This window comes from Ceratotherium simum, chromosome 4, assembly GCF_057802395.1.
Source record: "Ceratotherium simum simum isolate JZ-2026a chromosome 4, ASM5780239v1, whole genome shotgun sequence".
In the NCBI taxonomy this organism is placed as follows: domain Eukaryota; kingdom Metazoa; phylum Chordata; class Mammalia; order Perissodactyla; family Rhinocerotidae; genus Ceratotherium; species Ceratotherium simum.
Window position 1 is genome coordinate 70,718,398 of NC_141903.1, and position 72,089 is coordinate 70,790,486.

At 41.3% G+C, this 72,089-nt stretch overlaps 3 protein-coding genes, 1 long non-coding RNA gene and 1 pseudogene across 4 annotated transcripts in view; 3 read left to right on the plus strand and 2 right to left on the minus strand.

Moving 5' to 3' along the window:
- Nucleotides 1-2,587, minus strand: part of LOC147917327 (olfactory receptor 5M5-like) — a 5,046-nt gene extending 2,459 nt beyond the window's left edge. Inside the window, 1 exon segment of the mRNA XM_087430002.1 lies at nucleotides 1-2,587. This exon segment is cut by the window's left edge and continues 2,459 nt beyond it. Coding sequence (XP_087286128.1) covers nucleotides 298-1,281 — 984 coding nt within the window. The 5' untranslated portion in view covers nucleotides 1,282-2,587 and the 3' untranslated portion in view covers nucleotides 1-297.
- Nucleotides 2,588-12,778: 10,191 nt separating this feature from the next.
- On the plus strand, nucleotides 12,779-14,290 carry LOC147917328 (olfactory receptor 5M5-like). The gene has a single exon (XM_087430003.1). The coding sequence runs from the start codon at nucleotides 12,960-12,962 to the stop codon at nucleotides 13,896-13,898; it is 939 nt and encodes a 312-aa protein (XP_087286129.1). The 5' UTR covers nucleotides 12,779-12,959; the 3' UTR covers nucleotides 13,899-14,290.
- Nucleotides 14,291-17,938: 3,648 nt separating this feature from the next.
- On the plus strand, nucleotides 17,939-29,467 carry LOC147917329 (ral guanine nucleotide dissociation stimulator-like). Its single transcript, XM_087430334.1, has 10 exons — nucleotides 17,939-22,853; nucleotides 24,018-24,273; nucleotides 24,532-24,725; nucleotides 25,321-25,431; nucleotides 26,089-26,279; nucleotides 26,423-26,799; nucleotides 27,573-27,788; nucleotides 28,156-28,259; nucleotides 28,745-29,129; nucleotides 29,216-29,467. The coding sequence occupies exons 2-10, from the start codon at nucleotides 24,181-24,183 to the stop codon at nucleotides 29,465-29,467; spliced, it is 1,923 nt and encodes a 640-aa protein (XP_087286460.1). The 5' UTR covers nucleotides 17,939-22,853; nucleotides 24,018-24,180.
- Nucleotides 29,468-32,012: 2,545 nt separating this feature from the next.
- LOC147917330 (uncharacterized) lies at nucleotides 32,013-33,453 on the plus strand. The gene is made up of 3 exons (XR_015552005.1): nucleotides 32,013-32,092; nucleotides 32,295-32,395; nucleotides 32,702-33,453. It is a non-coding gene; the product is annotated as an uncharacterized LOC147917330 (long non-coding RNA).
- Nucleotides 33,454-42,794: 9,341 nt separating this feature from the next.
- LOC147917331 (small ribosomal subunit protein eS6 pseudogene) lies at nucleotides 42,795-46,375 on the minus strand (annotated as a pseudogene).
- Between the last annotated feature and the right edge of the window lie 25,714 nt (nucleotides 46,376-72,089).

A 72,089-nucleotide genomic window follows, 5' to 3' on the forward strand; every position in this document is an offset into this window, starting at 1 on the left:
ACTGATGACCTAGGAAGTGAAAGGAAGAATTTATCTGCTAAATAACCAAGTGGAAATGAGTTCTTGAATGAGACTGAAAACATGACCCTGCATTATTACAAACAACTGACTTCCACTCTTGTGTTTCCTATCAATCATCATTTCCAATTTCTTTTCCATTCATTTTTTCCATTAGACTCTCAATTGATGCCAAGCTATGCGTACATAAAGAACATCATTCTTATTCCAGAGAATTGCATTCAGGCACCACCAACAAGGGATAGTTTTTGATTGTTTTTGAGATTCTTTTTTTAGTATTCATTGGGAGAGTGTCAAAATGGAACTTTTCTCCATTATACCACGGTTTCTCATAAATACTCTTCTCAAAGCCTGTTTCACATCCTTGTTCCTCAGGGTGTAGATAAATGGATTCAGCATGGGACTCACAAAAACGCAAAGCATGGCCACAATTTTCCCTTGTTCAACAGACTGCTGATTTGCTGGTCTCAGATACATGTAGAATAGGGACCCATAGAACACAGTGACAGCCGTCAGGTGGGAGCCACAGGTGGAGAAGGCTTTGCGCTGCCCTTCACTGGAATGGATCCTCATAATGGTGATGAAAATGAAAACATAAGAGACGACGATGATGAGCAGGGAACCTGTGAGGTTAATCCCTGCAGACACAAATAGGGACGTTTGCTTTATGTAAGTATCAGAACATGTCAACATTAAGAGGGGAGGGTCGGCACAGTAGAAATGGTGGATAGTGTTGGGTCCACACAAGGACAAGCGAGAGGTCAATATCACCGGCATTGTGCCCACCACAGAACCCCAGAGGTAGGGGAAAGTGACCAGGCAGATGCAAAGTGGCCTGGACCTTCTGCTGCTGTAATACAGGGGACCGCAGATCGCCATGTACCTGTCATAGGCCATGGCACCAAGCATGTAATATTCAGTAAGGAGCAGAGTCACAAAAACAAAACATTGGATCAGACACCCCACGTAGGAAATAGTTTTCTTCTCAGATAGGAAATGAGCAAGCATCTGAGGAGAGACATTAGTGGAATAAAAAATATCCACTCATGCTAAGTGGGTGAGGAAAAAGTACATGGGGGTTTGCAGCCCGGGAGTAATTCTGATTAATAAAATCAATCCAAAGTTCCCTGTCACGGTGACGAGATAAATCAGGAGAAACACCACAAAAAGGATGGGCTGCAGCTCTCGTCGGCTTGTCAGTCCCAGAAGAATGAACTCAGTTGCCTCAGTGCCATTGCATTGGGGAACTTTTTCTATCTTCATATTCTCTAATAAAAGAAGAATAATTGTTCAGGTATAAAGAGAGAAATAAATTGCATGCAATCCAAGAATAGACAAAATAAATGTACCCTAAAACACACTGGTTTTGAAAAGAGAGGTTTAAGTAGGTTACTATTTCCCTCAGAGATGGAAGACTGTCAAGAGATGCCTTCAGGTGGCTGGTGGTGCTGATTCAAGTGGACACTGTAGCGGAAAACATATTTTGCAATTCATGCACCATGCTTTGCTGGCTGCTTTGCAACCTCCACCTTAACTTGGCTAGCACACACGGAATTTGTCTTAGCTCACTGGTGTCCCTAAATAGGCTATGGAGTCAGAACCCCTGATCCTCAAACATGGCTACCACTGCCGTGGATCACGGCATAAACTGTCGATCAGGGAATAGGGAGAATGGATGACTCTCTGTAGACTGGTTCCATCACTGTCAGCAGAGGCAAACCTTCTGTAACTGGAGCAGCATATAATTCTTGAGAGCCTATTGTGTGTTTATTCAGGTTCAGTTTCTACCTCATTTCTTACTTTCTGACAGCAGTGAACCTCTCCTGGTCCCTTGGAGTTCTGTCCGTCCCGTCTCCTTTGTTCTAAATCAACACCCGGTATCTGGATTGTTTCTTCACTTAATATGCCCTTTCCTCTTGGTAATCTCTGTTTATTGTACAGTGTCCCAATTTATTTTATATCTCATACATATTTAATATTACTATTTCAATTTATCTCATACCTTTGACTTCACATCCTTAATCTAAACTACCAGGAGGTCTTGTTTTCTCCACCTTCCAAATATTTCACGTTGCATCTTAAAAGAGCTTGTCAGCATTTCCTCTGCTACCAGTCGGATCTAAGACAAAATTATCTCTTGCCAAAGCTACTACAGTGATCTTCCTTCTTCCACAGGTGAAATCCTCTATCTCCCAATGCAAGCCAGTGGTCTTTATAAACATAAATGACATCGTGTTACTGACTTGGTGAAATGGTCCAAGATTTTCCATCACACTTGGGCCGAAATCTAAACTTTCTAAGAAACATGGCAGAGCCTAAAGGACTTAGTGATTCCGTCCCATCTACCTCTCCAAACTCTTTGACCACTTTCTCTTCAGTCCTTCTTCTCCTGCCACATTAACCTTATAACTGTTTCTTGAACATGCTGAGCACATTCCCACCTGAGGGCCTTTGCACATACTGTTCCCTCTGCTTAGAATGTTCTTCCCTCAGACCTTTGAGTGACTCATTTCATTACTTCATTTAGATCTCTCTTCTAATGACACCTCCTCTGAAAAGCATTGCCCAGCCATTTGTCTAAGTTAGCTTCATTCCAAATAGCTTGTTAATCATGCACCATGATCTGTTTTTCTCGTATCATTTATCAATTCTAAAATTATTATTTACACAAATAATTTATATTTTCATATTTTTTGTCTGTTGCCTCCATCAGAATTTATACACATGAGAGCAGGAAATTTATTTGTGCCATATCCCCAGACCTTTGGAACTTGGGCAGGTGCCTGAATCACAGGCGACACGCAGTATCCATTAGTTGAATAAATAAATCAATGAGGTAGATTTGCCAACTCACATCAGTTGATTTTTCATGGTATGTAGATTTCTTACCTCCCTAATGTTACTAGTGGAGATTGAGTTAGTACAAGACACTCCAGCTGCCATGTAAACAATGTACAGGAGGGAGCACCGTTGGGGGTTCATTTAATAACACGAGCTAGTGAAAATGGTGCCTGACCAAAACCTTGATAACTGACATTTATAACTTGCAGGTTAGACTGTTGGAAACAGGTGGAAATTTACTGGAGACTGAAAAAAGTGAGCTACCTTTAATTACTACAGCAAATTTTGCAAGGCCAGGAGGACATAGAAAGTTCACACCTTTCAAAAATAACTGTGTTGCTTTACTAAATCATACATTCACAAATCTAACACTTAGATCCGTGGTTTTCAACTCTGGCTTCCCATTAAGTTCAGGTGAGGGAGTTTTAAAAACACTGACATTTGGGTCCCAGGTGGGGCACACACGTTGGTACATTTTAACAAGCTTCTTACATCATTTTAATGCACAGCCAGGATGAAGCACTGAGTGAGATCATCGGAACAACGTGTTTAAACCAAAGAAAAGAGTTATTATCACATGGTTTTACCCTCTGATCATTTACACCTTCCCCTTACGGTGGATTCTGAGGTATTGCCACAAAGTACCCTTCAGTATAGAACTTCCCGTCATTAATGTACACAAAATTTTTCTCCATTAGTTTGAAGAAGGAAATACCCTAGCCCCTAACTTTAGCTCTTATAGTACTCTGTTGTTTTAGGAAGCTTGAAAAGAGAGAATCTTTCTGAGAATCTCCATGATCTTATCTCAAAGTCTTCTTGCACTCAAGAAATGGAAGGAAAAGGAAGTAAACTTTCTCATTAAGGATCATGTCATTCTATTATTTATTACACATAGTCCAGGGTTTAATTTCTGGGATTCACATGGAGAAACACCAGTTGTGAAAGTAGATTTAGTATAGTTATATTTCAAGTTATAAGCTGAAGTGAGGGAGTGGAGAACAACTTGTGTCTCATCGTTCTCACTAAAATATTCAGAGTTTTAAAAACACTGGTGCAGATCATTTGTGTTGAATGGTGTCTGAGAATGTTTCAGTCCCATCTCACATAGCATAGCCCACAATGCCATGGACTTCCACTAGATGGATACCTTCCAAATTGTTAACATACCTTCTTCATTCAGTGCTTCTCTCTCATTCCAAGTGGAAAGTGAGTGAGAAAATGAAAGGAATAAGGATATTCCAAAAGAAGGTGTTCATTAAATGTATAAGTCAAATAACAGAATTATTGAAAAGAGCTACAATTATGCTTACCGTAGGAAAGAACTAAAGATCTATCTTCAATGCAGGGGAAAGAAACCTAAAAATCTTTAAGCGCTATGCAATCTTTCCTGAGAACTTAGGCCAAATGGGATGGTTAAGTTGAAAGGTCAATAAAATCCATAAAAATGTTGGGAAAAGACACAAACATATTAGAGAAAACTGTATTCCCTTTGAACTAAGCATCGTAAACTTGTTTTGGTCATCCTGGATATAGCAACGCCATCACATTTCAGCACAAAAGTGAACTGGAAAAACCTAAGAGAAGTCCTTCGGTTGAAGAAGGAAAAGTATTCACATTTACTTTTTTTTTTCTTTTCACCTTTAACCTTACACTCATTTAGCAAAATCTCTTTAAACTTTTAATAATAAGTGTGGGAAATTATTAAAAGCATATGGAGTGGGAGTATATTTTCTTGTGCCAATCTCTAAGGCTCTAGAATTGGAGGAGAAATACGAGTAAAAAGGGAAGTATGATGTATGGACTTTCTGAATTCCAACAATTGGCTAAAGCTCACCGTGGAAGCCTACTCTAAATCTTTGCTGTATTGTGAAACGGATCTGTAACTAAGGCCAGGGATGCTATGGCGCAAGGCCTGCCTGACCTCCTAATATATCACAAGTCACCTGCTATCTTTGCCAGAAAGAGTCTGCAATCTGTCTGCCTATGATTTTGTCTTAATGTGGCAGTTTTTAGGGTCACTACTTATTCCATTTTTTGTTCAAAAGAGGAAATAATAAGAAATCAAACAATATTTCTTAGAATTATTGACTTTCAGAACTATCAGACTTACCTGTGGAGGGATAGTGATTTCTTAGCCTCCTCAAAGTTCCCCAAAGTAGAAGGATTTATAGCTGAATGGCTAACTTTGTGAGACTCATCCCTGAAGCATTCATCAAGAAGTCACCTTTGGGACATCATTGCAACTGATCCTGGAGGTGTTTTAATAGTCACATCTTAATGGATGGGATCCTAATTTATGGGTGAATCATTAGATGCACACAGTGTCTCTTGGTAAATGCAAAGACACATAGTACTGGTTTTGATATAGGGATCAAGTCTAGGGCAGATATAAAGTATTCCATTCTTTATAGTGAAAAGATCTTTGCCATGACTCTGCTCATCATATCCTCAGCTGGAATAGTCTTTCCCTCTTCTGAATGCCCGTGGGGGTTTTCTTTGCCTGTCTTGTGGTACTTGACTCCTTTTATAAATCTATTTCTTTTACAGGATGGTAAGTGCTCTTAGGGCAGAATAAGTGTCATTTCATTTGATACCCCCTGTAGACATCGGTATAAAATTTTGGCTGCCCAGTTAATATTTAGTGAATAAAGAATTCAATGTTATTGAATGAATAACTAAACAGTGATGCTAGGCAGAGGGTTGTGAATTAGCGGTCTTTCATGTAAACAGTAATTTGTCTCATTTTCACTAGTAATCTAAGATCACTTCTCATGAATTAAATTCCAAGTTGCAGGGAATCAGTTTTGAGACTCTCATATCTAATTGAAATGTTAGTTTAAATGAAATTATTTTAAATAGATTTATTAGCATGGACCGCTTATACAAAGCTATGTTTAGTTTATGGTTCTTGACGTACATTATCTACCTTAATATTTTCTCTTTGTGTCTTATCTACATTAGTATTTGAAGTCAGAGTAAAATCCTAGTACTTTTGGGCCAGGTTCATAGTAACACTATTATTATAAATCACCACAAAGATCATATAGTACTGTTACACCTTTCTTATGATTAAGCCAATCTTCCTCTTCTGAACTCCATCCACCATTAATGCGTGACACACACAAAAAATGTAGATTATGACAGAGAGAGAAAGAGCCCAAAGCCTCACCTTTTGGCATACTAGTGAGTAGATAGAAAAAAGTAAAAGAAAATTTAAGGCCTTAGGAGATCTCTCTGAGATAGGCTGCTCCAATCTCCTTGCTGTAGGCTTTAGCTCTGAATCAATTTGTTGGGTAGCCACAGTAAAGTAAACGTAAGCATTTAAGCATTTAATAAAGTTCATCTTACTTAAGCATTCCCACTTGGACTTGAGTTAATACCCCCACAGTTTCTTTAGTGTCCTTGTGGCGTGGATCGTACCCAAATTTCCAAATTTCCAGCATATCCCTAACGTGGAATTATGAAAATAGCTAAAATTTGATGACTGGGACGTGTTGCACCAGTGAAGCTGAGTACTGCACAGCAGACTTCCCAGGCCAACTGTGGGTGAATGTGAGGGGCAGACGTCAGGGGGTCTGTGGTTCCCACAAGAACCACAGTGCAGCTGGGTCAGCAGGGAAGACGAGCAGGCTGTGTCCAGCCAAGAGCAAGTGATGACCCCAAGCTGCACTCGTCATGGTGGCGACAGCAGCGCAAACACCACCATGCAGCTCAGAGAGAAGCACAAAGATTACGCACGCAGATCAAAGCCCCCCTTCCCCAGGGATGGGAGGCCTCATTAAGTTATAAAAGGAGAAAAAGGATTACACCGTGAAGGACTGGGCGTTTGCCTAAAGAGAAAGATCAATCAAGAGAGTTATTTAAATTATTGACTGTTCTAAGTCCAAAGCCACTCTTTAAAAGAAAGCCACACGTCACAAATCCATGTGATATGTAATTATATCTTGACATAAGGACCCAGGCAATATGCTAATTAAAGATATTTTGTCATTACATTGTTTCTGAAAAGACAAAAGAGAAACAAGCACAATATTTATTACCAGTTGCCATGAACATGCAAAGAATAAATAAAAGCATTTGTCAGATGGGCAAAAATCTTGCTAGTTAAAAAAAAAATAAAACAAACTTATATGCACTCTTTATTTTTCATTCTGAAAAAATGTCTTTCTGCCTAGTTGGTTAATTGAGATGGGTGAATGTTCTACTATGATAATTTATCTCATATTTCATAACACTTAGTCCTAAAGTCATGCTACTGTCAAATCCTTCGTTGAGTATGTTGGTTAGAAGAAATACATTAAAAAATTGTGTTTTCTCACCTAAAGTGATACATTATGTTCATTATAAAAATTTGAATTTGCTCAACAAATCTATGATAATCGGTCCATTGTTGATGACCCTGCAAATATTTTTATAGTCAACTTCAACATTATAAACTCTGTATACATGCCTTTAGTAGCTGAAATTATTTCTGGATTTTCCTCAATTCAGATTGGACGAATAGAATTAGTTGTTTGTATGGACGATTCACTGTAGAAAACATTCTTTGCAATCTTGTTTCCCCGCATCTCTGCTCAGCGGGATGGGGCTCCTGTGGAAGAGCAGAGCACGTACAGAGAATGGAAAAAGCCGCATTTCCACATGTTCTTCACATCAACTGCTTGTAGAGCGAACACATTTGCCACTCTCTCAGTATAACTGCTGTCACTTCTTGAGCATTTACTAGATACCAGCCACCACCGTGCTAAGCATTTTAAATGCATATCTGTATTCACTACCAAGGAAAAACAAAGTTTATGTAACTCATTATATCCTGGTGATAGAGATATTATAATTTATTTCTTACTGATAAAAATCCTCTAGCTTGGAGACATTAAAAATTTTTTTCAAGGACACAGACAGAGAGAGGTTTCAAATCAAATATTATTCTCTTAGATATTTCTGGGCTGGCTCTGAAAACACGCCAAACCATATGGGTTCATTAAGATGTTTAGCGAGTAATTATATTTATGGGTAGCCATGTTTCAGACAGTTTTGAAAATGTATGAATATATAGATTTCTTATGGAGAAGACAGGGGTGGCCACTAAAAGCTATTACAGTTTCATAGTTTCCAGGCAAAAAAGATTGCGTCTGGTACCAGGGTGATAGTGATGGAGGAGACAAAAAGTGGTGAGAGCCTATGAGTTTTTTCCTCACATCATGCACTTCCCATTTACAGCATTTCCCCAAAGTTGAAATGTTTATTAAAGAAAGTAATCAATAAAATTTTGTAAGATTTTAAGACAAATGACCTATCAATACTTTTGTGTGTGTCTGTGTGTGTGTGTGTGTGAGGAAGATTGTCCCTGGGCTACAATCCTCCTCTTTTTGCTGAGGAAGATTGGTCCTGGCCTAACATCCATGCCCATCTCCCTCTACTTTACATGGGATGCCGCCACAGCATGGCTTGATGAGCAATGCACCCGTCTGCGCCCAGGATCCAAACCTGCAAACTCAAGGCCGCCGAAGCAGAGCGCGGAAACTTAACCACTATGACACCGGGCCGGCCCCTATCAATACTTGCAAAGCATCATTGCAAGCTTTTCTCAAGTTCCTCTCTATTGCTGTAATTCCTTTCTCCTTCTCCTCCTCCTTCTTCATGTGGGAAAATTTGACTTGAGTTATTTAAAAAGTCATGGAGATGATATAGTCTATGGGAGGGAGTGGGAATGAGAGCAGGAAATCTAGGAAGACTCAGGGATTTCTGGAATGCATAAACAGATAAAAGAGGGTGCCAAATGTGATACAAAGGATGGAGGCGGAGGCTTCTAAATGACCTTGGAGGGGAAGGTCTTAGAGGAAACTTTGCATTCTTCTCGCTACGCTCCCCACTTATCTACCTCAGTAGGGTGAATGGAGATGGGTGAGATTATGAAAAGGATCATTGCAGCTGCCTGGTTTTTCAATACAAAGCATCTGCTTCTTCTTTATGGGATTGATACACAGGTGTCAATCAGACACGCTGACTGGTCATGGCTCTGGAAAGGGAAAGAGGGAACAAAAGTTTTCCCACTGCTCTGCTTGTGTAGGTGACTTCAGTTCAGAGGAAAGAAACAGAAAAGTATGTCTAAGCCAGATTTTCAAATCCAAGTTTACCTTTGATAATGCTAGGAATTTAAATATCTGACTCCTGTGTGTAGTCGTCAGTTGATTCAGGATCCAGATGATTCAATAGTCCCTTTAAGCTCCAACAATGGTGAACCCAGAAATATCCCAAAATTTTATCAAAATAAATAATCATTATTACAATAATTATGATTATAGCTATTACTTCCACTGCAACATTTATTTAAAAACTACTATGTGCTGCTCTGGCCTGAGTCAGGAACTTGGAATAAAACAAAATTCTATGCAAACAGTTTAACTGAAGAGAATTTGATGAAATGACAGAGAATACAAGCGAAGTTAAAGAAATCAGTCAACGCAGTTGAAGCACCTGGAGGCTAATTGCAGAAAGCAATTCCCACCCCTAGTCCTGAAATGGCTGGGCAGTGGCATATGTCGCCAGAGCCCAATGAGAGCTAGAACCAGGAAGAAAGTCCCTAGCCACCCCAACACACACCTCTGCAGGAGTTCTCCCTGGAAGGTTGCAGCCACTCTAGCACCGTCATTGTGAAGCTGAGAGAGAATGAGAAGGAAACTGAGCTACTTTGTTCTTTTCCTCCCACTTGTGACATCCTGGTGGTTTCTCCCATTGGTCAAACTCAGCTGAAAACTATACACCAAAGGAGCTCTATTGATGTGACCCCTAAGGGTAAAACTCCAGGTGGACAGAGCAAGGTAGAGAAAAAAGACAATAGGTCTGGCTGGGGTAGGGTGACCAAGGAAGAATCATTAGCACATCCATGTTATCCACATATGTACAATATTCCTGTAGTTATGTATTATTATTCCTATTGAAAAATAGGAATTGAAAATATTTATTGAAAAATAAAGCACGAGACTCGGAATCTGTAAATAACTACTCCAAATTCAACAAAAGTTTATTTATCTTCCAATGGTCCTCTGGACTCCAAAACTTACTCCCTATACCATGCATTATTCTCTTATATGTTGTAAACATGAGAACTTAATGATTCCCCCAAGTCAAAAAATGTTAAGACATTCAGGCGTAAATTGAAATAAATAATGAATCCCATTGCTGCATCATTCTTCAGAGATTTGATTCCCTGATGATACCGGGGAGTGGGCAAAAATCATGTTCTCAATGAGTTTAGAATTTTCAATAGAATGAAAAGAGAGTGGTTGTTCATAGTCTGACTTTCGCTAGAAATAATTAAACCACAGGGATGTGGTCCCTCTATGACAATGACATTACAAGTCTTCAGGTTCTTCATACCCTGTTCTCACTGGGAAATCACTCTTCTTTCACAGGTAGGATTAGGTATTTTTAAAATATATTTTGGAATCTGAAATAAATATTTTAATCAATAAAAATAAAATTATGAGCTGGAACATATTCTGATGAATTAGCAAATATCTTGAATTAAATTCTACTATTCTCTCAGAGTACAAGTATTTACAAATGCACAGTGGAGCAGTACTTATCATGAAAGGGAACTAGACCAAAGAGAACATCATTCCATCAATAATTAGTGATTGCCTCCATTTGGGAAAGCACTGTTCTAGCTGTCACTGAAGCTGTAGCTATAGATTAGATAAACTCCTTGTCCCCAAGGAGCTCACACTTTGATGTTGAGTCTTGTTTTAGACTAGACCTGCATTTTTCACCAAATTGTAATAGTAGCTACAACCTATTAAGTGCTCAATACATGTCAGACATATTTTAAAAGTTTTACTGGGATTAACTGCCACACGTGAAGGAAGTTGCTATTAATAACCAAATTTTACGCGTGAGGAAACTCAGGCACAGAGAGATGAATGGCTTGCCCAAGCCCCACAGCTAGGAATTAGAGGATGTGAGATTTCCAGCCAGGAAGTCTGGCTGCAGACCCCACTAACTGTTACACTCTGCTGACTCTCAGGAACTAACCATGCTTACTCTCTCTCGCTTCATGAAGAAAAATAAGGGAGTGGTATTAAGTAATCTTTCTGGCTCTTTCCCAGTTAACAATGCTACTCTTTATAATTATACGCATCATATCATTTAGTGATCTGTACCCCCTTCATGGAGAACTGGTCACTTCTAGGTTTATAATCTTTATTAATTATTTAAAATTAATTCAAAATGCATTTCGTGAAGATGCCTTCTGGAAATTTCTTTTTCCACTGCCAATTGAACCACAACGATACGCCAAGGAGACGTGACACATGTTAAAGCTAAAGATCAATCTTCTAGACTCTTTGGGTGAATGGGTAGTGGCAGCAAACATCTACATGAGAGATTCTCAAGGTGAGGTTGAATGTCATGACTGTAAAGCCTCGGGTTTCCCAGAGCCACTTCTGTCCACATGCAAATACTTCTCGCTGAGGTCTCCTTGCTCAAATCATGTAGGGTGTTGTGTTCTTTTTCTTTAAAGGAAAATTATTACCGTATAATTCTCAGTTAAATTATATGGGATGTTCATTGCTCACATTGCCTCATTTCTCCACAGTAAAAAAATAAGTGCTGATATTAATTATTTCTTGATGACTGTTTCAATAAATAGATACTTATTAAAAATACCATCCCAGCACCAAAGAGAATATGTCTGTTATGACAATGATCTTACAAACATAAAAAAAAGAACACAAAATGATTTTATTGATTTAGGTGACTTGTCTTACATTTTTTTACCCTAGTCGATAAGTCCAAATCTCATGCACGGAATAGGAAAATGCAATAACCAAGGAAGCTGGAGTGATGGATTTACAAAGTGCCTTACAAAGTAACCTGTTTCCATCCTTGGCATTGTAGCTATTAACGACAGTCAGTACAACGTTGTCCTACCTGGGTATGTGTTACTGAAGGAAAATATAGAATTTTCCATAAGGGTCTTTGAGGTCACTTTTATTCTGCCGAAACATTGGGGGATGCACTTCATGACGTCTTATGTACTGTCTCAGTTGTATGGGTACTATGATTATTATTTCAGTATGACCTTTTACATGTTTTAAAGAACTTGAATTCATTTTATAGAGTTTTTCTCAATTTTTGCAAGAATTAAAAAGAGGTAGAGTTACAACAAAATCATTATGATCTAGGGATATTTGTTAACCTTGTTTTCGTTATCATCTCCCGCCACACCAGGGAGCCCTTTAATACATTATTTTTCCCCTAATCGCCCCCAGTCCCAAACAATAACATTGAATACCATTGATATATGTATGTACATACAGCGGTCTATGTTTGTCGATCTATCTCTCTCTCTTTCTATATATGGATAGATATAGGGATATATAATTTATGTATTGTAAAAATTCTGTTTTCATACAAAAACACTAAGATTTTCTTTTGTGCCCCGTGAACCAATTTTTTCTCTTCGGGTAATAATATACAAAACAAAGGAGATCCTGAGCTGAGTCCTAAGAGTTAAGGTAAAATTTGTTGCTATCATGGCCACCTGAGGTAGATTAGAGTGGGGAAAATGGACATACGTTTCAGGGAGAGGGAAGAGCTTGAAAATGATCTTGAGTTTACAGGGGCGGGTAGACAGATCCTGGTTTTACAAGAATATACGCCATCCATCAGTCCCACTGCCCTAAGTCCATTCAGCTCAGATTGGTCTCCATGACAGATGCTTTAGACACCACAGCAAAAGGTAGACTGAAAACCAAAAGATTACAATCTCAGAGGAAAACAACGTTTAAGGAAAGTGTTTGAGGAAATTATAATTGAATAAATATGATAAAGATGTGCAGAAAACATAAAGGCTTTTCAAATATGAAAACATTTGCAGAAAAGCATTTAAAAATATGACTGTTTACATAAAGGAACTCTATGTTAATTTAGATATTTAAAACATCAATCACATGCTTACTTATGTAACATGTATTTGCAAGTTTGAGAGAAGGGGAAGAAGTATTAGCTGACATGTTGAGGGTGATGGAGAAAGGACAAAAGACAAATGCATTTTTATTTCCATTACTTTAGACCTCACTTGAAGCCAAGCAAACACAATGTTAAAGAAAAACTGCACAATAGTGACTGAGTTTATTCTCCTGGGACTGACAGATCGAGTTGAGTTGCAGCCTGGCCTCTTTGTGGTTTTCCTAGTCATCTATCTCATCACAGTGATTGGCAATGTGAGCATGATTTTGTTAATCAGAAGTGACCCAAAACTTCACACTCCAATGTACTTCTTCCTCAGTCACCTCTCCTTCGTAGATCTCTGTTATGCCACCAGTGTCACTCCTCAGATGCTGGTTAATTTTTTATCCAAAAGAAAAACCATTTCCTTCATTGGTTGCTTTATACAATTCCACTTTTTCATTGCCCTGGGGATCACAGATTGTTATATGCTCACAGTGATGGCTTATGATCGCTACATGGCCATCTGTAAACCCTTGCTGTATGGTAGCAAAATGTCCAGATGCGTTTGCCTCTCTCTTGTTGCTACTCCTTACACTTATGGCTTTGCAAATGGTCTGGCACAGACCATCCTGATGCTTCTTCTCTCCTTCTGTGGACCCAATGAAATCAACCACTTTTACTGTGCGGACCCTCCTCTCCTAGTCCTTGCCTGCTCAGATACTCATGTCAAAGAAACTGCCATGTTTGTAGTGGCTGGCTCCAACCTTACCTGTTCTCTCACCATCATCCTCATGTCCTACATGTTCATTTTCACAGCTATTCTGCATATGCGCTCTGCTGAGGGGAGACGCAAGGCCTGCTCCACCTATGGGTCCCATCTGACGGCTGTCATCATCTTTTACGGGACATTGTTCTGCATGTATCTGAGGCCCCCTTCTGAGGCATCTGTGGAACACGGGAAAATTGTAGCTGTTTTTTATATCTTCGTGAGTCCTATGTTAAACCCTTTTATCTATAGCTTGTGGAACAAAGATGTTAAAACAGCAATCATGAAAGTGATCCAAAAGACATTGTTTGCTAAATAAAGTAGGCGTTTTGTTCACAGATATGTAATAAATCTATATTATTTGACCAATTAATGAGCATTTTAAATTAACAAATCACTTTATTTTATGGAGTATTTTTGTCTTTTATAATTTGCATATGAGTCTTGGAAGAATGTGTCAAATTATTTACTAGTGTTTACAGCACCATCTCTTAGAATTAAAACAAAAATGCTGCATAGAAAGTGAAAGACCAGAAAGCATCATTATTGCCCTAAAGTCAATAAAGACCAGATGATCCATCCATAATACCCATACTGGTTAAAATGTGTAAAAGTCAGAATCACCAAATGATGCTATGACCAATATCATCCATTATATTTTTATAGTACTTAATGACTTCCAAATGATTTTCAATAAACTTGTCAACCATGTCAGGTGAATTCTTTTCCTTTTATGCAAACTGTATAGCAATGAAAAATCTATTGGTATCTCAGATTACTACTCTAAGAAATGTCTTTAGAATTCATAGGCTTTTCATGGAATGGCAAATTTCCTTTAGAAGATCTTATTTTAACGATATGCATCCCCATCATAAAACTGGTTTTGTGGTTTCACCTGTTAATCTTTTATTATGGAGTGTTTCCAACATACAGCTAAAAATACAAACTTAAAGATCACTTATGTAAGCATAACTAATCATTATTAAGTTTTCACACAACACCAAGTCTGTTTCTGACATTTCAGATACGCAGATATTCTCAAATTGAGTCCTCCCTGCCTGATTCTGTTCATTTCTCCATTTCCTGCATTGAAGTCTCACATGAATTTTATGTTATTTATCCCTATGCAGAGTTTTACTGGTGTTTATGTATCCACAGAATTATATAACATTATTTTGCTAGATTTAAATCTTGATATAAATGAAATCACTCTACGTGTCCTTCTGCAATTTATTGTATTTTTCACTAAATATTGTTTGATTTATCCATGCTGATTCGTGTAGCAGCATTTTTCACTGATGTCTTCTATGCTGATATATAAATGTGCCACAATAGATCTTATCCACTCTGCTATTGATGGATGAATACATTTTTCCTTTTTCTTGATAATATGAAAATCCAGCAATACACTCTCTTGCAAACTTTTGAATATGTACCAGTTCAAGATTTCTTCTCGAATATATACCTAGGATGGTAAATTCTGGGTCATAAGCTATGAACATCTCATCTTTAAATTTAGTTGATATTGCTAAATCCCTCTACCAATTTGTTCTCCCGCCAACGGAGTGTGCGAGTGCCCTTGACTCTACAATCTTGTCAGCGTAGTATATTGTCAGACATTTAAAATGTTTTCCAATCTGTTGGGTGCAAAATGGATTCTTATTTCTTGTTGAAGTTTTTGGATCATCATTACAAATGAAGTGAAGTATTTTTAAATGCTTTGATGCTATTTGAAGATTCCTCTTTTTTTGTTCGGTTGTATGTCCATATTCATTGTCCACTTTTCAACTGAGTTATTTTATCTTTATTTCCTACATTTGTAATAGATCCTTATATATTCTGTACTAGGTACTAATATTTTAATGATATATGAAATGCATATGTCTTCAATCTGTTTGTAGCTTGTATTTCATTTTTGTGCATGATGTATTTATTTGGTGGTTGGTGCAGAAGTTTTTCATTTTAATGTAGTTCAAATTTATTAATCTTCTCTTTATCATTCTGCATTGTATGCCTCCTCTAAACAATTCTTTCCTATTATAAAGATATTGTCTTATATTTTCTTTCAGTACTTTGTTTTGCTTTTGCATATTTTCTTTATTTTTCTTGGTATTATAAATGTTGCAAAACAGACTAATCCTACTTTTTAATGAAAATAATCAATTTTTCATGGTTTGAATTCTCTCTACCTTTCTCATTAAATTTTTAGTATAAATTCTGTCATCTACCAAGTTTTCATCTGGAGTGAAAGAGAGTCAACAATTAGAGGTGTATTCTTATTTGGTTGGGATTGTCACCAATGTCACATTTTAATGACAGGATTTTAAGGTGCATGTAAGATTAAGACTGGTGGCTAGTACTTGTGAAGTCTCAATTTTATGATGCAATCTTTGCCATCATTATTTCCTTGACCTTTTCCCTCCCCTCACCTTTACCTCGACACAAACACATACACACACACACAACCACCACCACTAACATCAACAACAAGGGTGCATGGATGACATAGGATGGATAAAGCGATGCTGCGGCTTAGCAGACTAAAAGAAGATGGAGATTATAACAGTGATCTGAAGACAACTGTCTTTTAGGTTCAGCAGTTTATCTGCAGGCTTGAACTACACGTTAGATCATTTTCTCCTTGGAGAGGGAATAAGCTGTTTAAGCCCTTACCCCAGAAAAGCAGCACTCCTCTTGTAGCCAGAGATTTGAGTGCTGTTTCCTGACAAAAGTCAGAGACACACCTGATCCCTTATTTCTCCCACCTGTTTCATTAGAATCTTCAGCGATTATGGTCTAGTCATGTAAAACAATACACAATTTTCCTTATTACCAAAATTGCATGATCATTTTAGTAGAAAATCAGGTAAACAAAGAGAGACAAAAATGAAAACTGAGTCAACTGTAAGTTCATCTTTCAAAGATATTCCCTATTCATATTTTGGTGCTTTGTCTTCCAGCCAATTTTCCTCTTATGTAGATAAACATAAAAATTTCATTTCACAACGTTGGTATCCTATAATAGCTAAACTTAGTTTTTGCTCCAAAATAGACTCCGATTTGATTTTTAATGACTAGATTACTTAATTGAAATTTATTATAATATCTTTAACCAGCATCCTATCAATAGACACTTAAGAGTTTGGAAATTTTTCAATATTATAAATAAGGTTACACGGAAGGTCTTCTTTGGTTCATCATGAATTGGACAAGGTCCCATTGTTCTCAGACATCAGTGGGGAAGGACAAGTCGGACCTGATTCCAATCACCTTGTGACGGCCTTTTCCCCAGTTAAGGACTCTTGAATCACAAATATCTCTGTGATTTCCAGCATAATAGTTAGGGCTCTGCATACCATTATCTCTGTCTCCTCAAACAGCCCAACAGCTTCACCAGCCCCTGTGGCCCCAGAAAAACCACAGTGACACCAGGGACCTCTGCTACAGCAACCAGTTTGTCTAGAAATCACTCCAACCTGGAAGGAAGAGAATAAAGCCCCTTTTGTCTGCCTCTGTTTTGTGTTTCCTGTGTGACATGAGCTCTGCCATTTATACTTGTATGACTTTCCAGGGCTGCTGTAACAAAATACCACAAAGTGGGTGACTTAAAACAAAGGAAATTTATTCTCTCCCAGTTCTGAGGCCTAGAAATCTGATATCAAAGTATCAGCAGGCCCTTCCTTGACTCCCCCAGCTTGCGGTGGTGGCCGCTAATCATTGGTGTTCATTGGCTGCAGCTGCATCAGTCCACTCTCTGCCTCTGTCATCAAATGCTGTTTCCTCTCCAACCAGTCATATTGGATTAGAGTCCACACTAAGGACCTCATCTTAACTTGATCACATCTGCAAAGACCCTATTTCCAAATAAGGTCACATTCATAGGTTCCGGGGATTAGAACATCAACATATCTTTTGGGAGACACAATTCAACCCATAGCAATAGCCTTGCTCCAAGTCAGGAGAGGAGGGTTTGAGTGTGGGAGGCCATAAATTTATGAGGTGGTTGCAAAACCTAGAACCCCCTGCCTCAGCCAGAGTCTCGTGTGTGTGTGTGGTGGTGCATCTTGCAATTCCCAAGTCAGTAGCCATGTAAGCCTTTCATTTTTTTATCTTAATATATTTGATTTAACCCAACATCTCCAAAGAATTATTATCTCAACATGTAGTCAATATGTAATTATCATTGAGGTATTATACATTCATATTTTTATATAAAATCCTTGAAACCCATAGTGTATTTTACATTTACAGTGCATCTCAATTTAGACTAGCCACATTTCAAATTCTCAATGGTGACATGTAGCTAGAGGCTACCAGATAGGAAAATATGATTTAAAAAAATAGATTTTATTTCAAATAACGGTTTACACTTATAGGTTTACAGAAAAATTAAGTGGAAATTATAGAGTTCCTATATATCCCCTCATCCCTCCCAGCATAGTTTTCCTATTATTAACATCTCATTAGTAATCTATATAACTTATATAACATTATTACTATAACACTATTAACTACAAATTACTAACTTTAGTGTGGTACATTTGTTATAATTCCTGAACCAGTCCAGATACATTATAATTAATGAAAGTCCATAGTTGGAATTAGGGTCACTCTTTGTGTTGTACATTCTATGGGTTTTGACAAATGCGTAGTAATATGTATCCGCCATTACAGAATCATATAGAACTATGGTTTCACTGCCCTAAAATCCTCTTTGCTCCAGGGCCATAGAGGTGTGTGTGACCTTTGTCATAGTCATAGATGTTTGGCATGATGGCGAATACAGGGGTTCCTTCCAGCTAGTATCCTCTGCTTTAGGGTGAGGAAAGGGAGGAAATTCTCACAACAGCATTAATAATGGAGGAAACCAATGTTGAGGGTGCAGAAGTGGATCATCACAACATATTGATCCCGGAATGAGCATGGTTAAAAGAACTGAGGAAAAGGAAAGGAGGTCAATTTTTAGAAAATCAAAAATGCAACTTTATTTCTGCATTGATCTTGAGTTACTGATTTGGAATCTTATAAATTCAGCATGACTTTTGCTTCCCCAGGCAGGGCCTCATGGGCTTGTGGTGTTTCTGCACTCATGATTGGTGTGCAGCCCTGCATGGGTCACACATAGAATGTCCTGTGGCTGCCCTGGGCCCTGGGTGTGTGAGGCTGTCCCTCCCTATCTTGCACTTTGGAGGCTGTGATGCTGGAATGTTCTTGTCTGAGCCCTGAGTGACATGGGCACTTTCTGACACTTGCACCTTACACCTGACATTGCCTCCTCTGATGCAGTTCATTTGCATCACTGCAAATGTTGTTCATGCAAATGACTTGTTGACTCAGGATTGGGACCCAATCTGGCCAAGAGCAGATGGTCCCTGGAACCTTGTTATCAATGGACATGGATGAAATCATAGTGCTTAGGGCTGCCAAATAAAGGAAATGTGCATACCTCACTAAGACTCTATACACTCGTCCTTGGAGATTACATCCAGTGAGAGATGCATAAACACAGTCTCCTCCTTTCTTCCTTTTCAGGCACCTGAGAATGGCATTAAAGTAGACATGATTTCATGTTTCCCATACCACACAGCCTTACCTGTGGAAATTTGTACAGTTCCAGCAGTGTTCCAATCTGGGCAGAAATTGCACATGTTGTTTCAGTAAGGACTGCTAGAAACTTGCTCTCTCTCCTACAGGTGTAATTTGGGTTGTCTTTGCCCAGCCCTGAGACCCAAATGAGGGAACCCTCCAGTGCCTTCTGTTCATTGTGCAGGACATTATAGAGATCAACTCCCAGAGATACGTTGGGTAAAAGATTGGGGTTTCTGTTTTCCTCAATGGCAAAAATCAAGGCCAGAACATACTGATAGTTCTTGTACTGAAACCTGCTGAGAGGGATGGGGCTACTTAGGGAAAAGACTCAAACCACAATTATCTTCAAATCCAATGCAACCACTTAATGAAGGAAGAATGCCCAGCCAACTCACTCCATCTGTGGCAACAGCTCTCCTGAAGCCCTAGAATTTATAGCTAAATCAAGTAACATCACCTGGGCTCTGGAACATCCTTACTGAATTCCACACACATGGAGAAAAGTGATTAAGTTTATGAGAAAAGTTTAATGAATGGAAAAGCAGATCACATTCAGAGTGCGTTTTGTAAATGCTTCTTTGGTTCAGGATCCAAAATGCTTGTTCATTTGAACACATCATCAAATGCTTCAGAGAACAGCAATAATATCAAGATGCGATTGGAGATAGCCCTGGGGAGGAAGAGTAATTACAGCTAACGGCTATGGGACAAGCAGAGAAGCACGGTGTCTGTGGGTTGAGAATGGTGCAGCAGAAGGCTGGCAATCAAACTGCCTAAACTTCGGCCCCATGAAACTCGTGTATCTGCCACTGTCAACAACCAGGCAGCTAGGAAGAGCTTCAGAGCTCCCATGAAGAAGGAATCACCATAAGTCAGAAATATCGGGGAGAAGTTTGAATGAGTTAAAACGGAAAACACTTAGGAGTCTAAGAGACACAGCCTTGTACAGTTTAAAAATTGAAAATGTGATTACCAAAACTGACTCAAATAGAAAATAAAGAGAGAATATTATACAAATGTTGCCATGTGGTGTCAAGAGAACATCTGAGAAAAAAAATTTCCAAATATCCACCAGGCCTGGAAGAATTTACATGGGGCGTTGCCTGCACGCCAACTTGGCCAGGAACAAGGTCTCCTGAGCTGGTGTGAATGGAGAGCAGAGGGCGAAAAGAAAAGCATTCAGCCTCTCGTCCTGCAATGAGAACAAGCTCTCCCTCCAGCATCCAGGTGCCTGAAGCTGCGGGGACACATGAGTTGAGCTTGACTTCTGCCCCCAGGAGACTCACCCCAGACCTTCCCTGACAACACACGTGTCATTATAAATAACATGTCAATACATTTGAACATTTAGATGAAATTCACAAATTGCCAGGAAAATGAAAGTTACCAAAACTGTCTCAAGAAGAAATGAGAAATCTGAATAGTCCCATATCTAAAGAAGAAACTGAATCCATAGTTTAAAACATTCCCACATTTCATCGTGGCCAACACCTCTGCTGGCAAATTCCACCAAACATTCAGGAGAGAAATAATACACATTGAGTCTAGCTCTTCCAGAGAACAGGAAAAATGGGAAAAACTTTTTGATTCATTTTGTGAGAATAGCTTAACTTTGCTACAAAAATCTTACAAGGTCATTACAGGAAAGGAAATTTACAAGCCTCTTTTTTTCTGGAACTAAAATCATGTATTCCTAAAAAAAATTAACCTTCCAAATCCGGCTATATTTTTGAAGGAGGCCACATCATGACCAAATTTGCTTTATCTATTGCCATTCAGTGTGCTACTTCCTGAAAAAGGAGAAATCATAATCTGGGTAACTGTGGTTATTATCTATTATATACATCATGTATAATCTACTATAAATAGAACTGGTCATGTTCTGTTTGTTGGCCTGGGTGTTGTTAATACATGTGTACACTTTTTGATAACTTATCAATATTTACACTTGGATTTGTGCTCTATTCTGATTGTATGTCATATTTCAACAAATATGTTTATTAAAAAGAGAAAATGAAAGCACAACAACGAATGAAAAACATAACAGTTATCCAATTGAGAAGTGCCCAGAGGACTAACCAGAAAGTTTGGGGAAAACAAACCGAAACAGACCTAACAAGTTAAAAAGCAGAGATATTTAGAGTCAATACAAACCGGAAATTTACCTTATTGAAGGTGAAATTGTAGAGATATACACATGTGCATGTGAGTATTCTATCATGTATACATACATGTATATGATATACATAGGTACATGCATTATATATATGTATGAGTGTTTGTGGACACACATGCACATATGCGTCTCTCTCTATATATATAACTTATAGGGGGTATATATGTGTGTGTGTGTGTATTTATACATATACATACGGCTGCTCTGGAGAGGGAGGGAGGGACAGATGTTTACTGACCACCTACAAGGTTTCTCAAACTTAATTTTTCCAACATTTGAAATGTCATTTTTTTAAACTTAATGTATGTTTCAATAATACATTTGTATTTTAATGTGTTATACCAGTATAATCTCAGCATTTTTAATTTGTTCATTAATGGCAGAATTCTCCAGCCTGTATGCATTCTCTTGATGCTGTGATGTAATAGGCTGGGCACTGACAGCCTCCCTTTTGTATTCCAGAGGTTGTGTGAAACCTCAAGTTTGTGGTCTCTCTCTGGCCTGTGGATTTGGACCAAGTTTCTTCACGTGCTCACTAGCTGTCCTCCAAAATTCACTCTAACCACCACTGTTGGGAGCATACACAGGGAAGAAGCCCTAGGGTGGAGGTGTGTGTATGTGAGGCACGCAGAGCACTGGGGGTGCCTAAGGGCCAGCTGGGGAGATCCATGGGTGAGGCATACCCCACAAGTCATGGGAGACTTCTTGATGGAGTGCTCAGTGCAGTTACAGGATCCACATCCTTTAAAGCCCTCTAAGAGTACCTACCTGCCAATGCCCCCAAACTCTTCAACCCATCCAGACTCATATTTTTGTGCTCAACAGAGGGCTGGAACTTCTCTTCTTGAAACCTGGACTTCCACAAAGGCCCTCTCCTCTGTGTGTCATGATCTAAGACAGTGTTTTCAGGGGTTTCCATGCAGCAGCTGAAAGGAGCTTGAGCTGGTTCACGGGCCACTGCAGGGTCCAGAGCTGGGACCGAGGTCTGTCTGCCTATTACCAGATGCATGGCTGGGTGAGACTCCCTCTGTGTCCCTTGCCATATGGTGCTGGATCCCACTTCTCCCACAAAGGCACTTTTGTCTATGGATGGATGCCAAAGCATTGTTAGTGCAGGAGTAGAAAAACAGGAGGTGTCTTATTCCACGATGATGCTGATGTCACTCTCCTTCTTCGAATTACAGAGATTCAACTTTGACTCAGTTTTTCAGGAGCCTGCTATTTGCCTACAATTCTCTACAACCTCAGACCCTCCCAGACCCACTCTATGAAGGACATAGAAAGAATGTTCTCAGATCTACTTACAAGGGCCAGGCAAATAAAAGCCAACAAATTGGTTTTGGTCACTCTGCTGGGAACAGAGGGCAGTGGACGTCTCATACATTCTGGTTTGGAAGCAAGACTACTTGTTCTCTGTGGATGAATAAACAACAAGAAAAGAGAGCCTGTGGTAGATAAATACATGCTTGATTCATCTGAAAAGCTCATCTCCTCCCCTTCAACTTGAAGGTTAGTGTAGGGCGAGAGCACGGGTAGTTTCCACTGTTCACCTTCTCCCTTAATATTCAGAACAAAGAATCAGTTTTATTTTGGGTGGCAATTCAACAAACTAAAAGATAAAATTCCTAACCGCTCTTGCAGATAAGAATGACCAGACCAAATTCAGGCCAATGATGTGTGACAAGAAGTATGGAGTGGGGGTTTGTGGAGGCTGCACAGATGGAACTGACATAGATGGGAGGTTCAGCATTAGACACATGTGACACCAATCCACAGGTGTTGTAGGTATTATCTCATATACACCTGACGATGTTCCTAGAAAGCTGTTTTTAGCACCATCCCCATTGTGCAGGTTGGGAGACTGGGGAGATCTTGAGAGGCACAGTGGCTTTTCCAGGACACAGAACTGGTAGGATAAAAGAGGTGTGACTTCAGCTCTGTCTCCTCAAAGCTGGCCACTGGTTCCACTCCCAAGGAGCTGTGGGGAGGGTGGTGATGGATATTTGTGTACAGTGATGGAGATGACATGGGCAAGGAGGGAGAGCAGCCAACAGCCTAGCGGGGGCTTTGGGTGGGTCTGATTGAAGGAAGGGGCCAAGTAATAGAACCTTGAAGAAGTGACCTCACTTCCTTGGTGACAGCCCCCAACAGAACTTAGAACTCTGGTTACCAGGCACCCACATTGTAACCACAACCTCCTGTCCAGTTCATTTGAGTGGAGACACTCGACACAGCAGGATGTTCTCATGTTGTCCTGTGACTTTCCGAGGCTCTGGCCCCCGGAAAGCCAAGAATGAGAGCATGTTAAGTCGCTTTAGACATTGGCTCAGCCCTCACCTCGAATGTCTGTGGCCTTTTGGCAGGAGGAACCATCAGGTAACAGCGTAGCCCAGGGCAGGCCACTCTAGGTCAGGCCACAACTGTGATCCCAAATGGACAGCCCCACACCACTTGACCCTCATTGTGTGTGTGTGTGTGTGTGTGTTTATGTATGTGTATGTATGTGGGAGGTGGAGTTAGAGAAGGTAGTATGAGGAGGAACCACCCTGAGCAGGAGTAGGTAGCTAAATGGTGGAGATCTGGTTGTGTGTCATGTTCATACTGAAGATTTGGCTGCAGGAGAGGATGGTGAGTGCTGGGGACCAAGCTCTTCTACCCACATGTGAATCCCAGGCCGTCGAGGTGTCATCACATTCCTTCCCTGATGGAGACTATGCAGATGCCCCTCTGTGCCTGAACTGTGGTGGGGTTTCCCTCTGTGGCAAAGTCCAGGCAGGCCCCTGATGCCTCCTGGCCTGACTTCTGGGCACTGTCACTGCAGAGCTGCACCCAAGTGATGGTTGAGGAGCTGGTAGATGGTTTCCAGTTCGCCATCTCCCTGGAGAGGACACAGGTGCACCAGTCCATCAATGAAGAGGGCTGGTCTGAGGTGAGTGTGGGTGCAGAGGGGTCTTCATACCCAGGACTCTGAGATGACCAAGGCACTACTAGAATGCAGACTCAAATCTGAGTCTCCCCTGGAACCCCCCAGGGCTTTCTCATTAGAGTGCTCCACAGCCCCACTCCCAAAGGAATCTGGACCTCCACTCCTTCCCACCAGCTACACAGGAGGGTAGAAAGTCACCTCAATCCTCCCGCTGGTTCACCATGATGTCATTGAGTGTATGTACCTCCTCCTCTCCCTCAGTGTGAGGATGAGTCCACCGTGAATTTCAATGAGGCCTGCAGGATGCGGGCCCTCCAGACAGGCATGATGGAGAAGCTGACAGAGTCCATCGCACCAGCTTTCCTGAGGAGGAACATCTCTAGCTTCACCACCTTCATGGTCAACTACTCGGCCTTAGACACATCCCACCACGTCCTGGACCAGCTGTTTACTAGGTGAGTGGACACTCCCTCCTCAGCACAGTGGTGACTCTGCCCCCTGCCAGCTGTGTGTCCTGGGAGTGTCACCAAATCTCTCTGAGCCTCAGTTTGGTCCTCTGAAAAGTAGGGTGGGAGAGGACAAATTTCATGGGGATCTTGTAGGAACTAATGGGATCAGCCATGGCGGCTGCTTACCTGGTGCCTGGCTCTGCAGAGAGGGCTGTGGACGTGCTGTGGTTGTTCATGGTGTTTATTTCTCTCTTCCCCGTGAAAAGTAGTCTGCCTCACCCATCTCTGAGATGCGGCCTTTCTGAATTTGGAAAAGCACATGGAAACCACCCTGTCAAGGAGTTGGAGATTCCATCCAGCTGGTCCTGGTCCTTTTCCTTGGGGTAGCCAGTCAAGGATCTCTGGGGCAGCAGAGAGGCCCTAGGCCCACTCAGGTGTCTGGGATGGTTCTGGGTGGACTACATTCATTGAACCATGTAGATTAAGCACCTACTGCATGCAGGACATTTGGAGACAGTAAACTCAGTGAATGAAGGAGACACAATGCGTGGCCTCAATTTCCGTCTGAGAGTCAGACATTGACATTCGACATCATTCGCAGGTCTTGTCATCCACCGTCCATCCCAACGGATGCCCTCATAGCCTCCTTTACCTCTGGAGGCATCTCCCCTTATTCCAGCCAGGAGGGCAGAGCGCAGGACCACCTAAAAAAGTGAGTGGTCTTTGGGTCCAGAAGGACGGCCTCCTGTCTCTAAAGAACAAGCTGTGGGGGGAGAGATGGAGGCTGTGGCTGAGGGGAGCCTGTCAGAAGCCGCATCTCACGCATCTTTTGATTCCCATGGGGAGGCAGAGGTCCGGTGGCTTCCACTCCAGGAGGACAGGAGTCAAAGAGCTATGGATGGGTGCCAGGACCCCTGGGAACCAGAGGGGTGGCTGGGCTGAGTTCTGCCCTAGAAACCCATTCCCACCACAGACCCATTTTAATCTGCCTCCCCTTCTCCACATCTACCTCTTCTGACCACCGCCTCCAGGCCCAGAACAGGAGGTGTGTGAGCAACCTGGTCACAAATCTGTCTCAGTGCTCAATCCAGTTGCACAAGTGCATGGAGGGCTGGGGTGGGCTGTGTCCCAGACCTTCAGGAGAAGAGTGTCAGTGGGAAGAGAGTCACAACAGACTCTGTGTCAACCTGCTGGATAAGCAGGCCTGCCACTGCCAGGACAGCCTCACAGGGGTCAGGGCTGCCATGTGGCTCTCACCTGGATGGAGAGGGGCAGGCATAGGGCCCAGTCACAAGCCAGGGTGCCTTGGGTGAGAAGCGTGGAGGGAAAGGCCAGGCCTCTGACTCTGTTGCCCAATTGCCTCCCCCAGTGCCATCTCTTCTCTGGTGGGAACCTGCCTGGACCCAGGGCAGGATTTCTGGGAGCTCCTGCACTATCCCTGCTTCAGCATGAAGCTGGCCTCTCTGCATCTCAGCTTGCCTGGCTCGGGGCTGCAGGGCCACGCCTACCTTCTCCAGGTCCAGCTGGAGCATCCACGGCCCATTGAGGCAGAGCTGGAAGGTGAGGCGACTGCAGTCTGGGATGACAATTTGCAGAGTGTTCAGAGGCTTGGTTCACTTCAAGGCAGTGGGGTCTTTCCTGGCTTTGACAGGCACAGGGGAAGTCAGCTACTTGAGTGACACTGTTTCTTTCTCCTGCTGCAGTACCATCTCCAGAGCTCCCTCCAGCTCCAGAGCCAGAGCAAGGGCCAGCTCCATGGCTAGATCCAGCTCCAGCTCTAGTTCCACCACCTGTGCTAGAGCTGGAGCCAGTGTCACCTCCATCAGTCCCTCCAGGGCCAGAGCCACCACCAACCTCAGCTCCAGCCCCAGTGCCAGCTCCTGAGCTGGAGCCAGCTGGACCATTGGCTCCAGGGAGAATCCTCCCTCCACCTGGAGAGATAACAGCAGAGCCAGATCCAGCCCCAGAGCCCGCCTGCCCCTGGGACGTGACCACCAAGAACCTGCTGAGGGAGGAGAAGCCTGACTTCTTGGAGTTCCCTCCCCGGCTGGTGGCAGAGCAGTTGACACTGATGGATGTGGTGAGCAGCGGGGCTCTCAGGGCAGGTGGGGCCGGCCTTCCCTGTGCCATCAGCTGCCCCAGACCTGCCATTTCCTGATCCAGAATCCCATGATCTCGGTCCAACCTCTTGCTTCCCCACTTACCCTCATGTGACCTGAGCAGCCTTCTTAACTCCCAAGCCTTTGCTGTCCTCATGTGGACAGTAGGGGTGGACTTTGAGAGCAGCTGCCATGCAGAGTGGCTGTGCAGGTGGATGAGGTGGAGCAGAGAGGAAGTTGGGCAGAGTCTGCGCTTTGGTGGGGGAGGGGAGCACACTGAAGTGCTGTCTCGTCCTTGGGTAGTTCACTCATTTGCCCAGGAGGCCTCAACAGCCTCAGCACTAATTAGGCACCTCATGTGTACATGACTACAAGGCAGACAAACAAAGCCCCTGGTTGTTGCTGCCTTGGGGGAATGTGCATCTGAAAGAGGAGTCAGACCCCAGGATGGTCAGAATGGGTGGAAGATGCCCCTAGAGATGGTCAAGCAGGAGCCAAGTTCTGGTGCTTGGAGGAAGTGAGACTGGGCGGCGAGCAAATGCCACTTCCCTGCGCCACAGTATGGGTTCCTGGGTCATCCTGTGCTGGGTGCCCTCAGGGGACACAGGCAACACCCAGGGACTCCCACAAGCCTCAGGCCGCATTCTCAGCTTCCTGAGCTCCAGCTCTCACCACTGACCCAGCCTGGGACTGGGGGCTGCAGAAGCTGAGCTAGGCTGTGGCAGGGCTGGGTGACACTCCCTGTCCTCCCCAGGAGCTCTTCAAGACAGTGAAGCCCCATGAATTCCTGGACTCCATCAGGTCCCAGGGTGACAACAGGGGCATTGAGCACCTGGCACCGACCATCCATGCCACCATGACCCACTTTAACAGAGTGGTCGAATGTATCATCACCACCTGCATTGGGGACCCGAGCATGACGGCCCAGGACAGGGCCAGGGTGGTGGAGCTCTGGATCCAGGTGGCCAAGGTAAGATGTGGGAGGCCCTGGGAGCCCCTCTCTGGAGTCAGGGGAACTGCCCCTTCTCCTTTCTCAGCTCTCACGTTTGAAGTCCGTGGTCTGAGCCTTTGCACAAACCTTAGGCCCCTCCTGCCAGGCCTCGATGACCTGACTCCTGGTCCCAGTGGTAGGAAGCTCACCCCTTCCTGGGCTCCTTTCTTGGCTTGAGCTAAAATCCTCCTCCCTGGAAGTATTCCTCATCAGGTTCCAGCTGTGCCTTTTCCGGGTTCCCTGAGCCGCTGTCTCATCCAGGACAGGAGACGTCAATGAGGGGACAGAAGCCAGAGGAAGCAGGGCTCCAGCTCCCCCTCACAGCTCATTCTCTTCCCTTCCCCAGGAATGCCAAGGCCTGAGGAACCTTTCCTCTCTCCATACGATCTTCTGGGCTCTGGAGGGCCCCTCCATTCAACGCCTAAAAGAGACGTGGAGACAGGTGTCCAGGTGGGTAGGCCTCTCTCCATGCGAGCACCTCCTGGGTGGACCAGACACCCCCCACAGGGCTGGCCTTGCCCTTCAGTCAGTTGGGACCTCCTGGGAGACAGCAAACCCTGGGGATAGGGTCTGACCTGGTTGGCTGGCTTCAAGTCTTTCTGAAAACTTAGGCCAGTGGTTCTGCCTCAGGAATCAGCTTCCCTAAGTGACAGATCATGGCTTGAACCAAATTGAAGATTTTCAAGTGTTTGCAGCAACAGAACTCTCTGTCCACGTGAAATTAAGACTGTTTAAAACACATCTGCTGAGAAAATAAGAGAATGGAGGCCCCAGGTGACAATAGGAGAGCGCCCTCCCCAGTCCCAGACACCTCAGGGCTCAGAGGACACAGTGAAAATGCTCATCCAGGCTGTCTGGATCTTCTGGGTTTTCAAACAAAAGGGATTTACCCTCAAACCACTCCACAGTGTTTCTTTCCTTTTTTCCCTCCTCAGGAAGAACTGTCAAACAGTTAAAAAGATCTTCCATACATGCCACCGGGAGAGCAGGAAGCTTCTCAAGGAGGTGAGTGGAGGCTGGAGATCTGGAAGGACGGGAGGTGAGGTGGGGAGGGACCAGGCAGGATGTGCTTTGGTAAGTTTTTCACTTAAGGTTCCCCGAGAAATAACAGTCTGTCTTGTCCAGCTGGACAGGAAGCGGGGGTGTGAGCTGAAGGGGCAGGTGGGGACTGTTTGGGGCAGGAGGCCTTGGTCACGGGATACAGTGGTGTCACCTGGACTGTTCCAAGAGGTGAAGAGCTGGCAGAATGAGCAGGTGTCTGGCTTCCATGCGGACCCATCAGCTGGCCCTCATCATCCTCCAGGCTGGCGGGTGGATGGAGTGGGTGGGGGTTCCTTTCTTCCTAAAGCAGCCCAGTCTTTCCTCAGGAAGCCAGGCCCCTGCTGCTCCTTCTGTCTTCACTGCAGCTCGCAGGGGAGGGCACTCTGCCTGCCCCAGGGATGAGCACTGTGAGGTCACACAGTCCTTGTGGACACAGGGGCTGCACAGCCTTGGGCCAAATGGTGGATCTGGGACAGAACTGTGTGCTCTCTGGGACTGTGCAGTCTAGCCCGATAGTGGTCACTGCTGACAAACCAGTGAGTCTCCCCTGGTGCCTTGTCGACAAGGATACGCCCCAGATGGCAATGAGAATTATCGGAGAACCTACAGATTCTTAATGGACCTTCCTGACAGATTCTTAATGGCCTCCATCGAGGCCCTGGCAGGAGGGGCCTAAGGATTGTGCAAAGGCTCAGACCACAGACTTCAAACATGAGACCTGAGAAAGGAGAAGGGACATTAGAAGTTTCCAAGTGAAAAAGGATGCAAATGTCACCATTACACAGTGCCGTGGTCAGCCCCTACACTGTCACTCAGATGTGGCACACGGGGGTCCCCTTCCTGAGTGAGTGAATGAGGAGTTCTATGCAGGGACAATCCTGAGGGGATCCTAGGGAGCTGAGGCCTTTGGCATGGCCTCAGGTCCAGCCTGGTGTCAGGGAATCCCAGGGGGCTGGAAAACACAGAAGCCACTTGCATGGGACCCCGAGACACCTTGTGCCTCTCCATCCATGGCTCATGTTGACTGAGGGCCTGAACACACCCCGAGAGTCCAGAGGACAGGACATTGGTCCGAGGTGTCTCTGGAGGAGGAGTGAAGGCTGGGGGCCAGGGCCTCTGTCTGGGAGGGGGAGTGGTCTCCTCTGCGGGCCCTTGAGCAAGTCACTGCCCCTCTGTGGGCCTCGGTCTCCTCATCTGGGAAATGGAGGGAGATGATCTGTGGTGCAGGCCTCACAGGGGTGATGAGGTACAAGGGGGAGAGGAATGTGCAGGAGCTTTGTGCTCCTCCTCCTCAATGTGGGAGGGGACAGCACTGGTGACAGTCAGATGACACTGAGTCCTCAGGGGACCCTGGGAGGCATGGGGAGTCCTCCTCACACTTTCCTGATGAGGAGAGAGGCTTAGGGGCCTGGGCAGGCCTGAGGGCACAGAGAAGGGAGTGTTGGAGCTGGGAGTGATCTAGAATCAGGGCACCCTGGAATGGGAGCAGCCATAGACACCAGATGTCCAGGGTCCAAGATGAGGGGCCTGGGAGACATGGAGAAGGGAACATGGCCTTCCTGAGCCTGTCCTTGACCCTGCAGGAGGTGAACTCTGTGAGGGCCACCCTGGAGATGGACCCCCAGGGAGCCCAGGAGAGGCAGCAGCAGCAGGTGAGGTGGCCAGAAGGGGAGGGTCCAGGTGTCAGAGGAGGGGTCACTCTCCTCACGGCTGGAGGCCTCCCTAAGAGAGGGGTCCCTCCTCCTCCAGCCCAGCTCCTGGAGCCCAAGAGCCTGAAATGCCTGCACTGGAAGTGACCAGGAGGAGGCCTGGAAGGGCTGGGCCCAGGATGGGTTAGGGAGGGGAGGGGCTGGGACCACATACCCTAGGATTTGCCAAAAGCCGCCCCTGGGAGGTGACTGGGGAAGTTGGGTGGTCCTGGAGGGGGCCACTGGGGGGAGGCCGCTGAGGCTCCTAGGCTGTTCTCTGTGGAAGTCTGTGGTGGGCAGGAGGCTGGGGTGAAGGGATTCGGGGGAGGGTCCATGGGGGCACCTGAGAGGTGGGACTCATCTCACCACTCCCACCCTGATTTCACAGGGTGTCATCCCCTTCCTGGGCATGTTCCTCTATCACCTGAAGCTGCTGGGCATTAGGATGGCGGATGATCTGGAAGTGAGTGAGCCTGGAGGTGGGGACAGGGAGCAGGATCCTGAGGTTTGGGAGGCGAGAGCCCTGCACTGGGACCTGAGCTCTCAGTACCTGGCAAACCTCCTCTCATGAGAGCCCCATGGCCACCCATGGGAGCTGGGGAGTCAGGCACATGTTAGCAATGCTTGAATAGACGCTCCGCATAAGCCCCCCACCAGTCTACCTGGGCTGGTGAAGCTCATAGCTGCCTGCCTGCAGAGCTGCAGGAGGCTGTGTCTGAGATGGATTCAGCCTCCCCCTCGGGCCCTGCCCCTGGGGGAGTGCCATCAGCCCCTGCAAGTGAGGAAGCACTTCTGTGTTCCAGCTGTCCCTTCCTCCCTGAGGCCTCAGTCTCCCCATCTGTCATCAGAGAGGGTGTGCTACATAAGGTCTCTGGCCTCAGCTCCCCTGTCCCTCCTGCTCTGGAGCCCAGAGCCTGGCCCAGTGTCAAGTTCTCTTTGTGGAAGGTCTGCCCTCTGCTGGGCCCTGACATTCCTGCAGCCTGAGAAGGGGTGGGATGGGGGTTGGTTCTGGGCTTAGGGGGCTGTTTCTGATGGACATTGGCTGTCTCCCTTCCAGGGAAATCGGGTCAACTTCCAGAAATGGTGTGACGTGAGCAGCTATGGGGAGGGTGGGGATGTGGAAATCAGAGACCTCCCCTGGCAAGACTTTCTCTGGCCTCATCCCTTGGGTCTTACATTTATTGGGAGGATCAGATCCACAAAGCTGGGCATCCCATCACGTTGGCGGGTGCGGGAGGGGCTGGCATCAAGGACACCTTCCTGGATGAGGAACTAATTCAAGCCAAGTGTGAGGACAGGCAAGTCCTGAATGGAGAGGGAAGGAAGGAGGGTTCCCGAGTGAGCACAGACCCCAGACCAGATCCTCACTCCACACAAGTCCCTGGCAGCGTTCCCCACCCAAGCCCTGTCTGCATCCTGTCCTTCCTCCCAGAAATTCACACTCATCCGGAGGATCCAGCTGCTCCAGCAGGCTGCAAATGCACATGACCTGGAGCCCAACGAGCGATTTGGAGCCTGGTTCCAGGCCATGGAGCCCATCAGTGTCCATGAGAGGTGAGGGGGACAGGAGTTGGGTGAGGGCAGGGCAGACTCTCTCTGATGGCCAGCTCCAGAGCCTGTGGCCTGGCTCGCTGATCAGCCTCAGAACTCGTAGCGTGGTGACCCATGGGGCACCAGGACTCAGCTGCTGGCAGGCTCTGGGAGGGGCACCTGAGGTGTGGCTCCTGGTAGCTCACAGGTCCACTCTATCCTGTAGCTACTGGGTCTCCTGCCAGCTGGAGCCCGCACACCAGAAGGCGAGCAAAATGCGGCTCTTCAGGAGAACGAGGAACCGGACATCCTCCAGTTCAGGGCCAAGTGAGTGTTGGGACCAGGAGCGACTGAATCCAGGGGCTCAGTACATCTTCGGGCTAAGCATGAGACTTGATCCCAGCTCCACTGCTGAGCAGGCCTGGGACAGGCCGCTCCCCTCTCCTCTCTGGGATTCAGTTGCATCCTCTGAAATGGGTGATGCTAAATGATGCCTCCTGCATCAGGGACAAATGGGGTGCTGTTGATGGACTGAGCACTTGGTACAGGGTTTGGATCAGAGTGCAGTGGGGCAGGGAGGTGTGCCATGAATCTCAGGAAGGTTCTCCAAAATAGTCTGTTTCTTCTCTTCAGCCACCATGCCCTTGGTGATGAGCCGTCACACTCTGGAGACCACAAGTGCAGCTCCTCCTGACCAGCAGGGACACTGGGACCCTCGGGGTGCACCGGGCCAGGTCTTCCCAACCTGAGTGAACGAGGACATCCTAAGACTTTCCCTGGTTTCCCCTAAAGCCCCAGAGGGAGGGCACCACCCCCTCCAATTCCCTGACATCTCCATGCTAGCCACTGTTAACCCATTGGGGAGGAGTGATATTATTTCTTTAATAGTAAATGGTAGATTTGACTCTTACGTTATATCCTGTTTCTGTCACAACCTGGGTGTTGTGGTGTGGTTCTTTCACTTCTTATGCTCATGTAAATGAGACACAGAATCTCACTTTCCTCCTTGAATGAAGAACTTGTGTATGGTCACAGCTTATTGTATGTGGGAGAAGGGAGGAGGGCCAGCCTCCTCCCTGGCTACTGAATGAAACCCTCAAGTCCCCCTTCCTCAGAGGACAGGTGCATTTCAGTGTGGTTCACCTGGGCCAGGAGCAGAGACAGCCCCTCAGATCTCCCTGGATGTCGAGGTTGGAGGGACTTTCCCAGGCAGAGCAATAACCACTGAAATGTGGGTGTCTTTCAAATAGCACTTACCAGGACCATGTCCTTCCCCAGGACAGTGGCTGTCTTTCTACAGCTTTCCAGGAAGAAGGAATATTTTTTGCTTCTCTTGTTGAGGTTTCTTGGATCAGATATTGGAACTTTCCATTTTCTAATCAGTGTCTGGATTCGCATCAACACTAAATGAGGAAAAAATGTAAAAGATAAAACTTTGCATGTGGAACGGACAAGGACAGAGGAAGACCATGTGCAGATGGACTAAGGGCCGACAGGACATGCCCATCAGGCCGCCTCTAGGGCTCCCTGTTCACCCTTCGCCTAGACTGGAATCCTCCTGGGATCCTGGCCCATGCCCTTGGAAGTCCTTTTCCCACTTGTTTCATGTCACTTTATGATGAAGTGCTGCTGTTCACGCCCAACTCTAGAGCTTTGTGGATCAGATAATACCCAGTTCATAACAGTCATCTCAGACTGTCCCATAATTAGGTATTTAGTCCCAACCAGCACCAAGTAGCAAGAAAGGTGCCATTTCTCAAAAGGAAAATGGATATCTGCATGGTTTTGCTTTAAAATCCTAGGTGCATGCATTGTCATTCTCTTGTGGAGGGCTGCCAGAAGATCCCAAAAACAGCCCTAAATGCCAAAGACCTGCTGATTCATATGGCCTAAATGGTAGAATAGCTTATACTGTACCCTGGACCAGCTTCAGAGACTCCTTTTGCTCTGAGCCCCATTTGAAACTCAGTAAATATGCAAAGTAAATCACTCAAATGAGACACATATTGGCTCCAGAACCCAAAGAGGCCCACAAAGCATTGGATCTTTTTTAATGTTAATAGGTGGAAGATACATCAACTTAACTTTCACATTGAAGGAGGGATCTCAGTATGCCCCAGAACCCTAGAGCCCTACAAACCCACCAAGTCTTCATGGGGTTTATCTCCCACTTATATATCTTACTAAAGCTTCCAGGGTATTTGCTACTTCCTGCCCAACAAATCTATTAGCATGATTTCATGGATTATTTAGCCTCGATTATGACAGAGAGGGCTAGAGCTGAAAGCAACAGTGAATGTTTTGTTGACCCGATGATGTGGAAGCAAATTACTTCTTGGTTGATGTAGAGAGAATAAAGCATTTGCCAGAACAATAGTTGCACACCAGTTTTTAGAGACTGTGCTGTTTTGCTCCAGTAAGGAGACTACATCTGTAAAAGCAGCAGCATTTAGGATCACCACCTGATTAAGTGTAGGAAAATCTGCTACCACTCTCCAAAACCCCACTACCATGCATACAGGCCAAGTCAACACACTTGCATCTCTCAAGACTTGCATGGTGGCATTACTCTCCACAGACTTCCTCAGGGATGCAATATTGCTTTTGATTTATTATTTTGGTTGAGCAGGGCAATTCCAGTGGTTTCCAGTTGGTCTTTCCTATTATATTGTTTTTTGTTTTTTTTTTTATTCTTTCCCCCCAAAGCCCCAGCAGATAGTTGTATGTCATAGCTGCACATCCTTCTAGTTGCTGTATGTGGGACTCTGCCTCAGGATGGACGGAGAAGTGGTGCCTCGGTGCACGCCCGGGATCCGAACCTGGGCCACCACCATCAGAGCGCGCGCACTTAACCACCAAGCCACGGGGCCGGCCCAGGTCTTTCCTATTATACAAGCCATTGTTCTACAGGCAGGGAGCCAGTGTGAAGAGTCTGCTAGTTTGCAAATGTGTTCTTGAGAACTATAAATTTAGGTAAAATTTAGATACAAAGAGAATTCCTATTGGGTTGTATGTGTGGACCCACTGGGCCCACTGTGAGAAGGAATCAGACCAAAGAACTATTTATCATCTAATCTCTATCAATCTCCACTCTGACTATTTGACCAAAAAGCATTTGGGATCCCCAGGAATTAGCATCAACTCCAATTCTATCTTAGTCATTCCAAAAAAATCTGGCTGTTTCCCTCTTCCCATGCACAGATACCTTGGTAAAGGGTCCCAGGTCACTTTCAGAAGGGCAAAGAGGAAGATTTACAGTATACTATGTTGGCAGGGTTATAGCATTCTTCCTCAAAGGGACCCCACTCATATCTCAATTTCGAATATCTATTCCTGCACCAGTACCAAACTGTTTCTATTAATACAGCTTTATAATGTGTCTTGAAAATTGATAAGGCAATTCCTAATATATTCAAAGATTGTTTTGGCATTCCTTTTTTTTTTTTTGGAAGATTGGCCCTGAGCTAACATCTATTGCCAATCTTCCTCTTTTTTCTTGAGGAAGATTGTCCCTGAGCTAACATCTGTGCCAACGTTCCTCTATTTTGTGTATGGGATGCTGCCACGGCATGGCTCGATGAGCAGTGTGTAGGTCCACGCCCAGGATCCGAATCCTCGAACCCCAGGTCGTTGAAGCAGAGCGCAAGAACTTAACCACTATGCCACTGGGCCGGCCCCATATTTTGGCATTCTTATATATTTGCTTGTCCTAATGAATTTTGGAATCCATTTGGCAAAATTCACACACACAAAAATTCTATTAGCATTTTTATTGAGATTGTTTGGATTTATAAATTAATTCAGGGAACACAGAAATTTTTCATAACATTAAGTTATCCCATCAGTGAACATGATATATCTACTTATTTGGCCATTTTATATCTTTTATTAAATTCTATAATTTTCTCAGTAGAAGTCTTGTACATTTTTGTTAGTTTTAGTCCTAATCGGTCTCACATAAAAAATTTAAAACTTTTATGGACTCACATTCTCATCCAGCTATTTCCCTTTCCACTTTATAGCCAAACATCTTGAAAGAGTTGTCTACACTACATGTTTCCATTTACTCATCTCACTTCCTCTTAAACATAAAGCAATTTGGATTCAATGAGCTCCACTTCATCAAAACTGCTCAGTCACTGATGACACACACATCTTTAAAAATCCACAAGTTTTTTCCTGACCCTTATCTTGCTTGATTTTTAAAAAATTTATACGTTTTCACTTTCAGTTTCCACTTCTGCTCGTAAGGAGCTTGGAAGTTACCGCTCCATCCTGATAACAAGTAAAAAGCTGAACAGACTGAAAAATCAACAAACAACTATTCTTGGATCCATAAGACAGGGGAGGACACTGGGTAAACTGCTGCCCCCAAGAGTAGAGAGATGCACAAGCAAATACAGAGAGCCGCAGCTTACCAGAGCAGAGACTCGTGCGCAGAAACCACCTCCAGGACCAGTGCCAGGGTAGGAAAACCTGAACTGTAATGGACAGATTGGTGAAGGCTCAGTGTGGACAACTCTGAAAGTTAAGAACTCTGGGGTGATCCAGTCATAGAGGGGCCCCCAGAACATTGTGAGATTTATCTCCAGGAGCTTGACTAGGTTCCCACAGTAATTATCTGAGAAAAATCCCCTTGTGCTCCTGGCAGGAGGAGGGGAAAAGGAACCATTCACTCCAGAGCACTCTGTTCTTCTTAACAAGGCCCACCCTCAGGGAAAACTGCCTAACAAGAGCTTAACCTACTGGAGTATTATCAGAGCCTAACTGACCTAGGGGAGGGGAAATACCCAACTCCAGCCCACTCTAGCCATCCTGTCTCACCTAAGGGGGCAAAAAAAAACCTGAGAAACAGTCATGAAGTTCACAGTGCAGAGGCATAGGCTCACTGAAAAACTGAGACCTAATCTTAGGACTATAGAATGCTTCCCCTCCCCAACACCTCACTGCCACATCACCAAAGGCCTATTTGCAGCAGTTCCTTTTACCCAGAGCATCATATACAGCTATCAAGAAAATTTACCAGGCATATACCAAAACACAAAAATCATAATTTGAAGAGACAGAGTAAGTATCAAAATCAAACATGGCAAGGATGTTGGAATCATCAGACTGGGAATTTAAAACAACTGTGATTAATATGCTAAGAGCTCTAATGGATAAAGTAAACAGCATGCAAGAACAGATGGGTAATGTAAGCAGAGAGATGGAAACCCTAAGAAAGATTCAGAAAGAAATGCTAGCAATAAAAATCACTGTAACAGAAACGAAGAATGGCTTTGAGGAGCTTATTAGTAGGCCAGACATGGCTGAGGAAAGAATCTCTGAGCTAGAGGATATATCAATAGAATCCTTGAAAACTGTAGAGCAAAAAGAACAAAGACTGAAAAAAAAAAAAAGAACAGAATATCCAAGGACTGTGGGACAACTACAAAAGATGTAACATATGTGTAATGGGATTACCAGAAGGAGAAAAAAGAGAGAAAGGAACAGAAGAAATATTTGAAAAAATAATGACCAAGAATTTTCCCAAATTAATGTCAGACACCAAACCACAGATCCAGGAAGCTCAAAGAATACTGAGCAAGATAAATGTCCCCAAAAATTACACTTAGGTATATCTTCAAATTATAACCAAAAATAAAGAAAAAATCCTGAAAGTAGCCAGAGTATAAAAACATCTTACCTATAGAGGAACAAAGATGAGAATTACATCTAACTTCTCAGAAACCATGCAAGCAAGTAGAAAGTTGAGTAAAATATTTAAAGTGTTCAGAGAAAAAAACCCACCAACCCAGAATTCTATACTCTATGAAATTATTCTTCAAAAGTGAAGGAGAAATAAAGACTTTCTCAGGCAAACAAAAATTGAGGGACTATGTTGCCAATAGACCTGCTCTGCAAGAAATGTTAAAAGAGGTTCTTTAGAGAGAAGGAAAATAATATAGGTCAGAAATTCAGATCTACATAAAGAAAGGATGAGAGTTGAAGAAGGAATAAGTGAAAGTAAACCAAAAACTCTTATTTTTCTTATTCTTAATGTATCTAACAGATAACAGTTTGTTTAAAATAACAATGTATTTGATTATGTACGCTTACGAATATGTATGCTTATTTGTGCTTACCTATAAGTGAAATGAATAACAGCAATGATACAAGGGATGGGAGTAAGGAATTAGGATTATTTTGTTATTATAAAATACTTATGCTACCCAGGAAGTAGTATAGTGTTATTTGAAAATGGACTTGGATTAGTTGTAAATATATATTGCACTCTAGGGTAACCACTAAAAAAGTTTTAAAAAACTGTAACTGATATGCTAAGAAAGGAGAGAAAATGGAATCATACAAAATGCTCAATTAAAACCATAAAAGGCAGAAAAAGAGTGGAAGACAAAAACAGGAACAAAAAACAAAAGAAACAGGGGCCGGCCCAGTGGCGCAGCGGTTAACTGTGCGTGCTCTGCTGCGGCAGCTTGGGGTTCGCAGGTTCGGATCCCGGGCGCGCACCAGCGCACCGCCTGCTAAGCCATGCTGTGGCGGCGTCCCGTATAAAGTAGAAGAGGATGGGCACGGGTGTTAGCCCAGGGCCAGTCTTCCTCAAGAAAAAAGAGGAGGATTGGCATCGGATGTTAGCTCAGGGCTAGTCCTCCTCACAAACAAAAAAAACAACACACAAGAGAAACAAATAGAAAACAGTAATGAATATAGTAAGTATATGTCAGCTATATCAAAAAACACTTTAAATGTCAATGATCTAAATGTACCAATTAAAAAACAGAGAACGTCAGAAGGGATCAAAAAACATGACCTAACTATATGTTGTCTACCAGAAACCCACTTTCAATACAAAGACACACATAGATTAAGACTAAATGGGTAGAGAGAAATATACCATGCTAACAATAATCAAAACAAAGCAACAGTAGCTATAGTAATCTCAGACAGAGCAGACTTTAAAGTAAGGAAAGTTATCAGAGATAAATAAAAGCATTATATAATGATAAAGGGGTCAATTCTCAAAGAAAACATAACAATTCTGAACGTGCATGTGCCTAACAACAGAGTGTCAAACTATGTGAGGCAAAAACTGATAGAACTATAAGCAGAAATAGACAAATCCACTATCATAGTTGGCGACTCCAACACCCCTCTCTCAGAAATGGACAGATCTAGCAGGCAGAAAATCAGTAAGGACATAGTTGAACTCAACAGCATCATCAATCAACTAGATATAATTGACATCTATAGAGCACTTCATCCAATGATAGCAGATTACACTTTCTTCTCAAGCTTGCATGGAGCATTCACCAAGATAGACCACATCCTGAGACATAAAACACCTTAACAAATTTAAAAAAATAGAAATCATACAATGCCTGCTTTCAGACCACAATGGAATCAAACTAGAAATCAATAATAACACTTTACATGTTTTAAATTTACATAATTCACTCTTTGTGATGTATATTTCTATGGATTTTGACAAATGCATAGAACTGTGTATACCATCACAGTCATGATCCAAAAAGTTTCATCACCCCAAAAATTCCTGCTTGCTGCCTCTTTGTGATCAACCCCTCCCCACACCCCACTCCTGGCAACCTCAGATTTGTCTTCTATCTCAATAGTTTAGCCTTTCCCAGAATGTCATATAAATGGAGTCATACAATATGATGCCTTTGGGTTCTAGCTTCTTTCACTTAACAAAATACCTTTGAGATTCACACATGTTGTTGCATGAATCCATCAGGGTTACTTTCTCCCTTGTGTTGCTAAGTAGTATTCCAGTGTATAGATATACCACAAACTGTTGATTCATTTATTCACATTTGAGTTGTTTCCAAGTTTTAACAATTAAAAATAAAGCTGAAATAAACATGCGTGTACAGATTTTTGTGTGCACATAAGTTTTTAGTTCTCTTGGGTAAATATTTGGGAGTAAGACTGCTACTCCCCTATAAGAATCAGTAAACATATAAGCACTGTATATGTTTAAATTTGTTTGTTAAAAAAACTATTAAACAGTTTTTCAAAGTGGCCATACTGTTTTATAGTCTTATCAGCAAAGCATGAGGATTCCAGTTGTTCCACATCTTTGTCAACACTTGGTAGTGTCAGGATTTTTTTTTTTACCTTCTAATAGACGTATAGGGGTGTTTCATTGTGATTTTACTTTGTGTTTCCATCATGAGTATTGGCATCTTTTCATATGCTTATTTACCATCAATATGTCTTTTTGAGTAAAGTGTCAGTTCAAAACTTATGTTTATGTTTTTTGAGTTATTTCTTGTTGAATTTTGTGAATTCTTTATATTCTGAATAAAAGTCTTATTTTATTGAGGTATAATTGATATATAACATTATATTAGTTTCAGGTGTATAAAATAATGATTTGCTATTTGTATATATTGGGAAATGATCACCACAATAAGTCTAGTTAACATCTGTCACCATGCATAGTTACAAAATTTTTTCTTGTGATGAGAACTTTGAAGATTTACTCTCTTAGCAACTTTCAACTATGCGGTACAGTATTAACTATAGTTATTATGCTGTACATTACATCCCCACTACTTATTTATTTTATAACTGGAAATTTGTAACTTTTGATCTCCTTCACTCACTTTGCCCACCCCCCCACCCCTCAACTTTGGCAACCAGCAATCTGTTCTCTGTAGGCATGAGCTTGTTTTTCTGTTTGTTTGTTTTAGATCCCACATGTAAGTGAAATCCTACAGTATTTGTCTTTCTCTGTCTGACTTATTTCACTTAGCATAATGCCCTCAAGGTCCATCCATGTTGTCATAAATGGCAAGATTTCATTCCTTTTTATGGCTGAATAATATTTCAGTGTATATATACACCACATTTTCTTTATCCATTCATCCATCAGTGGACACTTAGGTTGTTTCCATGTCTTGGCCACTGCAAATAATGCTGCAATGAACATGCAATGAATATGAAGTCTTTTGTCAGAAATGAGACTTCTAAATATTTTCTCTCAGTCTGTAGGTTTATCTTTTCCTTCTCTTAACAGTGATTGTTTCAGAACAAAAAGTTTTAATGTTTATAATTGCTCACGTTTTGGCAGCATTTGACATTGGCTTTCTCATCCTTCAAGACTCAGTTTCAGGAGGCCTACCTGAATTAGGCTCCTCCAGCTCCCTTATCTTAGCAAATTTCTATCATATCACCCTATACATTTTCTTTATGGCACCTCTCACAAACTGTAATTATTTTATTCATTTATTATGTTTATTATCTGTATTCCCCACTACATTATAAGCTCCGTGAGGAATGGGGGCTGCATCTGCTTTTTCACTAGTACTATCAATGACTAATACAGCACCTGGGAAATAACTATGGAAAGGAAGGAAACAAGGAGAGAAAGAAGGAAGGCACAAAGGAAGAAAAGGAAAATCTTGAAGGAGAGGTCCAAGATTATTCTGAGAATTCAACTTCAAGAAACTAGCTAATTGTTATGATTTAAATGGAAATAGAAAATACAGGATTGAACAGCAACTCCCCACTTCCAGCCCACCCCCCATCAGCCCTTGGCAACCACCATTTTACTTTCTGTTTCTATGAGTTTGACTACTTTAGATACCTTATATAAGCGGAATCATGCAGTATTTGTCCTTCTGTGACTGACGTATTTCACTTAGCATAATGTCCTCAAGGTTCATCCACATTGTAGCATATGATAGCATTCCCTTCTTTTTTAAGGCTGAATAATATTCCATTGTATGTATGTACCACATTCTCTTTATTCATTCATCTGTTAATGAACATGTAAGTTGTTTCCACCTCTTGCCTATTGTAAATAATGCTGCAATGAACATGGGAATGCAAAATATCTTTGAGATTCTGTTTTCAATTCTTTTAAATAAATATCCAAAAGTAGGATGGCTGGATCATATGGTAGTTCTATTTTCAATTTTTTGAGGAACCTCATACTGTTTTCCGTAGTGGCTGCACCATTTTAATTACCATCAACAGTGCACAAGTGTTCCAATTTTTCAACATCCTTACCAACACTTGTTTTTTTGACAATGGACATCCTAACAGGTGTGAGGTCATATCTCATTGTGGTTTTGATTTGCATCTCCCTGATAATTAGTGATGTTGAGCATTTTTCGTATACCTGTTGGCCATTTGTATGTCTTTTTTTTTTGTGAGGAAGATCAGCCCTGATCGGATGGCACCCTAACATTGGATGCTAACCCTCCTCTTTTTGCCGAGTAAGATTGGCCCTGGGATAACATCTGTGTCCATCTTCCTCTACTTTATATGGGACACCACCACAGCATGGCTTGACAAGCTGTGCGTCGGTGCGCTACCAGGATCCAAACCTGCAAACCCTCGGGCCGCCGAAGCGGAGCACGCACACTTAACCGCTGCGCCACCGGGCAGACCCCTGTATGTCTTCTTTGAAGAAATGTCTATTCAAGTTTTTAGCCCACTTTTTAATTGGTTGTTAGTTTTTCGGCTATTGAGTTTTATGAGTTTCTTATATATTTTAGATATTAACCCCTTATTGGATAACTGGTTTGCAAATATTTTCTCCCATTCTGTAGGTTGCCTCTTCATTCTGTTGATGGTTTCCTTTGCTGCACAGAAACTTTTCAGTTTGATGCAGTCTCACTTATGTATTTTTGCTTTTGTTGCCTGTGCTTCTGGTGATATGTAAGAACAAACCTTTTAGCAAGGTATTCCCGGCTCTCAAATTCTGGCCCCAGCCTGCCTTTCTTCTTTGAGCTTCACCATCACACCACTGCACACCACAGTCCAGGCCACTGGACCACTCCCAGTCCCTGAGAATGCCATGCACGTGGATGTGTCTCTGCATATTGTCCTTTCTTCTTGGAATATTCACCCTCTGCTGTCTACCCAGCAGGTGCAGTATTACAAAAGTCTCTGGTGGCTTTCCTGATCCTCTTCCTCCCAAGGAAGGATTAGTTGCATTCAGCTTTGGTTGGTCCCCTAGTGAAGTATGTACTAGAGTTGTTTACAAAATTATTTCCTATTCTAGACTATATCCCAGAAATTAATATCTACCAGATAGTGCATGCTATCTTTTAAATAAATTTGGTCATTTTGTCTCGATTTCTTTATCTATAAAATGACAGTGCTTTTAAATTTGCTTGTCAATAATAACCAGCCGAAACTCATTTTTGAAATACAGATTCTAGGCTCCCTCCCATAGATTATGATTGCAGGGTTCCAGGAATTCATATTCGAAATGACCTCACGATGTGATTCTTATAATCAGGTATGTTTAAAAGAACTGAGTTAGATTACTCTAGGGCCCTACCCTGCTCTAAATTTTTTCCTTTTTTTGTCTATAATTTCTTACGGCATAGAAGAGAATAAAAGTGAAGGACAAAGTTGAAGGGCATGTTTTAAGATGACTAGCCGGAGTTTTGGTAACTGATCCTTATTTTCAAGGGCAATTTTGAAATTTTAAGCCTGGTAAACATGTGGAAATATGATTAGAGTAAAGAGAAAGTAAGAGGAGAAACTGATTCGATGTATATATAAATTACAAAAATACCTTAGACAATTTTCCATCAATAATCAAAATAACACCTTACACCGGTACAATGCTTACAACTTGCAAAATATTTTCCACTTCCTTTATCTTTTTTACACTTTATAACCACACTGTAAGTTCAGCAGGGAAAAGCAGGACAGCAATCATTATTTCCATTTTATACAAATATTTTTTGAGTGCCTATGTCATATGAGGAAAAAATAGAGTATTTCATATAGAAAAAGGCTATGATCTTCTATGCGTTTAAAAGAGGTAAAGTTCTCAAACTATATATGCCCAGGTAAAGAGTTATTGGACTGAGTTGGAAAGATATATTATCCAGATATTTCAAGGCCATCGAAATCTTTTTTTCCCACCACCTATGCAGAGTTATTTAGGGAACTGCTATAAATGCCCTCTTGACTTTTCAAATTTGAAATAATTTCAGAATTACAGAAAAGTTGCAAAAATAGTAGTTTCCATATACCTTTCATCCAGCTTCCTCTAATGTTAACATTTTACATACCACAGTACAGTTATCAAAATCAGGAAATTAATATTGGTACAATACTAGTGACTAAACTACAGACTTGAAACATTTTTCCACTAAGGTCCATTTTCTGATGCAGGATCTAATCCAGGATCCCACATTGCATTTAGTTGTCAAGTCTCCTTAGTCTCCTTCAATCTGAGATAGTTCCTTGGTCTTTCTCTCTCTTTCGTGACCTTGACACTTTGGCAGAGATACTGGTGGAGTTATTTTGTCACATATCCCTCGATTTGGGTTTGTCTGATGCTTTCTCATGTTTAGATGAAGGTTATGCATTTTTGGCAAGAACACCACAGAAATGGCATTGTGCCCTTCTCAGAGCATAAAGTCAGGAGACATGGTGGTCTCTGCCAAGTTTCTCCATGTAATTATTCCCCTTCCCTTGTCATTAATAAATATCTTAGGGGAAATACTGAGACTATGCAAATATCCTGATTCTCCTCAAACTTTTACCCACTAATTTTAGCATCCTTCAATATATTTTGCCTCTGATAATTATCACTATGGTGTTTGTCTAATGAAGATTTTCTTTCTTCTTCTTCTTTTTTTTTTTTTTTTGGATATCTGATCTTATTGGTTACTCTTAGAAAATTTCATTTTTGACTGGACTCAGACTTAGAGGTAGAAGCTCTCAGGACAGCCCCCGTCTCTTGGCAATCTGTTCCTGGTGTTTTTCTTTGGCCTCCTTCACTCTCTTGGCCAAAAGTTCAGCATATTCTGCAGCCTCTTCCTTGTTTTTCTTAGTACACTGTTTCTTCAGAGCAATAGGCCGCCGTTAGTGTTGCAGGACACGTGGAGGAACAAGATGCTGAATCTTGGGTGCTTTGGTCCTAGGTTCTTACCTTCTTTGTCTAGGGGCTTTCTCACAACATTCTAGCGGACATCATCCTCTTTAGAGAGATTGAAAAGTTTGCGGATTCTGCTAGCTCTTTTGAGCCCCACACGACGAGTCACAGCAGTATCAGTGAGTCCAGAAATATCCTTCTCCCCTTTTTTCACAATGAACAAGTTGAGAACACTCAGATTGGCAACCACAATGCAACCCCGAACAGATTTGCGCTTTCTTTCTCCAGTCCTCCTCCGTCTGTAACAGGAACGCCCCTCACTCAATAGCAGGCAGACACGGCCATGGGTCAAGACACCCTGCTTGATGGGGAAACCCTGCTTGTCATTCCCACCACTGATTCGGACCACATAACCCTTCCACTCTTCACCCAGAGCGTCAGCAGCAACTTCTATGGCCATACGCTTCTCACAAAATGTACAAAGTTTGCATTCATCGTCCACTTCCATGAGTTTCTGGCAGCCAGTGAATGGGAAAGAGATGTTCAGCTTCATCCTGAAGCAGCCGACTACCTCCGAGGCACCACAAAAAAAGAGGCTAATGAAGACTTTCAATTTTCCTCATTCCTCTATATATATTAGTTGGAATTTTTCTCTAAGGAGAAGCTATCCCTTCTCTCTCAATTATTTATTCATTCATTTGTGCCCTTCATTTTTGCTTGTGTGTTCCCTCTGTTTCCCTTCTTTGCCAGGCCAGTAGGAATTTAGCAAAGCAATAGATAAAAACAAATATCATTTAAAAAGACAACTCCCAAAGTATTTTCAAATTTTTTGCACTATCCTGTCTAGCCAGATGGACTAGTCAAACAACAAAAAACTTAGATTAAGATCAGACACACAAACAACATTGATCAAAGCAACATGAATCCATAAGAAACAAACTGACCAAAAAAAAGACAAAAGTCCTTACTCACTGACTGTGTGTGGTATCTTAGGGGCAAAAATTAAATCAATGCATTTTGACAACCAATGTTCATTTTGTTTGTCTCCAACTCTCTAACCGGGTAAAGTTTCTAAATAAAAGAAGAGGCTAATTGCTTTATTTCAAAATGGATAGTGGTTTTTAATGGTTAATTTCTGCTTGGGGCTTTTTCTCTCCAACCTGGACATCTATTATTCTTCAGAGAACAAAACAGAAAATAAATTATTGGTACCGAAGTAGTATGGATATTGATACCATCAGATGTTTCTACCCTAAGAAAGATTATTTCCACATCTATCATCAACGAAATCTTTTGCAAAACAGGTTGTTTTTCCAACAGATTGGTGTATGGTGAATCAAAAAAGTTTGCATGTGAGGAGAATAAGCATTGATTCTAGAAATGAGCCACAATCTCTTGGGTGGCCTAAGAACAAGTTACCAAACTTGACTAGACCTGAAATGATGATAGTTTTTACCTACCTCATTAAGAGATGTCACACATTAATTAATGTTCATAATGGGCTTGAGATCTGTGATTAAATCTGTTATCCTTGATGGAAAACAGAGCCATTCAACCACTGAGGAGCAGTAAACAAATCAGGGGGATGTATAGTCCGTGGAAAGAAATACTGAAGAGTGAAAAGTTAGTCAAGAATGAGGAGTGGGGGCTGGGACAAGAACCTCTTTTGGTGTGTAAGTATTTGTGCATTGTTATTCTTCATGGAATTAAGAAATACACCTCTCTGATGTCTCAATATGCAGACTCTTCTTCGCCACACTAAGGTTCTTAACATTTTTCGTGTCATGGATATTTTTAACACTTCAGTGAAGCCACAGACCTCTTCTCATAATGCTTTTTAAATACATTAAAAAGTATGTAGGATTATGAAAGAAACCAATTTTATTAAGGCACAGTTATCATAATGTTTTTAAAAATTTAGTCTTAGAATTATATGTATGCTTCTTTATTAAATTAGATGAGATCCAATAGCAGTCTAATGACTACCATAATTTCAAAGTTGTGATGGTTGTAAACAACATTTCAAGATATTTGCAACAACTCTAATGTGATATAAAAATATCCGTGTTTTCTGTTAGTGATAAGGTTAGAGGAACTGCTCTTATTATTGCGGTTTGTTGCCTACATTTATAATTTTTAAATTGCTAAGTTTTAGTTGGAAGTTACTGAAAATAAAGATGTATTATTTTTCCCATCCAATTTCACGGACCCTCTAAATTTTATCCATGGGCTTCTTGGGGTATTTGGATCTCAGGTTAAGAAACTCAGTTCTAAACCTATCCTGGAAACCCTCAGATAGCCAAATACTTGATATTATTTCTCCAAGTGCAATCAGGTGATCATAGCTATGGAGTGTTTATTAAAAATGCAAATCTCTTGACCTTTTCCTAGACCTGCCGAATCGGTATTTTTAACAAGCATTCAAGTGACTGATATACACACTAAAGTTTGAGAACTGCTTCAAAGGTGGTTACATCAATACTTATCTTCAATAGCATCACAATTATCAAGCCACAGACTCTTAAATATTAGTTTGAGGTATTATAATATGGTATAATATTATAATATGGTAGGTCTGGAAGGGGCCTAGAAATTTCAATTTTTTAATAGGCCTTTCAAATATTGTGATGATATGTTCTCAACTCCATTATGAGAAATATTCCTAAACGAAGACACTAAAAGTCAAAGTATAAAATCTGCCCAGGAATGAGAGGAACCCAATCAGGAGCTTTCAATCAGAATCATCATCACAATACTCCACTACCCTTTCCTTTTCTGCACCAGTTAATACCCTTCAAAAGAAAATCTTTAGATAGAAGAATTAAATATGGAATCAATGCATTGTATCACAAAAGATACAAAAGGTGAGTGACATTCTCTGTAACTTTTAACATCATGCTTTAAACTGGTAGGCAAAAATTAAATTTGTCATCAACAACATGAAAAGCAGGAAAACAGAGTAAAAGGGCTGCAGAAGATCTAAAGATCATCTTGAGTTTCAACTACTTCCTTTTTTCTTCTGCCTCACAAATCTTTATCCCTATCCCAAAAATTCTCTGTAATTTGAGCTTCAGACCAGTAGATCCAATTGTCTACTAAACATTTACCCCTGCATACCACAGACAACTCAGACACTACAACCAAAACTGAACTCATCACATTCCTCTGCAGAATGGCTTTCTCTTTCATATTGTTGGTCTTGGGTATTGGTACCATCTAGCAAGATATTCAGAAATTGTCCTAGACATCGCCCATTTCTCACTAAGTTTTCCTTTGCTAGGGGACACTTTTGGAGTGATGATCAGTGTTAAAGCTCCAGCAGTGACCTAGTGCTCTTCGTGTCTGCATTTCTGGAGTGCCAACCTCCAATGTGGCTGATGTCGTAAGATTGACATAGTGATTGGAAGAGTCCTTCTTAGACAGGTCTCATGCCCCAAACTAACTCCAAAAACACAACTGCAGCCCGAGGAAGGCTTAGGAGATGTGGCTTACCCCAGCTCAGATTTCAGACTCTGAAAGAAACGCCTTTTATTTCTATGATTCATTTTTTCCTTGTATTTATGTTTTCCTGCCCTTCACTCCATTCAAGTAGTAAGACTTTGAGTTCTAAGTTTAGGGTGTAGTTCTTGGAGAATGCCCTCTCAGACTGCCTGTGATCTAGGCAAGAGAAATCCTTGGGGGTTCACAGGGTCCTGGCTGAATGATGGAGGTTGGAGGCCAAAGACACCTAATAACATATGATTCGGAATTTGGAATTCTCATCACCAACATCTGGTGTAGGTAAGCTGAGCAAAGTGAGTACATAGAGAGGTTCAGGAGGTAAGATCACTGAAGAACCTCAAACCTGAAGGGCTGTTGCACTATTTATGGGTAAATCCCCCTAAGAAGAGCAAGGCTACTGCACCAGGACAGGATCTAGTAAGTGGACCATGGTCTTGATGAAGACAAAGATTCAGTTCTAAAGTAGTGGGCTGATCTCAAGACAGAGCCTCAGTGTGTAAACTTCTGATCCAGTCATATTGCTAGACTGCTCTGTGTTCTTCACTCCAGGATCGATTTTCCTTTTCATCCCATTCCTCAGTCAGGGCAGAAAGAGTAATATGTAACTCCACAGGAAAGAGAGCAAATTCCTGCTGGAGCAGAAAAACAGGTGGCGGAAAAGAATGTCTGCATCACTATGAGAGGGATCATTTTAACCAAGGCCATGTGGTTTCAACGCTGACAAAAGGTGAGATTTGGGGAATGACACACGGCAGAGATAATCTGCTTCTCAATGGGCCCCTGCATATAGAGGGGTAGGAAGTGCTGAGAGCAGCAGCAGGAACAAACAAAGCTGGTTCCGCTGGGATTAAAGCAGCTCACAGAGTGGGGTCTATGTCACTGAGCACGGGCCATCCTCAATTCAGGACTGTGAGGTCAAAACAATGGGAACCTTATGGGACAACAGGAACAATTCAAAAAAGAAAGACGAGGAGGATCCCAGGAAAGGCCTACATCATGGAGGTGCAAACCTTGCAGTCACTGGTAGTGGACCCTGAACAACAGACAGGAATGGATTGGTCTCTTGGTGCAGTTGGAACCAAAAAGTCTTTATTTATTATTTTATTTTTCATACTGATGCCTTTTCATTTTTTTAAAGATTGGTCCTAAGCTAACATCTCTTGCCCATCTTCCTCTTTTTTTTAATCTTTCTCCCCAAAGCCCCAGTACATAGTTGTATATCCTAGTTGTAGGTCCTTCTAGTTCTTCTATGTGGGACGCCACCCCAGCATGGCTTGTTGAGCTGTGAGCAGGTCTGCGCCCAGGATTCGAACCAGCGTACCCCAGCTCCCTGAAGTGGAGCGTGCAAACTTAACTGCTATGCCACTGGGCCAGGCCCTTTTTTATTTTATTTTATTTTATTTATTTTATTTTATTTTAATTTAATTTAATTTAATTTTATTTTATTATTTTATTTTTCTGACTACTCCCTCACCCCAGAAAATACCAGTGCTCTTTTGGCGTATGGCTGGTAGCAGTAATTGGATCTAGACCTGCTTTCTCAAATCCAGTAGGCACTAACCACATGTAGCTATTGAGCACTTGAAATGTGGTTAGTCTGAATTGAGAGATTCTTTACATATAAAATATCTATCGAATTTCAAAAACTTAGTACAAAAAAATGTAAAATATCTCATTAATTTTTATATTAACTACATGTTGAAAATATACTATTTTGGAGACATTGCTTTAAATAAATATATCACTAAAATTAATTTCATCTGTTTCTTTATTCTTTTTTAATGTAACTGTTAGAAAATTCAAAATTACATATATGGCTTGCATTATTTCTCCATTGGACAGTGCTGATCTAGACCAAGACATACCTTGGTTCCACGGCCATTGTTCTTTTTGTATGTGCTAAGGAACTAGAATTTAACCAATGATTCTAAAACTTAGTGTGTTTAAAAATCATCTGGGGAACATAAGAAAATGTCTTTCTTGCCTCCACCCTCCTAGCAAGATTCTAACTATTGCATTTGGGATGTAGACAATGAATTCGTATTTTCAACCAGTTCCCTAGGAGATTCTGATACAGGAAGTCCTCTGACCATACCTTGAGAAATATTGGCTTAGGGTGAACAGCACTGCACTGATCATGTTTGATTCTAGGATGTTCTTCTCTTTTTCTAAATTTTGTGGGTGGGAGAAGCTGCTGTGATAATCTCATGTTCGTGCTGACTCTCTGAAACTTGGGCTAAGTACATCCAATGATGGTTTTAGGATTGGATTAACCAAACTTTAAAAATGCTAAAACCTTTACCTCAGATTTAGTGGAAGATGGCCCAGGATACAGCTGCAGAGGAGAAATCTCAGGCTGCAGTGAGGGCCCTGAATTAGTTCCCTTGTATATGAGAATGTAAGAACTGAAAAGAAAATGTGCATGGGTGCAGGCAAGAAGGAGGGAGGCATGCAAGAGGGCCTGAGACACTGGATCCTATATTGAAGCTTTGACTTCTCTGTAGGAACAAGGGGTTGGCTTGATGCTGGGAAGAGATTTATATTACTAAAATGTATACAGTGTATTCACAAAATGACTAACATTATGTGCTGAAGTCAACAAGGGCTCACTGCATACCATGTGGTTAAGAGATGGATTTTGGAGCTAGACCATCTGAGTTCTAATAGTATCTCTGCCTTGGGCAAGTCTTTTAACCTCTTTGCTTTTATTTAAAATAGCAAAAATAATTGTACTTACCCATAAATTTGTTGTGAGAATTAAGTGATCTGATACATGCAGAAAATACAGAATTGTGTCCGGCACATAAGAGCTATATGAATGTTAGGTATTATTCTTGTATTCCAGGGTGGTGAAATTTGCTGGGCAATATAGAGCTAAAGATACTTTACAATAAGGAAAGGAACAGAAGGAGACCACTTTACCTATTGCAGACAGCAAGAGGAAGCAGCAAGTGCAAATGCTTGGAGAGGACAGGGAAGTTGCACAAATACTGATCTTACTCGGCTTACGACGGGGTTACGACTCGATAAACCCATCGTAAGTTGAAAATATCATAAGTCGAAAATGCATTTAATACATCTTACCTACCAAACATCATAGCTTAGCCTAGCCTACCTTAAATGTGCTCAGAACCCTTACATTAGCCTACAGTTGGGCAAAATCATCTAACACAGAGCCAATTTTATAATAAAGTGTTGAATATCTCATGTAGTTTATTGAATACTTACTGAAAGTGAAACAAAATGGTTGTGTGGGTACAGAATGGTTGTGAGTGTGTCAGTTATTTACCCTTGTGATCGCGTCGTTGACTGGGAGCTGCGGCTCGCTGCTGCTGCCCAGCATCACAAGCGAGTACCGTTCGGCATATTGCTAGCCCGGGAAAAGATCAAAATTCAAAAATCGAAGTATAGTTTCTACTGAATGCATATCACTTTCACACCATCATATAGTCAAAAAATCACAAGTCGAACCATCATAAGTGGAGAACGGTTTGTATGTGTATAAGGTATACTGGGAGATGAGGAGAGAGGGCAATAAAATAGGAAATAATAGAATCTGAAAGAAGGAGTTGCCTTTTGTAGATTGGAGTAAGCATATCTAGCCTAATTTAAATATACATTCAAATTCAGTATTTACTTATTAAAAGCGCAAGCCAAATATAAAAAATATCTTTGGGTCAGATTACCCTAAGGGGCTAGCTCCCAGTCCCAGCCACATGTGCAGTTTCCAGAGTTGTCATGCGCCCTCTCAGTTAGAGTATTGTTCCTTCCTATTTCAGATGTTTCTGGGGGAAACTTCAGGCCTTGAGGAGGCTGAATGGCCCATCTCTGGATGATGTCGGGGAGCTGTGGTGAGGATTATGTGCAGTTAAGGCATTTCTGATACTCTGCGATCTCCCTCAAATGGAGCAGCAACACCCCAAGTGTTAAGACCATGTGGGTTAAGAGGAGGAGGACAAAATAGCAGCTACTATCTGCTGTGTACTTGAGGGAACTCAAGGTGTTTCTTGCTTCACTTCGCCTCCAAAGGAGGGCAAGGAGAGATAAAAACAAAAGTAGGTAACAACGCTGGGGGCTGGCGTTCCTAATGCGACAAGTGAAAAGGTTAAAGCAGTACTTTCTCAAGCTTTTTCAGCTTACGTCACGGCCCAAGGCAGCTGGCGTGGAGTCCCAGCTGCCGGGCTTCTATCCCCCCACCTGCCCCAAAGGCACACTTCTGACCCTTTCGTTGGAGAAGGACTATTTAAAGTCCCAGGAATACACGTGGTGTCACATCTGGCTTTTCCTCACTCAGTTTTTCTCTAAGAAACTTGCTTCCTTTATGGATAAAAGGCAGATGGCCCCAGGGCATCTCCTAATTGGGAAGGTGGTTTCCTCTTTTCTTTCTTCTCTTCTTCTATTCCTAAACCTTCCCTTTTATTAAAGGTCACGTGGGGAAAGAGATAAAAGAAGATTATTTGAGCTTTCTGTTCTTGGTCTTCAAGAAAAACATTTTTTCTGCTTATGATACACTTTGCTTGGGGTTGTTCTTCCTAAGCTCTTCTTACCATCTATAAGCCCCTCAAGAGCCCAAATTAGTATGTGGACTTAAGAGAAAGTGGCCAAGGGTGACAGGTGGACATTTGGAAAGTGTGGAAAGATGTAGACCCAGAGCAAAAGGAAAGCAAAGCTGCCTCAGCAAAACACAAAACTGAGAATCATAGCACTGACCTCCATCTGCCAAGAACTAGAATCATTGTATTTAATATTAATTAAATACACTCATATAACTGGAAAGTTTAGTTGCCCCAGGTTTCAGATATTCAGAAGTATTAAGCATGGGAATGGGGTGGTTATAGAAAACTTCAATAGTATTCCATAAAATCAGTCACAGTGGTAGCTCTCCTAATTGACATTTACTTAACTCCTCACTCCCACTGGCTGACACCCCGTGGTCTGATGAATCTTACCCTGAGGCTCCTTTCTAGTGCCTCCTAGTATGCTACTCTCCCAGATGAGTTGCGAGATTTCTAAGAGTTATATATGTGTTACCCAACCTATTTAAGCCAACTGTGCTTATTAGTCTAATCACTTAATTTAATAAAATATTTATTCTTATTAAATTATAAATGAATATTAATATTTTAATATTTTTAAATGTAATACAATATTTTCCATTTTATTAAGTTATAAATAAATGCCAAAATATAACAGCAAAATTTAAAACCAAAGAAATACGAATGTGAAAAGAAAGATTTATATCTATAAAAACTAAATTTAATGCCTTGTAAAGCCTCAATAAAGGTGAGTCACTTTTAAAATGCTGCTGTCAAATTAGTGTTCAAGGCAACTGTAAAAATTGGGGGGAAAGTCTTAAAAGTCTAAAAAGGCTGCACTCAAATTGCTTTATAAGTATCATCAACTCCTATTTCACTTTAAAGAAACAGAAACTAGAAATCAGAAATGAGGCAATTTGTGTATTCCATCACGCCATTTTGAGTATTTTTTCATGCCAGAAAGAATATATCAGGAGACTTGTACTCAAGGAAAATTCATGAATAATGGACATTTATATATTTTAAGTAAAGATAAAATGTTTAAGATATGTTTGTACCATTTGTTTTTTATGATTTCCGAATCTTAACTGACTTTTTTGGTGTGAACCAAACAATTCTGGGTCATCTTTAGGTCCCAACTGCATGGTGGAAGATGGTTACTATTGAGTTTTTTTGAAATTTGTAGCCGAATGTGTTTATGTAATTGCTTCATGGGATCGCATTGTTTTACTTCCAGGGAAAGAAATGACATCATATTACTGGAGGATATTTTCTAGTACCTAAAAAATAATGTACAGGCGGTGAGAGGGGGACAAATAGGTAGGTGATGAGACAGCCTTCTCAGAACACCAATAAACCATAACTTTTGAAACAGCCTTAAATAGCTAAATAGAATTTATTTGGAAGGGGTTTTTTTTGCATTTAACTTTTGTTATTTAATAATTATTTTCTTGTAATAAAATATCTCAATAATATTGCACAACAATTTTTATATCGAACCCTAATTTTAGTAAGTTTCTGTAGGAATTAGTGAAAATAAAGTTATTTATGTAAACTGAAACTTAAGATTTCCAGCACAAATTCACACTATTATTGGGGTTCATCAGGGTTTCATCAGGGATGCAGCACTCAGGTTCCTTTCCTTCTTTCTATCTGAAATTATATTATTCAGTTGTAAGTTTTTATAAAATGCATAATGAATATGCTAATCTGCAGGTAACTTTCAACAGACTCTAATTTTACTAGGAAAACTGTGTAGCTAAAAAAGTGGTTACCCGGGGCAGCCCCATGGCTTAGCGGTTAAGTGCAGGCGCTCCGCTACTGGCAGCCCAGGTTGGGATCCTGAGCGTGCACCTACGCACCACTTCTCCGGCCATGCTGAGGCCGCGTCCCACATACAGCAACTAGAAGGATGTGCAACTATGACATACAACTATCTACTGGTGCTTTGGGGAAAAAAAAGAAGGAGGATTGGCAATAGATGTTAGCTCAGAGCCCGTCTTCCTCAGCAAAAAAAAGAGGAGGATTAGCATGGATGTTAGCTCAGGGCTGATCTTCCTCACAAAAAAAAAAAAAGAGAGAGAGAGAAGATATCGGTAGGGCTTGTAGACATTTGTAAAGACTTTGACTTTTATGTTAAGCAAAATGGGAAGCTTTGGAAGTTTGGAAAAGAGAAGTGGCATGATCTGACTTACTCTTCAAAAGGATCCCTAGCTGCTGTGTTGAGCATAGACTGGGGAGGGAGGCGGGGATGCAGAAGATGAGTTAAGAGGCTATTGTAGTAATCCAGATAAAAGATTAAGATGGTTTAAAAGTAGTGAAAAGTTTTTGGATTTGTGATGTCTTTTGAAGGTGAATTCTAAAAGAATTATTAATAGATTGAATGTAGGTATAAAAAAAAAGAAAAATCAATGATTACTCCAAATTACAAATTCCTTATTGGAAAGCAGCATTCCAAAATAATTAAATTCAGCACTTGTTAAATAAGAGCATCTTTTGAGATAATAATAACAACAACAATAATAGCTGTATTAGTCAGGAAGGTCTAGGTTATGCTTCTATGAGAAAAAAAGAAAAGAAAGGAAGAAAAGAAAAATCTCAGATAAAAGTCAATTTGTTCTTTTACGCAAAGTTCACTGCAGGTTCAGGAGTGATTCTAGGGCAGCTGTGTTCCATGGACTTTCCAGTGATCCAGTTTACTTTGATGTGTTGGCTCTTTCGTCTCCACTTGAGGCCTCCTCCATGACCAGTAGGTAAAGAAAGATGAAGAGTTATGAATGGGCTTTTCACTACCTCTGCCTGAAAGTGATGTGTATCACTTTTGCTCACATTTCATTCACCAAATCTAGTGGCACAGCTCTACTCAACAGCAAGGAAGCCGAGCAGTAGTATTCCATGTGTCAGGAAGGGGATAAGAATGTATAATACTACAAGCTAGCTTTGTCTACTGCATTAGTTAACATTATCCAGCATTTTCCATATGACAGGCTATGCTACGATCCACAAATAAAGACTTCCAGTGATATGTTCTCAGTGGTTTCTGCTTTGGAGTGGCACTCAGGCATGTCCGCTCTGGGCTCATTATCCCAGATCCTAACAGATCTGGTTTCTAATCCACCGTGACCTGGATTTAACAATGCTCTGGGAAAACTCAACTACTCCCAGAATGTACATGCAATAAGGAAACAGGGATTACGTCTACTGGTTTCCACCTTCATCTGGGGGTCACAGCATACCCTGGGGATAGGATTATCATTCCCAAATAAACAAGCCACAGTTTAGCAGAGTCCGTGCTTAGGCATAAACGTTCATGAACTCTGTTCTTCCAATGTTTGGATATCAAATTTCTTGTTTTCTGAAGTTGATGCTGTGTCTGAAAAGATTAATTACCAAGGTGTCTAGGAGTTAGCCCTACCCTGGGGCATCCTCCAACTTCATAAATGTTACTCTCGGCCAATGAGCAGTTAACTTTTATACCTAGTAGGATTGAAAGAAACCCAGGGCACCCAACATGCACCATATGTAATGAGGATTCCTGTAATAAGGACTGAATTGAGGCCCGGTATCTATGTTATGTTGCCTCTCCTTTCCCTCAGGTCACTCATCTCAGACCAAAACACAAGTATTCATCCCAAATACAAACTTAGAAATTCAAGAGACTGTTAAAACCACTTTTGACACCTTAACATCTTTGAAGGGCATCCCTCTATGTTAACTATCCCAGAGCCATGCTGCAATTCTAAGTCGTGGTGGACAGGTTAATTCTGACCAACAATTTATCTTTTATTCAAGGCCATGCTCAGCCCTAGACATTATAACCCTTTGGTCCTCCTTGGTACGCCAAAACATACTCAGCTCAAGTTCAGTTTTTAGAAAATATAGACTCAGTGTAAAGATGGAAAAATTTTTATTATCTTAGGAGCAAATGTGACAATTCTTTTTATTGAGAGAAAGCTCTTTTTATTGGGAAAATACTTTTCTTAAAGCTGAGTATAACAGCTGGGATCCTGAAAGTCTGGGTATTAGCTAGCATGACATCTTAAGAGGAAGGGAAAAGTAACTCTCTATAATAGAAGCAGAGGAATTTGAGTTTCTGGGGAACATTTGAGAAGGGAAAAGGGAAGTGAGCAAAGTTGATGGATATATATAGGAGAGAAGGGCCAGAGAGAGAAAACCCCTCTGGCACAATATCTGAGCAAGAACTTAGGATATCAACAGTGTCTGACAAGAATATGAGCTGTGGCATGCAAACCGTTCCTCCTTGTCCCCTACAATAGCTCAAATAAAGTCTATATTTCTCACTAATATTTTAGTATGAGTCGATTTTTGTATGGAAGAACTGAGTTCTGCATCTCAGATTAGACAAAGTAAAATAAAGTAAGTATCTGAGAATGCAGTAGGCAAAAGGAAAAGGCATTTCCTGTTGACATCTTCATTACATCCTTTTTTTTTTTTTTTGATGAGGAAGATGGCCCCCAAGCTAACATCTGTGCCAATCTTCCTCTATGTTGTATGTGGGACGCCGCCACAGCATGGCTTGTTGAGCAGTGTGTAGGTCCGTGCCTGGGATCTGAACCAGTGAACCCTGGGCCACCAAAGTGGAGCCTGTGAACTTAACCATTATGCCACCAGGCCGGCCCCCTTCATTACATCTCAAGACCTCTATATGCAGATTCTCCTCACCATTGTCCACCAGATGGACCATGTGAAACTTGTTTTAGGAGAAATCCTCTAATCTTATTACCAGCCAGTGGTTTTGAGGGGAAATAAAAAACGTTATTTAAGAGAGGAGTTAACAGTAGAGACCAAGAGAAATTCACTAGAGCTTTTTTTAATGAAATTTTCCTACCTGACTGTGGTCATAATCCAATATTCTTTGAAATGGCTGACTATCTCAACAAGTTTGGCAGATACTGTCTAGATGCCCACAAACCCATATCTCTTCCTGAGCACACAGACAGTATTGCCCAGCATCTGTTGCAATTGAACGTGTGATAAGACTGAATTCTAGCCAATGGAATATGGGCATAAAGGACATGTGCCACCTCCAGCCTGACTCATAAAAACTTCCCTCGTAGAGTCTTTAATCTGCTACCTGATTGGAGAGGTCTTGGAGGACCTAGAATAGGGCACAGCCTAGGTCCTTGAAAAAATACTTGGAAGGCCTCCCAACCAGGGCCACCTACATGGGACTGTTGTGAGAGTAAGAAATAAACTTAATACGTTAAGCTACTAAAATTTGGTGTTTATCTGTTGGAGCAGCTAGCATTACAACTTAACTAATACAAAGAATCACAGTTTTCACTACAAGGAAAGATTCGTATCTTTTCTCTGACACTTAAAATCATAGAATTTTAGACTTGAGTGAAATAAGAAATCACCTAGTCCAACCTATGTTCTGCATATAGGGAACCCCAAGTTTGTCCGTAATTCTTCATGAACTCTCTTCTAAGTAGGGTTACTAACTTCTTGCTTCGTTTCCCACATCCTTCCACCATTCCCAGACTGGGTTTGGGTGTACCTTCCCCAAATATGATAATCTTAACTGCTCAGGAATGGTGCTTGTTTTTAGGTTACTCCTAAGTGTCCACGGAAACTCAGAAGCAAACTCCATGAGGTTACAAATAACAACTGTTCAAGGTGCTAATATTGTTCTGGATGAAGTTATACTCCAAACATTTGTGTAAGCATAAAAACAAGGTCCAATACTCTTCTTCCAGATGAGCTATATCCAGGAATTTAATACTTAGGACATTTGTTCGTAGTTATTGTGATGTTCCGTGATTTTACCTTGGAAGTTTTTTTTGTTTTTTCTTTCTGCTGAATGCATCTTCTCCATTATGATTACTCTGTTACTTCAAAACAAACTCCCACATATCTGCCACTGATGAAAACTCTAGAATCAGTTTTGATCTTTGGCAAGCCAAGATTCTTCTAAAAGCATTTTTTCAATACTGGCTATTTATCTACTATTGTAAATATGTAATTTATTTTCTATATCACAAACATTTAGTCTCTATTTAGGAATCTTAGTTCAGTGCTTAACATCAGCAGCACTATTATGTGACCTGCTTGATGAAATACTATTTGGGGGTAAATATTCCCAGACCACCTTAGGGCATTCTGCGAATATGTTCTATTCTTCGTTTTCCAAGCAGTTCATATTTCACCTTCAGGGACTCATTCGTTCACTTCCATTGTGCAAAAATGTCTTTATACCTTATATTCCATTGCTACAGTAAAAGTTTATATTACAGTAGTTAGTATGCAACAAAGTATATATTAAGCAAATGGCATATTAGATATTTTATTCAAATGTCAAAGTAAAACTTTGTCATTTAAACAGCTCATAACAATAGCAACAAATTTCATCTTGTGTATATTTTCCAGATTTATGTCCCATTACAGAGTCAGTAATTCCTTCACAAGCCGTGGAGCATCAAAATAGGTCTCTAATAATTGAAACATTTTTAGCCTTCCTGCTTTGTAGTAACAATTGCCATTTGATGTTTTCCAGCATATTTTATTTTCTTCCTTCCAAGATAGATTTCCTTATTCTGACAAGACAGTGACTGAATTCTCATCATCTTTTAAAAATTACAATCAGGATGTTTCATAAAACTCATGTTTAATGTTATTATCTAGAAATCCATTTGATGAATTTTATTTTATTATAGTGTGGGGTTTGTTTTCTTTTTTGAATGTTTGAAAATCTTCAACCCAGTTGGAAGCACATACCGTTAGCCTGATAAAATATTGGGTTTTTGTTTTCAGAATAAACAAATACTATTTCTAACTGTGTGCCATCAAAATAGCTTCCCATTGTATTATCTTTTACATACAATATCTATTAGAAAAAATTTTCTAATGCTTCTTCCTTCTTAGTGTCTCATGTATTATTCTGTTTTTCCTCTTTCCATTGACACATCCTCGTGGGCTAGGTACTGATGCCTTTAGATCAGCATGACTACCATAGATTCCTAATTGATCTCTCTCTTTAAAATCTCCAGTCTCTTCTGTACATAATGGCCTTATTATTTTTCCCAAAATTATTCCATTAGATCATTTTCTTATTCAATAACTTGCAATTGTTGGCCAAAGTAGTAATTTCTTTGTCTGTCAATCATATCTAACTCATTTTTGTAACCCTGGCTCCTAAAACCAAGTATTTCTATACTAGATAATTCTTTTTTATGAATGGCTCCAAAACTATTTCACATAGGTCCCAGAGGAGTACATAGCAGAAAGCAAGTAATACTGTAAGGGAAAAAGAAAGCCAAGAAAAATAACGTGCAATGAATTCTTATCATATGATCTTATATATTTCCCTCAAACAGCCTGTGAGCTAGAAATCATTATTCTCATTTCATAGATGAGAAACTGAGGCTACATAGTTATGACCAAGGGCACACAGCTTCAAAGTAGCAAGTCAAGAGTCAAAGACGGGTCTGACTACAAAAACTTTCTGCCTCTTTCTCTTGCCTCAGGTGGTGCTATCTATGTTTTGAATCAAGAGTATTAGTTTCTCAGCTGAGAGGGAGGGGGGAATTCTATGATAGGAAGAGGGAACAGTATGAACAGATAGACACTCATATACATGGGGCATTTGGGAAAACTGAGTTGTCAACTATTAGAGCATAGTTTCACCACCACTTCCGTTGGTGGATCAGGTAGACAGATTAGAGAACCTACCAGTGGTTTGGAGCAGGACTTGTGGTAGAGGGTGGAATTACCAAGCAGTTAGCCATGACAATTTGTATGTTACCAGAGGTGTTCTGGAGCAAGATGGAGCTATCCGCTCTCTTCCTCAAAGGTATCCACTATTCTAACTTCTACAATTTAGTTTCTGATGTTTGTATTAGTGGAATCATGCAGCTGTATTATTGGACGTCTGGTTTCTTTCAGTCAATATTATATTTCTGAGATTCATCCCTACTGTGTATGTAGCTATAGATTATGTTCACTTTCACTGCTGAATGGTACTCTATTTCATGAATATGCCACTCATTATTTATTTATTTTTTTAATTACTATTTTACTGTGGTGCTAATACTTAACACAAATCTATCCTCTTAACAGATTTTAAATGTACAATACACTGTAATTGACTACAGATACAATGTTATACAGCAGATCTCCAGAGCTTATTCACCTTACTTATCGGAAACTTGAAGCCTGTTGATTAATAATTCCCCACTTCCCTCTCCAGCCAGCCTCTGGTAAACCACCATTCCAGTTTTTGACTTTATGCATTTAACTATTTTAGATATGTCCTGTAAGTAGAATCATGTAATACTTGTCTTTCTGTATCTGGTTTATTTCACTTAGCATAATGTCCCCAAGTTCCATCCATGTTGTCACATATTGCAAGATTTCCTTCTTTATTAAGGCTGAATAGTGTTCCAGCATATGTATATACCACATTTTCTTTTTATTTATCCATTCTATATCTATCTGGGTTGCTTCCAGTTTGTAGCCATAATAAATAATACTGTTATGAATTTCCAGTGCAGTTTTGATGTGCATGTCTGTATTTCTGTTGGGTGTATACCTGAGACTGAAATTGCTGTTCACTGAGTGTGTATATGTTTTAGTAGATAATATCATTTTTCCAAAGTTGTTGTACCAATTATACTCCTATCAAATGCATATGAGAGTTGCATATCAACATCAACAGTTAGTATCCAAATGCACATCAACTTTTGATATTGATATTTTTAACTTAAACCATCCTGATCACTGGGTAACGTTTAATCACTGTAGTTTAACTTTCTTTTATTCATTTATTTTTTTTGTGCGGAAGATGGGCCCTGAGCTAACATCTGCCAATCCTCCTCTTTTTGCTGCGGAAGACTGGCCGTGAGCTAACATCCATGCCCATCTTCCTCCACTTTATATGGGACGCCGCCACAGCATGGGTTGCCAAGCGGTGCATCGGTGCGCACCCGAGATCTGAACCGCCAAACCCCAGGCTGCCGCAGCGGAGCGCCCGCACTTAACCACTTGCGCCACCAGGCCGGCCCCTGTTGTTTAACTTTCATTTCTCTGTTGACTAATGATGTTGAGTATCTTTTAATATATTTATCTATCATTTGTATATCGTATTTTATGATATACCTATTCGTTTCTTATCCATTCTTCTATTGTTATCTGTCATTAATTTGTAGGGTTTCTTTGTTATACACATTGCAAACGTCTTTTCCTGTCGGTTGCTTGCCTTTTCACTGTCTTAATGGTATCTTGCGATGAACAGAAGTTCTTAATTTTAATATTGTCCACTATGTCAATATTTGCCAATATTTTCCTTTCTAGTTAGTGTAATACTAGTGTTTTTTGTAATACTAATTAAGAAATATTAGCCTATAGATGTGGGATGATAAATAAGAGGTGTCTCTAACAATCGGGAATCAATTAAGGACAGGATCAAAGCAGGCACAGAAAGGGAACAAGGGAGCAGAGACAGATCATGAACCTTTAGGTTCATGGTGTGTGGGTGTGTTGGGATGACTTAAGGCTACGGAATTGAGACGGACACTACCTCTTACTCAGGTCTTCCCTGCCAAACAGGACTCAGTCTAAGTTTCTTTGGAATGACCTAAGAAACAGCTGGCATGCATTTAGGGGCTTGCTATGAGAGGCTGGGTTGCAGCACACCAGACTGCCAGGGCACTGCTTTCCCTATGTACTCTGTTTCCCCACCTGAAGATGTAGGGCCTAGAGGAAGAGCAGTGTGTATGTCAGCCAGGCTTGGCATGAACGAATAAAAGATAACGTAAACGAGCAGGGGTAAATACAGACAGGAACACCAAATTCAATGAACGAATAATACTAATTCAATGACTGATCTTGAAGAACTTTGTGAATTGTTCTCAAACAGGTACAAGTGCTAATGCCTATAATATAGGAAGAGCCATCCGGTGTTTCCCATGTGGTCTGTCTGCCTTGACGTTTGGTATATAGATTTCTACATACTTTATATTGTTTCTCGCATATTAGAGTATATTATTCAGTTTTTCCTGTTTTAAGAGTCAAATCTGCTTCTGAAAAAAGACAGGAAGGGGAGAGAAATTTGTTTGGTTAATTGAAAAAAATCAAGAAGTTCATGATTTCAGGCATGACTAGATCCAGGGAATCAAAGACAAATAATTGGGTCTCAGTCTCTCTCTCTCTCTCTCAGTCTTTCTCTCTGTCTCTGAAGTGTGTGTATATTAGCAAAAGCATATATTGAGGCAGTGTACAATAGTGGTAATGAACACAGGTTCTAGATCCAGACTGCATAGTTTCAAATCTCAGCTAACATTAACTTTGAAACTTTGGGCAAGACATTTAGCCTTATTTACCTCATCTTTAGATTGGGGATGATAAATGTCAACCCTGCCTCTAAGGGTTATTGTAGGACTAAATGATTAATTGTGTGGTTAATTAACACATAGTAATTGCTCAATTAATATTATCTAACCATATCTTGATTCTATTTTCCTCTGCATTAACTTCAGTCTCAGGATCTCCTTAGACAGGATCTCCACATATGGTAGCAAAACTGCTACCAGCAGCTCAAGATTTTTTTTTTTTTTATAATTTTATTTATTTATTTATTTTTCCCCCAAAGCCCCAGTAGATAGTTGTATGTCACAGTTGCACATCCTTCTAGTTGCTGTATGTGGGACGCAGCCTCAGCATGGCCGGAGAAGCGGTGCGCAGTGCGTGCGCCGGGATCGAACCCGAGCTGCCAGCAGGGGAGCGCGCACACCCAACCACTAAGCCACGGGCCGGCCCTCAAGACTTTTACTATTAAGTTTAAATCTGTTGTAAAGAGAGATTTCCTATCCCCGATCATTCCAACATATAGCTCAGAAATGAGTTTTGTGCCTTTGATATTCCTGTCTTCTATTGTGTAGTTATCCATGACCCAAGCACTGTGGCGAGGCTAATGTGGTTCTCTGACTGGATCAAATAATCACTCCTGGATCAAAGCTGGTGGGATCAGTCCCAATCTAGCAACGTGGCTTGACAATGGAAGAGGGGCAATGCCCTCAAAAAGCTGACGCCTTTACCTTAAGAAAAAAGAACGTACTGGCTAAGCTAAAACCCCAAGTGTACAAGAACAGAGGGCATCGTGTAGGTTTTCTTGAGCAGCTCATCCAGCTATCAATCAGAGGTTTGTTCTTAGAGGGGCAGGAAACAGGGAAGCAAGGATGGAAGCTGTGATGGCAATGAATGTTGTGATTAGCTCAATGGGTAGAGCTATACACTCTTGGAAAATTCCACTGTGGTGAATTATGACTTGCATCTCTTTACTATGTAACAATGGAAATGATCTTCTAGAACATGGTTGGTGCAGTAATTGGTCTAAGATGGTGGGTGATGGACTAGTGGATATGGAGATGGATAACTCTGAGTAGTGACTGCTGGAAGGCATGAGGAAAAAACGGCTCAATGGTAGGATATCAGTGTTAGGTAGTTTTTCTTATTAAATCATATGACAATGACCAAGGGAATTGGAGATTCAGTCAAGAGAACGAAGTCTGCCATTTTGGTGAGTGCATCTACCAAGACTGCGATATAATCTTTGGAAAGATGCAAATATCTTATGAAATCTAGGGTGATAGTTTCTCAGAGGGGCTGGGAGTCAGGGTGAATGAAGCAAGTTTTCCAGGATTTTCTGATCCCAAAGAAGTAGGTAACTAGGTGGTGCTATAGCGTAGGGCATTGTGTTGGAAGAGGGAGTACGTGAAATTTCTAAGAGCAACATGAGTATAAGGGCACAATGAAGACTCATGTTTGTATTTCCTCATTTGAATCATGGGGCAGGGTATTTTTGTCTAGTTTAGGACCTGACAGGGGCTCTGTCTGGCTCACTACCAGACACTAAAAGGCATAATCTCCACTTATTGTTTCTGCCTAACTGTCTCAGTTATTGCCAATTATGGCCAACTAGTGGACTCGCAGTCTGGGCCAGCTTCCCAGTCAGTGCTCTCTTGAGCTCCTCTTGGTTTAAGCCATAAATGTGGGCTACTTTCAGTCCAGTTGCTGCTAGAAGAACCAAAATTCTACATCTACACTCTCCAAAACAGAAGTGCTAAATTATTTTGTTAGGGTAGGTTGGACACTTCAGACATAGCCTAGAAGATGGCCAGAAACCCCCACATAATTCCCCAATGGGGACTGCCAGGTTATCTAAATAAAATTAACCATTTATCTATGCATAGTTAGCAAGAAACTAAAAATGTCACTTTTTTAGATTCCATATTCATGCATTCAAAAAATATTTATTGAGCACCTATTACGTGCCAGGAACCTTTTTAGGTGCTGGGAATGTTACTGTGAGTGCAGCAGATAGAAATCACTGCCCTCATCTAGCTCACATTCTAGTAGGGTAAGGCAGACATTAAACAAAATAAGGAAAACATACAGTAAGGAAGAAATGTCATAATGTCTGAGATTTTCTTTAAAATACACCAGAAAAAAAAGTAATGGGGGTATAGATTAAATAAGATTGGTAAAATATTGATAATTATTGAAACTTAGTGATGGGAACATGGGGATTCATTATACCATTCATACACACACACACACACACATGCACTTATTCATTTGTAAGAAAAGCTATATAGAAAATGAAAGCAGAATAGGAGAACAAGGAGTGGTTGGGGTATGATTATAAGCAGAGTGGTCAGGATAGGCCTGCTGAAAGGTAACATCTGAGCAAAGATCATATGGATAGGGTTACTCACTCGTCTCAGATACATAATGACAATGAGGTCTTTTCATTTTCTACAACCTATCTGATCTTCCTTGTGAGCCCCTACCCTTTTGGGAAGTAAGGAAGAAAAAAATCTACATTTCATCCAACCCAGGAAAACCTCAGCCTAATCTACTTGTTGCCTCAAAGATGTAGGATGGGACAAACTGACGCGGCGGTGTGGAGACACAAACCTCTATCATCTATAGTGAACACAACCTTGTCAGTTAGCTATAACAGGTCTAAGGTACCCAAGTATCTTCGAAGGCTGCAAGTCTGTACATTTTTATGCCTAACCCAAGTTTATTATTTTTATGTTCTCATCTTTCTTGCACAAGATCCCTCTCCCTAATTGCTCCCCAGTTTTTGCTCAAGGTGACACTAACTAGATCACAGGTTGCTCTCCACTGTTTAACAGTTACTTCACTTTCTTATTAAAATATCCTTATGATAAGGAGGGATTCCATTGCTCAAGCCATCAGGCGTGAGGCCTGTACAGTGTAATGTCAACGATAGCCTGTCCTTTGGTCAAACTCCACTGTGGCTTTAGCTCATCCTATGCTTATCAGCTTAAGAATGTAAACATTCTGCAGTTGCCTCATCTGTATTTCTCACAATGTCTTGGTGACCTTATACTTTCCCCTGAATTCAGTGACTTCATACAGTCTGCTTTTTATAACCTACATTAATACAATTCCATTCTCCTATAAAAGATATTTTGCCTCTGATCAATTCTACTCAACACCAAGAATTGGAAGACTGATCCTTCAGATCTTCTCCCTAAGCACTGCCCCGGACCCCCGCCTACCCCCTTGAGAAGCCGACTTAACCTCTCTCCTTTTTCTGTCTCATTCAATCCTCCCTTTTGAACACCCTAGGCTAGTAATTTTTTTTAAACTTAGATCACAGTTTAGTGTGTTGTGAATAGAGTATTAAAAAGAAATGCAATTGTAGCGGATAGAGTATATCAAAATGCATTGCAAGTAATACGAGTAAATTTTTTGTGTTTGCTTCAGGTATAAAATACATATACTGAATATTATCCATACATGTGAACTGGGTCACAACACAATGTTTCCTATTGTAGTTAGTGGTGCTTTGAAAGCCCAGAAGCTATCAGGGCTCACTTTTGATATGTTAAATGCAAGTAAAAGGAGTTTAGGAAAAGCTTTTCACTCTCCATGTTTGCAGGACAATTACCTTCCTAGAGAGGTCAGGAAAGTCTGCTTTTGAGTCTAAAGCTCATCAAAGTCCTTTTTGGTGTAGCTTCTTTCGTGTAATAGCCTCTGGTTCCCTTGTGTAATAAGCCTCAAGACCAGGGCAAGGAAGGCTGCAAAGAAGCACTAAGTTGTATCAGTGTAATATTGTACATATCACCCTATTGAACATGCCAATCATAAGTCTTGGGCTTCCATATAGATTTGCAGTTGCTTAAGCAACAAAGGCAATTTTTCTTATTGACCCCAAGACATGTTTGAGGAGATAAAGCAATGATGGCTTGCAGATCCCTGAAATAGCTGTGGCAGGAGATGCTGGTACCTGCAGGACAGGCAGTTTCTCTCTTTAACAAACGAGTTCTGCCAGGTAGGTAAGCATAAATATTGTGGTCAGCAGTCCCCTCCCTTATCTTTGGCCTTTAACAGATGCACTTATCCCATTAGAAAGTAAGGATTTTTGTTGACAGCTATGACATTAGTAGCCAGAACAACATCTAGCATATAATGTACACTCAAAAAAATTTGTTGAAAAAACTGCTGTTTGAAGTGTATTTTTGCATATATTTTTAAGAAAAGTATGTTCCTAGAATGAACAGTTGCAGCAAAATGTCCATTGTCCCCACATAGGGATTGGGTGTTAGGCTGCCTGGGCTGCAGACCATTGGGCATTAGAATGGCTACGGTGACCACATTACCAGCAGAGGTCCAGAATAGAGAAAGCCAGGTCAGAATCCCAAGATTCAAGATTTAAGAGCCAGAATTTACATATAAAAGTCAAGTTTTTAGTAATCTGAAGAGATGGAATGAGGACTCAGGGTATGTATAAGAAATGGACAGAAACAGAGAAGTGGGGACCAGACCGGTTTCTGCAAACACCAGTGGGTGGTTTCTTTTATAGGCCAACAGGTAAGTGGCACAGGGGGAGTTAGATGATGAAGAGGTGCCATGTTGAAAGAGAAAATGGGAAGATGGTTAGAGAAATAAAACCGGATACGTAGGTGGGCTTTTGCGCGAAAAAAGGAAAAAAGTGAGGGCCTGAATAAAGCAGAGGAAAAAATAGATTTTAGACACATTTCTGATTAGAACTTTCAAGACTTAGTGATCAACTGTTAGTATGATATGAAGGAAGAAAAACAATGATTAAGGTAATTTATTTGGGGGAACTGGGAATACAGTGACTGTATTAAAAAGAGATAGAGACTCTATGGGGAGTGGTTTTGTTCCCCCATAAACTCATTACCTTTATGAGTTTAGTTTTGGACACAATAAATTTGAAGTTTCTGCAGAAAAGTCAAGTTGAGAGGTCAAAGAGACGTTTGGAAATTCTCATCTAGATCTCAGAAAAGAGGTTAGAGATGGAGCTAAAGATTTAGGAATCCATTTGTGTATAAGTGCTAATTAATTTCATAGGACTAACTTGAATGCAAAGATTGCTTGTGGGCTCATATAGAGAAAAGAGAGTCAATGATGAGGTAGTCTAAAATTTAGGGGTAAATGGAAGAAGTGAGAGGAAAACAGATAAAATAGGATTGGTGGTATTTTCCAAGAAGATGAATTTGACAACTAAGCCTTGTTTTCTTGTCCTTTCTCCATGATTATGCCACATGTGATAGCCAAAATTAATGAGCTCTTTCAAATTTCTTCCTTTCTCTCCCCTATTTCCATATACACATATAAGCTGGGATCCCAGCAGACACTCTGAGATTCTGAGATCCGCACGTAGGAGGTTTGTTAGGGGGCAGGAGGATACTCTTTGGAACAAGTTGTGTGAGAGGTAAGAGAAGTAGGATTGGCTAGAGGGAGAAGTTGAACTGTGGTGTAGTGGGAACAGAGGCCTCAGTGACCCATGGGAGCTCTGAAGCCCCTTCAGAGAAGCTCTGAATTAAGGCAAGGGTGCCAAACCTCTGCATCCCAACATCGACACAAGGGGTGTAAATTTGAAGGTGGTAGCTTCTTTAAGTCAAGATAATTTCCAGAGAAGAATGTAGCTATGAGCAGTCAGCAGCCCACACTCTAGGCAGATGTGGGCACAAATGTCTCAGTCCTTAAGAGGCTGGAATCTGGGTGTCACGGCACAGCATCCCCTACAGATTCGCATTTATATCTTTACATGGGTGCGTGTGTGTGTGTGTGTGTGTGTGTGTGTGTATTTGGTGATTCTCTGGTTTGTCAGTAGCCTATTATAAACAAATGATGACTGATGACAGGTATTCTGGTGACAGAACAAATATACTGGTCAGCTCACTGACTGCACCTGCTGCTGTTGCTGAAGCCGCTAGTAAGAACAATCTTCCAACTCCTGTCCTAGAGGCAGAGAGCATAAACTGGGGTGGGAAAAACAAGGCTGAGGGAGCTCGTCTCTTCCCTGAGAGAAACAGTCACTAAAAATGTGTCTCCTATGCTTCCGATCTTTACAGTTTCCTCATACTGCAGCACTAGAACAGGAACTACACCATATTATTTAGAGCTAAATAATAACAAATACAATTTTTGCCAGAAATTTTCAAAGCTATCAAAGTTCTTGCTAAGAATAATTTTAACAGACATATAGATGTCTCTATAATGTGCTGTAAGTAATATTTTTTTTTTGTGAGGAAGATCAGCCCTGAGCTAACATCCATGCCAATCCTCCTCTTTTTTTTTGCTGAGGAAGACTGGCCTTGGGCTAAGATCTGTGCCCATCTCCCTCCACCTGATACGGGACGCCACCACAGCATGGCCTGACAAGCTGTGCGTCAGTGCGCGCCTGGGATCCGAACCTGGGCCGCCAGCAGCAGAGCACACGCACTTAACTGCTATGCCACGGGGCCGGCCCCTGTAAGTAATTATTTTTATAGGTCATCCAAACTTAATACTATCGTACAAGGCAAACCTAAGAGTTTTATGCTTATATATTTCTGGGTTGTCTCAAATCCTCTTTGTAAAGATTTCAGATGTATATAAATATTAACATATTAATAGAAAAATAGTTAATTAAAACTAGGTAATGGAATCAGGAGAATGTATCAGATTTATTTGTGAATAAATGTAAATTAATGATTTTTGAATTGTTTTTGTATTAAGTAATTCTGAGGGGGTAAACCTGACCTTATTCAAGCCTCAATTTCTTCAGATCTCTTCTGAATCCACTACAAAGTTTATAAAGTGTCCATTTCACAGATATATTAAAGCAATGGTTGGTTGGGGTGGGGTGGCGGGGCTAAGGACAAAATTAAACAGACTCTGCCATCAAGTGGCTAGGTAATCTTGGATACATCATGTAAGCTCTTCAGGTTTTCATTTTCTTATCTGTAAAATGAGGAGGTTAGACGATTACTAAGGACCCTTCATGCTCTAAGGGACATATCAGAGGGATAAATAGTTCGTCAGCAATGAGTTCAAACAGCATGTAGCACATGTTACTGAAGGAAGTGTTTTTAAAGTAGAATTATAGGATTTTGCCTCTGAAATATATATAAGCTATAGAATTCCTGAAAGTAGTCTATGACTGCCCTCTCCTGTTAATTATATGGTGAGGAGAAGAAATAAACCAAATACAAAGGGTTTTTATTTTAAACTAACTGATAAGATTCCTACCACCCCGTCCAACAAATATCCATTTACTCAGAAAGGAGGAAATATGTTAAAATAACACATTCATGTGAGTTTGATCAAACATCGCACATTTTTACAGTTATGAGAAAGCCCATGGCTATCACTGCATTAAGAAATTGACCCAAGGAAATAATAGGCAACATATGAGGCATCATCAATTCATGCCATTAAACGTAAGTGTGAAGCTTAAAAGCATAAAAACATTTTAAATGCCATAAAGCAGCAGAGCTGATCTAGTTGTTATTTTGCCTCCAAAAAAGCAGCAAGAAAGTTTCTATCATCTGCTTGCCCAAATCTCCAAGTTCAATGACGTACCCAAATGTCTCTAATGTCTCTTGACAACTAATGGCGCTGTTAGGTATTTGATTTAAATTTCCTTTGTTTTTATTCTATATTTTTGGTGGTGGTTGTTGTTGTATTCTGAGCATCAGAAATCAGCATTTTAAAATTGCAACATGAATTCCCATACTTCTACACTCAAAATACAACTATTTCATTCATTCAACAACTTTTTTAAATTGAGATATAACTCACCTAGCATAAACTTCACTCTTTTAAAGTATATAATTCAGTGTTTTTTATCATAGTCACAAGGGACAACTATTTATTGAATGCTACTATGTGCCAGGTTTCTGTTCAATTTGATTTTCATGTAGTAGAAGTCAGAGTTTTCAAATTATAATGTGAACATTCCTTACCTTTGCCAGAAAAACCAGGTACTGTTGAAATAATTCTTGGTTCCTGACCAGAGACGAATTTAGACAATGAGGAAAATGGAATATGCTTCCAGAGTTAAAGACAATGCGGAGTCAAGAATCGCTTCCCCTTTGGCACAGCCTGGCTTGCTTGTGAACCTAGATAAAATCTTGGGTATTGACTGGACAGATGTGTGATGGCTTGTCACCAGGTGGAACTGGAGATCACAGAATTTTAGAGCCGGGAGGTGCCTTAGAGGTCATCTATATCTTACACCTCCACTGTACAGATCAGGAAACCCAAGAGAGATAGTGACCAGCTCACAGTCACAAACTCAGAGCAAAGCTTTCAGACTCTTACCTAGTGCTTGTTCCTCCTTAACAGTTTCCAAACGGTATTTCTCAGGGACCCAGGATTCTTTGAGGAGCCTACAGGACTTCTAGGATGATGAGGGGTGGCTGAGTGGAAGATCCTCTGTGTCCCTCCCTAATATCAATTCCACCATCTCTACTTTTACTTCTTTGACTTCATAAGATTCTAAACAAGCTTTTGTTTAAAGATAGCTTCACTGCTAAAAAATAAATACATTAAAAAATTTTGGAACTTGCTAAACTACTCCATATTGTCCAGAGGAGGTATGTACCTATCATTGCACACACAGTTTAAATAGTCTGCCTAGAAAACTGCTCAACACTACCTAAACACTTAACAGGTTTCTTAGTAAATGGTATGTGTTTTAAGAATTGCTCCTTTTTCATGCTAGCAAAATTTTAAAAATATATTGTGCATGTTTGAAAGCCCCCAAAGAAAGCATTTTTCATTTAATAACCCCAAATTCAGGTACTGAAATTATAGAAAAAAATAC

What these genes read in the sequence shown, in the direction of transcription:
- LOC147917328 (XM_087430003.1), top strand. Translation starts at nt 12,960, where the DNA reads ATGTTAAAGAAAAACTGCACAATAGTGACTGAGTTTATTCTCCTGGGA.
- LOC147917329 (XM_087430334.1), top strand. Translation starts at nt 24,181, where the DNA reads ATGGTTGAGGAGCTGGTAGATGGTTTCCAGTTCGCCATCTCCCTGGAG. An exon ending in CTGGACCAGCTGTTTACTAG is followed by an intron (nt 24,726 to 25,320) that starts GTGAGTGGACAC and finishes CATCATTCGCAG; the next exon opens with GTCTTGTCATCCACCGTCCA. An exon ending in ACGTGGAGACAGGTGTCCAG is followed by an intron (nt 28,260 to 28,744) that starts GTGGGTAGGCCT and finishes TTCCCTCCTCAG; the next exon opens with GAAGAACTGTCAAACAGTTA.